We start from the raw sequence: 72,089 nt of genomic DNA on the forward strand, positions 1-72,089 counted from the left end.
CTTCATCTCTGTCTTTACCATCACAATCTTCATTTTTTCCAACATTGTACTATGAAAATTTTCAAACATAAAGTTGAAAGAATTTTAGTAAATACTCATATACTCACCACCCAGATTACACTATTACTATTTTATTCGACTTGCTTTATCATGTATCTATCCATCTATCCATTCCTCTATGCATTCTTCCTATTTTTAAATATATTTCAAAGTAAACTGCAGACATCAGTCCATAATCCTCAATTTTAACTCTTCTTTTTCTCTTTCCTGTCAAGTTTTTGTCAGTTTTCACTCAAGAGTTTCTTTCTTCTACGAATAATTTTGAAAATGAATTTACACAAAATTCTAGAAGTAGGAAAGTTCTGTCTAGACCAATCCGGGTCCCCAATTCTGAGTAGGTATTTCTCACCACATATTTTCTCCTCTTTTTCTCTCATCCAAATGAGCTATGTTTTCTCCCACTCTGACACTTGATTACTTACATTTTCCAAAAACTAGAAAGCTGAATAACCTTCAAAAGAAAAAAAAGAAGTCCCCCTTCTGTCCTTGGTATTAAAGATCTATTTATATATCTAAGAACATTACTTGTCAAACAATAGCATTCTGTTTCTCATCTTATTATTTTTTTCCCCACTTTTGGATACTCTCCATACCACTTCCTTGCCAGCATCAATTTTGACACAGAATTAGAGTATTAGAAAGACTTTAGAAGGTTAGTTAAGAATTCTATTTCAATGTGGTAGACTGAAAAAACGTGTCTCTGTCTCCTCCTGAAACACTATCAATATATAAACAAAGGAATAAAAAAGATATAAAGTCAGAAGGACAAAAAGAACAGGGGGCAGGGATGAAAGCAGACAATAGATGTCACCAAGTTTGGGAAGATTAAAAATAGAGGTGTGAAGCTCATTTCGCCAAACAAAGAAAGCATAAATCCGCCTGCCCTCATAGGAGGCAATGATGAGAAACAAGTCAGTTTGCTCTACAAAACTCAGGAAAGACTTGGGGCTTGGATGTACAGGGCATCTTGGAAGCCTGAGGAGTGGCTTGGTGCTAAAGACCAAGGGTTAGTGAAAAGACTACATCTGGGTACCCCCACCCATCTCCTCCCCTTGCCACAGGAGATTACAGATTTATTCTCTGAAGAAAATGAATCAGAAAGTCACCTCTGAAGTGGGGAGCACCAAGCACAACGGAGAGAAGGTATGAGGCATTGTTTTGAAAACAGGGACATTCAATGAAAGTCTACGTACTGAATAGTGAAATACTATTCCTCTCTTTCTCTACCTGCTCTCACAATGCCTGTGGCTAAGGATGTTTAGGATTTGCTCTCTGGAGAAATCAAGGCACCAGTTATGGATGCTGACATTCGGGGTTTCCCCAAGGAAAAGACCAAGTCTCTGCCAAACTGTTTTATATATAGCCTACGTGTCAAAAACAAAAATGACAAAACACACACACTCCCTCCGATCAGCTTTATATTATTACTCTTCAGTACAAACTGAGAACCAAAGATCAGCAGATATTTGAAGAAAACCTATAAAAGGAAAAGCAAAAACCAAAGTGAACAAAGAAGAACACAGGGGAAAGATAAAGTAGAGAAAACGGAATACTTCAAAAACTGCATCACTAATATTGTCAGAAAGATACAGTAGTACACCCATAATAAAAGACCAGGAAGCTACAAAAAAGGAATAATCAGAGACTTAGAGGGACTACTGGTCATTTAATAGATGGTAGCTGAAATAATAAATTTAATAGAAGCATTGGAAAATAAAGCCAAAGAAAAACCCCGGAAAATAGAACAAAAACAAGCCAATAGACAATAGCAAAAAAAGATTAAAAAATTAGAGGATCAATCCAGAAAGCCCAGTATCCAAATAATAAGAGTTACATAAAAAGAAACCATGGAAAATAGAAAGAAGAAGATTATCAAAACAATAACATAGAGAATGTTCTCTATATTCAAGTACAGAAGTCTTAAGATTAAAAGAGCCCACCAAGCGCACAAGGCAATAAGTAAAAAACAGAAGATCCAGTCCAATTATAAAATTTCTGTTCACTAGAGATAAAGAGAGGCTAGTAAGAACTTCCAGAGAGAAAAAGGTTGAACCAAACAATAGAAAGAGAAGTAGAATGGCATCCGACTTCTCAATAGTAACACTGGATACTAGAAAGAGTGGAGCAATGAAAGCAAAATTATGAAGGAAAATTATTTCAACCTGGGTTTATTATTTATCTAGCCAACAAGACCAGCTACATAATTTGTAGGGTCCAGTGAAAAATAAAAATGTCAGGATCCACGTTCAAAAATTAAGAATTTCAGGGGCCGGCCCGGTGGCTTAGCGGTTAAGTGCATGCGCTCTGCTACTGGTGGCCCAGGTTCGGATCCCGGGCGTGCACTGATGCACCGCTTCTCCGGCCATGCTGAGGCGGCGTCCCACATACAGCAACTAGAAGGATGTGCAACTATGACATACAACTATCTACTGGGGCTTTGGGGGGAAAAAGAGAAAAAAAAACACGGAGGAGGATTGGCAATAGATGTTAGCTCAGAGCCGGTCTTCCTCAGCAAAAAGAGGAGGATTAGCATGGATGTTAGCTCAGGGCCGATCTTCCTCACAAAAAAAAAAATTTAAAAATTAAGAATTTCAAGATGGCAACAACAGAGCATTAAACCAAGTGTGGGGCTCTTCTAAGTGGGAGGCCGTGTTGGACTGCACAGATAGTACCTATGAAGCTGGCCTTGTTAGTTAATTACCAAACATATGTAAGGATAAAATAAAGACGCTTATTCTTCACACACCCTTACTTGGAAGATGTGCTCTAGCAGGATAAGAGAACAAATCAAGAAACAAGAAGACAGAACCCAAGAAACAGGAGGGAATGGCAAAAAGCAGTGCCAGGAAAATAAACACGCACAGCCTAAAGAGCAATCAATCTAGATTGGAATAGAGAGACGAAGATGTCCAAAATAGAGATTTAGGGGAGATGGGGAGAGTGGGTAGACATGGATTTATATTTGTATTTGAAATTTTACTTGAACATTTGGAAAAATTTTCAATAGACATGCGATATCTGTTGGAGCATTTGGAAAAAAACGTAGCAATCCGCACATAAAAAACTCAGCAAATAAAAACAAAAAACAAAAGCTAACTCCCAGCAAAACAAAAAGTTATACGAGAAAGAAAATATACTCATAAGTATATAACTTCAGTAAAAAATGGCTATGTAGCTTGATAATAATGTAAGTTCTTCCTATTGAATTTATCTGTTTTTGATATAAAATTATATTGAAAAGAAAAAGAGGAGAACAAACATAAATGTAGGAGAAACAAAATCCTTAATTAATGAAATGTAGATAATATGTAAAGTTGATCCCAATAAATGAAGTATAAGCATGTTATTTATTAATAGCATGTTATTTATTCGTATGAATTAGAACTGGTTGCTTCAGAAGAAAGGATGAGTGTTCGGGGGATGGGGTGGCAAGAGGAAATTAATATGCTGATGCGTTTCCCTATAAGTCTTGTATTGTAGCACCATTTTTTTAACTACATGAATGTATTACTTTAAACATTTTAGAACCATTATCACCATAAAAAAAAATTAAATTAAAGGCATCAACCAGTTCCTCTTCCTCTCTTCCTCTTCTCATTCTCCTTTAGTCTAGGACTCTGTTATTAGTGACAGCACATTTGTTTAAATCGTTATGGACTTCACAACTGATCAGTGTCAGCGCCTAACTTTTGTTTCCTCAAATTAAATTGAAGGCACAGACTGATCATTGGAGGAAGAGTTTGCAAGAAGTAGAAACTGTTGAGAAAGCCTTGGGAACCTTGCCCCTCTCTTGGAAGGCACACACCAGGGCCTTTTGAAAGTTGGCTTTTCAATTAGGAATCTAGACTTTCCTCACCCTTCTTATCGTAAAGGGCTTCCTCTGTTATGAGCAAGTGGTAGCTTCAGTTTGTTTTCCTTGAACAGAAAAGCATAAACTAATAATAGGTTTTGAAGGAGGTAGAGATTTTTTCCTTAGAAGAAAAATAAAAATACTACCTAATCAATTTTGTTTAGTGTCTAGTAGAAGAGACAAACGCCCTATTACCAAAGACTGGAGTGTTTTAAAAAAACTCTATTGCTGCTAAGAAGTTAGTTAGAAGCACATGAATTAAGAGTTTTTACAAAGAAGAAAATAATCAATCTTTATGACTTCTGTCCTGTATGTCCTCTGGATTATATGTGTGTCTCCATATCTGTGAAGAAAAGAGATGCTTGAACCATTGGAGGTTTATTCCTGGCTTACACTACATGTCCACCACAAGTCAGCTAAGGACTCATGTCTCCTTACTCAGGACCCAGGCTGGGGGAAGCGCCACCATCTTGAACTTTAGCAGATAGAAGGAAAGAGAGCTTTGAAGTTTCTCAGATCAGCAATTAAATTCTCCAGCCTGGAAGTGATACATGTCAATTTTGCTTATCGCTCAATGGTCAGAACTGGTTGCACGGACCACACAGAGGCCAGGAAGTGTAATCCTAACATACACTTCCTCTGCAAAGGAAAAACATTCATTCCCTTACTGCCTAAAGGCCAGCACAATCTGAGGCCCCTCACTCCATTTTACAAAAGGGCACCAGCACTGTGAGAACCATGAAGTGCAAAATTAAACAGATAGAAGCTGAAAAAATTCATGACTAGCAGACCTACACTAAAAGAAATGTTAAAGGAATTCCTTCAAGCAGAAGGAAAATGATACCATATGAAGTTATGAATCCACACAAAGGAATGAAGAGCACTAGAAATGGTAACTATATGGATAAATATATAAGATATCTCTTTTATTATTTAAATCTCTTTGAAGGATATTTGTTGTAAAAATAATGAAAATGTAATGTGGGATGTATAAAATATGTAAAAGGAAATTGTGTGACAATGATAGCACAATGATTAGGAGGGGAGAAATTAAAGTTACTATTGTAAGTTTCTTATACTAAGTGGTATAATATCGCTTGAAGATAGACTGTGATAAGTAGACTTCAAGATGTGTACTATAAACCCTGAAGCAACCACTAAAATAACAAAACAATGAGTTAGAGCTAATAAGCCTACAAAGAAAATAAAATCAAATTGTAAAAAAAAAGTTCAATTAATCCAAAAAAGGCAGAAAAAGAAAAAAAGCAACAAAAAAGAGAAGGCACAAATAGAAAACAAATAGCAATAAGACAGAGTTAAACCTAACCATATCAAAACTCACATTAAATCTAAAAGGTCTAAATATCCCAATAAAAGGTGGAAATTGTCAAACCGAATTCAAAAAAGTAAGACTCGACTATATGCTGCCTGTAAGAAACATATGTCAAATATAAAGTATAAGGATAGAAAAAGACACACCATGCTAGCCCTATTCAAAAGAAAGCTGGATTTGGCTATATTTTTACCAAAGTAGATTTCAGAGCAAACCACATTACCAGGGATAAGGAAGGTTTTTTCACAATAATCAAGGGCTAAATTTATCAAGAGGACATAACAATCCTAAATATTTATGCACTTAATAACAGAGTTTCAAAACATATAAAGCAAAACTGTTAGAACTGCATGGAGAAATAGACAAATCCATAGTTGGGGATTTCAAGACAGAAATGACAACTAGTTCAGGGACTCTTGCCAACCTCTAAAGAAATTCTGGAATAATCAGTTCTTACACGTTAATACCCTACACAGATCAAGAAATTGATGAACCTCTCAGAAGTGAAGGAAATCTGAAAGAGAAAACCTCAGGAATGACTGGACCAAGCACATTTAGTTTTCCCTAAAGTCACTCATCAGACAACTCTTCCATGTGACAAGGAGAAAGGCTAAAGTCCCTCTCCACGGAACTGCATGGCCAGGGAAATGAAGGTTCTCCCTTAGCACGTATGTTGGAGATATTTCATAGTGATGTTTTAAAATTCTGCATGTAAGTAAAGCCAGTTGAAAATGTTTTTTGTGTGTAACTAGTACAATCAAACATTTATTGAACACCCACTGTGTGTAAAGGAACACGCCACTGATACCGAGCAAGGGCTCGATCTACTCGCTGAAAGATAAAAGGCCAAGCAGGCAGCGGTAGAGAAAGAACTTTAATAAGCAATAAGCTAGCATATCGGAAGATGGTGGACCATTGTCCTAAAAAAACCCATCTTAAAGGGAACTGAATTGGAAATGACTTATATAATCCAAACAGGGTTGGGGAGGGGGCTCAGGAGTGTCAGGTGATAGATGACTGCAGAACATTGGCTGCCTCTCCATAGCGGATCTGCTGAATGCAATATTCCTGAGGAATCTAAGAAAACCTCAGTTACTCCTTTATCTGGGACAGAAGGGACAGTTTAGGCAGAGGACATAAATTTTCTGCTAACAAGTTATTCTCTCTACCGGTTACAGACTAGCTTGTCTGCATGCAGTTCTAAGCATTTTTCCAAAGCACATTGTGAGAATAAGATGCAGAGGGGAGCATGTGGCCTTGGGGGCTGAAGTACTAAGAGTCCTTTGCACAGGAGTGACTGTCTTTCATATTTCTTATGATGTGTGAAGCTTACAAATCAGTCATTGCAGCTTCTCAATGCTCTTGCGTGATGCTTAGTCAGGTGGGGGGCTGTCAGCTGGTTCCTCTCTTATCAGTGGTCCTCCTGCTGTTCTACAAGGCAAGCTCAGAAACTTTGGTTACTTTATTTTGCACATTAACCTTGTGGGTACAAGACCCAGTTTCATCCTAGTCCAGGAAAACTTTAACTCCTTCTTCCTCTGTTTCAATCCCCCCTGTCTTATGATCATTCCTCAATCTTGAGGAATGAGAGCAAAGACCACTCTAGCTTCTTCCTGGTGTGAAAGGGCAAAGATCAGCGTCAGAGGAATGAAACTGTTCTACCTTTATTTTAAAATATTTTAGGGTACCAGGTGGGGAGAGCAAGATATGCTTTGCATGACTAATATTTCAGTACTCTGATCAATGACTTTGGAGCAATATTTAAGTCTCCATTTTACAATTACATAGATGACCATACATATTAGCAAAATAGACAGCCCAAATTTTAGTATCCCCTCCATAATGGACCTTAATCCTTGGGAAGTCCAGCAGAAAAGGCCTGTAAACCAATCAAGGTTAGGGCCTGGAACCTCAGGTGAAATCTGGTATAGCCAAGTAGCCTGCTGTCTAATAGTCCAACAAGTAAGATAAGAACCTGAGAGTCATTCACTACTTATCTTTAGAAGACCGTCTTCTGAACAGCAACTTGTGGTCTATCAGGGGTTCATTTGTCCATTCAGAAAAGTCAGTGTCTAGAGCATGAAGCTAGCCAAGGTTTGGGTGATCCAGGTTGTTTTGTACTTCTATGGTATGGTTCCCATTCCCTCTGGTGTTTCTCATATGGTTCCAACTTGTACTTCCAGGATTTTAATAGGACCTGGTCTACACAACAAAGATGGTGCAGAGGAACATCTGACAGTGCCTAGTTCCTTAGTTAAGTTCCCTCCAGGTCTCTTGGATCATCTCTAGAGCACAGGAAGGGTCTCCCAAAGTTAGGCCTATATTGTGTAAGCAAGTAACCAGGTATTTGATAAAAAGCTTTTCTAGAGAAATAAAAGGTAAAACAAGGTTAATAATTGGAACAAATTATAAACTTATTCCTCAGCCCAGGGGATGATCAGTCAAGACGATCTCTAGATGTCAGGGTTGAAACATTTTTTTGCAGTTCAAAATGTCTCTGGTGTTCAGGTAAACCTTTTAAGTAGATTACATAGCAACAGGCATGAAGATTGTCCAAACATTGGCAATCGTGGTGCATTCTCTTGAGTTTACATCAAGTTGTCCAGCTTCAATTTGCAGTGCTTCAGGAAAAACAATGGTCTCAATTCTCATTGATTCCGAATGAAAAGGATGGGAAAAATTGAAAACATTAATTTGGAGATCTGTACCAGATATGTGAGGAAAATAGAAGAATTCAGGATCCAATCCAATTTACAGATAGAAAATAAAAACCTCAAAGACAATTAACAGAACCAGAATCTTATATCTATGAATATGTATTATAGTTTCTGTTGAAACGTAATTTTTGTCTCTAAAATCACCCTCATTTTTACCAAAGATAGCCAAAGTAAGACTCATTGTTATTGAACACCCACTGTGTGTAAAGGAACATGCCACCACTGTAGGGTACAAGGATTAAATAGCTACTATTAAGAGGAGAATATAATACTCTACAAAAGCCTAACTGGGATCTGGCATGAAGTTTCAAAAGCTCACTCTAAGGTAATGAAGTGATTAAAATATCAGGTGGTAGTTTTATAAATTTTGACTAAAAAGCAGATTTTCCTGTTTCCACTCTAAAGTAGAGTTTTTGCAGATAACTCTCTGGAGACATATCCTACTTACATCTGTGCCCAAGACCACCAAGCTTAACAAAGGCAATAAGGTGGGAAAAAGATATATACACGATCCGCACCAAATTGATTCTACCTTTTATTAGTCATGACTCTGTATTAACTTCTTAAATGCAAAATGTAATAGCAGCCTAGCAAATGCCCATCTCAAGCTGCCCATTGATTTCTCTGCTCTCCTCTGTTCTGCATTCGGTTTTAGTTTGCCTGGTGAAGCTTACACTAAAGTGTGTGAAAATAGCAATGATGTTCTATTGGGAGAAACAAAGGAAAGAAATAAAAGTAGCTTTTAAGGGATATAGAAAGAAATGACTTTTCTTCTCTGCTTCAAATTGAAAAAAGAAAAGTATTGAGACTTGAAATAGTGTTTGCATTTCAAGGCCTGGTGGCTTATTTAACTTGGATGGATTAATTTACCGGGGGTGGTATCCTGGTTTATCAACCATGGAGAGGTAATTTTAAAAATCTTTGACCTTGTCACTTTGGAGGTCACTGCAGGTTGGAAGTGTTGGATCTGCTATGTCACCTCCAATTTTCAGAAATCTTTCTTTCCTCGAGATGTCGACCTTGCAGATTCTCAGTATTTATTGCTGGTAGTTTTCTTCCTACTACAATGCTTCCATCTCTTTCAATCTTTCATCCATTTTTCCGCTTGTGAAATACATCATATTTTCCAGTAAAGGGGCTTTACTTTTTAGATAATAGTACAGAGAGAAGAGGAAGGGAACTAACATTTATCACCCTTAGAGTGTGTTCAACAATACCCAGGCACTTCATATGTGATCTCATTTCACACTTTTAACAATCAAATATGCAGTAATATTTTCTCTTACAAATCAGCTAGGTTAAGGAACATACTCGAAGATACACAAAGGAGGGAATTAAGCCCAGGTCCAGTTTCAAAGACTTTTTATTGGAAAAGATTTTATTTTTAATATATGCCACACGACATACGAATGTTTCTAAATTTAAAATCTGCATGAAAATATATAGTTGTACTGGAAATAGTTTATACTCACAGCAAACTATTTTTTCTTTATAGATTATTTTTCCAACAATCTCCCAAGAAACTGCCTAGGGTGATGAGCACCAAACTACCTACCTCCTTAGAAATTTAAATCTTAATTCCCTTCTTGTTCCTTCAAATTGGAATATCCACCTCAGGGTCTACTATGGACTGAATTGCATCCTTCCCATACCCAACCCCCCACCCTCCCAGAAATTCATATGTTGAAGCCCTAACTGCCAATGTGATGGAGATGCCAATGGTGGAGATGGGGCCTTTGGGAGATATTTTAGATAAGGTCTTGAGGGTGGGGCCCTCATGATGGGATTAGTGCTCTTATAAGAAGAGACACTAGAGAGTTTGCTCTCTGTCTCACTTTGCCATGTGAGGACACAGTGAGAAGTGAGGAAAAGAGTCCTCACCAGAACCCAACCATGCTGGCAACCTGAGTTAGGACTTCCAGCCTCCAGAACAGTATGAAAATAAATTCTCGATCTCTACAATTTTGTCATTTCAAGAATGTTATATAAATGGAATCACACAGTATGTGACCTTTTGAGATTAACTTTTTTCACTCAGCATAATGCCCTTGAGATCCATTCCAGTTGTTGAGTATTAGTTTTCTATTGCACTCCAACAAATTCAACTTGTGACTTGAAACACCACAAATTTATTACAGAATGGGAATTTATTCCATTTCTTACAGTTCTGAAGGTCAGAAATCCAAAATCAGTTTCACTAGGCTAAAACCAAGTGTCAGCCGGGCTTCATGTCTTCTGGAGGCTCTAAGGAAGAATCTATTCCTTTGCCCTTTTCCAGCTTCTAGAGGCCACCTGCATTTCTTGGTTCTTGGACCTGCATCACTCTGACCTCTGCTTCTGTCATCACCTCTCCTTCTCTGACTCTGACACTCCTCTTTTATGGGACCTTGTGATTACATTGGCCCCACAGGATAGTCTCCCTATCTCAAGACCCTTAATTTAATCACATCTGCAAAATCTCTTTTGCCACGTGGGGTAACATATTCACAGTTTCGGGAATTAGGATAGGGACATCTTTGGAAGGGGCATTATTCTGCCTACCACATTCAGTCTATCACTAGTTTGTGTATTTTTGTTTCTGAGTAATATTCCATAGTCTAGTACCACAGCTTGTTTCATCATTCACCTATTGTAGGTTTCCAGTTTGGGCTATTACAAATAAAGCTGCTATGAACATCTATGCATATATTTTTGTATGGATATAAGCTTTCATTTCTCTAGGGTAAATGCCCAATTACAGCAAGTGTAGGTTCAGATTTTTTTTAACTGTCAAACTACTTTCCAGAGTAGCCATACTGTTTACATTCCCACCGACAATGTATAAGAGATTCAGTTTCTCTCCATCCTTGCCAACATTTGGTATTGTCACTCTTTTTTATTTTAACTCTTCTAATAGGTATGTAGTGATATCACATCATTTTCTTAATTTGCATTTCCCTAATGGCTAGTGATATTGAACATCTTTTCGTGTGTTTTATTTGCCATCCACATATCATCTTAGGTGAAATGCCTCTTCATGTCTTTTGCCTATTTTCTAGTTGGATTATTTGTTTGTTTGTTTTACTATTGAGTTTTGAGAGATCTCTACATATTTTAGACATCACCACAAACATCTTTGCGGTAGACATCTTTGCCGCAAGCATTTTCGCCATATATAACTAATTGGCCATATGGCAATTTTGCTGTAAAAGATAAAAAAATAATTGGTTGACAGTTTGTTTTCATTTTTGTTTTTAGTTTTATTTCTCCATTGATGAATCAACCACTGTAAAATATTAATTAAAAAATAACTAGTTGACCCTTTTTTGATCAGTTTGGTATTATTTCCCTACTGGCAAAGTTCTTACAGTTACTCCCATTTTTATACATATAAATCTTAGCTAGCCCTCATGACAGTCTATATAGTGACAAGTAGATGTGGTGATGGTGGTGGTCTTAAGATAGTAGCATTTCTTCCAGTTAGCGACAGTTATTGATGGCTTTGTCGAGCCAATGGATGACGCTGATTTGCCCCAAGAGTTGGTTTCTTATTTGTGTGTGTGTGTGTGTGTGAGGAGATCAGCCAGCCCTGTGCTAACATCTACCAATCTCCTTTTTTTTTTTTTTGCTGAGGGAGACTGGCCCTGGGCTAACATCCATGCCCATCTTCCTCCACTTTATGGGACGCTGCCACAGCATGGCTTGCCAAGCAGTGCGTCAGTCCGTGCCTGGGATCCAAACTGGGGAACCCCAGGCTGCCACAGCGGAGCATGCGCACTTAACCGCTTGTGACACTGGGCCAGCCCCCGGTTTCTTATTTTGAAACACATCACATTGGAGGAGAAAAAGAGAGCTGAGGGCCTCTTCTTTGAAGGCTCAGAGTTGAACCCACATATCTCATAGAACAAAGACGAGTGCTTAGTTAGGTACAATCCACAAAAAAAGTAAAATAAGATCACTTCTTTGTACAGCATTGCCATGAATCTACATACATGCATTTTAAATGTATGCAAATATTTTTTAATATTGTCATTCATTTTCTCGTGTTTCATTATGTCTCTTTTAATTAATGTCTCTCTTTTATTTTTCATGATTTTATCATTTACAGCAAAATTGCCTTAAGGCCAACGAGTTATGCTGCGAAAATGCTGTGGTAAAGACGTCTACAGCAAACACGCTTGCGGTGAAAGCACCTAGAACCATTGTAGACATGAGTCTTTTGTCAGATCGGTGGCTTGCAAATGTTTTCTCCCAGTCTGTAGCTTCTCTTTTCATCCTTTTAACAGGGTGTCTCCCAGAGCAAAAGTTTTTAATTTTGATGAAGTCCCATTTATTGATTTTTTTTTATTTTATGGATCATACATTTGGTGTTATATCTAGGAACTTGTTACAAAGTTCTAGGAACTAAAGGTTTTCTCCTATGTTTTCTTTTGAAAGTTTTATAATTTTATGTTTTGTATGTAAATATATAATCCGTTTTGAGTCAATTTTTGTATAAGATGTGAGGTTTAGTTGGAGGTTCTTTTTTTTTGGTCATTGCTATCCAATTTTCAGCACTATTCGTTAAAAGCTATCCTTCCCCCAGTGACTTGCTTTCGCACCTTTTGTCAAAAGTCAGTTGGTCATATTTGTGTGTGTCTGTTTCTGGGTTATCTATTCTGTTCCACTGATCTATGTGTTTATCTTCTCCCCAATGCCATACAGTCTTGATTACTGTAGCTATATAGTAACTCTTAAAATTGGGTAAATTGATTCCTTCTACTTTATTCTTCTTTTTCAAAATTGTTTTAGATATTCTAGTTCCTTTGCCTTTTTGTATAAATTTTAGAATAACCTTGTCTATATTTCTACCAAAATAATCTTGCTGGAATTTTGATAAGAATAGTGTTAAAACTGTATGTCAATTTGGGAGGAATTGACATCTTTATCATATTGAATCTTCCAATCCATGAACACACCTATGCACCCCTTCACTGGTGTTTTATAGTTTTCAGCATACAAGTCTTCTACATATTTTGTTAGATTTACACCTAAATATTTAATTTATTCTTGCTTTTTCATGAAATTATTATTAGTATAACTTCATCATCATTAATTTAGTTGTAGTTTACTCAGTTAACCCTTAACCAAAAATCATAAATTAGGCTCCCTCAGGGCAAATTCAGCCTGTAGAAAATTTTAATGGGGAGAAATTTCCATTTAAAAAATCCACATTTCTACCTTCTCTGGAAAAATTGGGAAATCTAGTAATACTGGGCCTCACATTCCTACTCAGCAACAATTAGCTGGGGCCAAGTAGCATCCACCCCTTAGAAGATGCATGCTCTGTAGTTAACCACAACCCCCACAACACATGATGAATGCATATGCACTTATGCCTGGCCTAATTTCCTCATTTGTTACTGTACTGGCCCTGGTAGGCTACTGAGTTTCCACTCCTGCCTTAAATTGAGTGAGGATACATATTGGCATCAACAACATTTTTGGCTTATTAGTTAGGCTTTCATATATCAACCATAGAGTATATAATACATGTAAATCATCCATATTCATATCTATTTACTAAGCTACTGTGTATGTGTATATATGTATTTATATATTTGCGTATATGTATATATTCCTCCCACTGCAAAATGTCCTTGTTCTATGACACTTCATCATCATCACCAACAGTTTCTCCCAAATGGAGAAAGTAGAGTAAGTGTGGTCTCAGAAAAGACAAAAGACTAGAGTGGAGATGGAGGAAGTAGCCCAGGGATCCTTCTCTATGGGAGCTCTTCTCCATGGGTTGATATTTTGTCACAGAGACTCATTGGGAAGAGGTAAACCTCTGGTAAGCAAAGGTCATTTTTCTCAGAGTGCTTTTCAGCTCTGAACTTGTACTTGTGAAGGTATTTTACCAAGAATTTATCTGGAGATAATGGAGATTACACTTTGAAGCTCCACCAACAGGACTCTCAATTTTTCTCCCAGGAAGGAGAAAAGTGGGCTTCCTTGGGTTGACTGAGTTCACTCTGCTTATCTCTACTATTCATTCAAGTGCATGATAGGGTTAACCTAGTCCCCATTTAACCTCTCAGCACCATCTATATATGGTCAAGGAGGAGAGTTCATTTTTAATATCCCACTTCTCCTAATCCATTATCCATGATAATCCATTGTGTCCCCTGGGTACTTAATCATCAAAGCAACCATAAACCTCTTTTTGAAGATCAAATGGTTCTTTAATCCATTTACTTACAGCATCCTAAGTTACAGAAAATTAATCAGAAGTGTAAGTGGGCCACTATTCCAAGATTTGCACAGAGTCTGTTAACAAGGTAACAAATTAGGAATGGCTTGTGTGCCAGGTGGGTCAAAATGTGGAACAAATCGCCTTGGTTGGTTGCTTTTCCCTGTGCTCTTCATTCTAACTTAGCTCTCACTGCCTGCTTGGCCTGCCTACCTTCCCAGAATCCCATCAACGAATTAACAGAACTCAGCCAGCCTAAGAGCTAATTGGACTTTAAACTTTCCAGTGAGGGTGTCATTAATTTTCATCTTCCCTCTGCATTGGGTTAGCTGAATCCATTTAGGGAAATCACCCTAGGTCTTTGAACTCTCAAAGAAGTAAGAAAGTAGTAATTTTCATTAAGCAAAAGCACCGTGTTCCACGCTAAGTTTCCCTTCGTCCTTATTCATGTCCTCGTCTCTCATTACTGAGGGACGGGATTAGATTACCCTAAAATGGCCACTGTGAAGCATCTTAGCCTCAAGAAAATCCCAAGGTCATTACTGTAGTTCCTTCTACATTTTTCAGTTATCCAATTGACAGAAAAGATAATCATTCCTGAACGACTCAATAAAAGAAATTGAGATTCCATACTACCTAGAAATGCTATATTGGTATTATCCTTTATAAGAATTTTCCTTTGCCAGAAGAGCTGGATTAACTTGAACATGGAACTCCTGACTCTGATCAGGAGAAGAGGCTTTTTAATTATTCATTATGCAGTAACTAAGTGTTCTTTGGTTAAGGAAAAAAATGCCTTCTTCTTCTTCTTTTTTTTTTTTTTGTGAGGAAGATCAGCCCTGAGCTAACATCCATGCTAATCCTCCTCTTTTTGCTGAGGAAGACAGGCTCTGAGCTAACGTCTATTGCCAATCCGCCTCCTTTTTTCCCCCAAAGCCCCAGTAGATAGTTGTATGTCATAGTTGCACATCCTTCTAGTTGCTGTATGTGGGACGCGGCCTCAGCATGGCTGGGCAAGCAGTGCGTCAGTGCGCACCCAGAATCTGAACCCGGGCCGCCAGCAGCGGAACGTGAGCTCTTAACCGTTAAGCCACAGGGCCAGCCCTGCCTTCTTCTAAATAAAAACTCACTCACAGAAAGGATGAAAATCCTTGCATTTTCTATGTCCTTCCTGAGTGTTCACTCAACGTAAGGTGTCTTCATGTGAATTGTGTATATATAAGTACATTGATGATGGTCGAAACATGAGTCAGGAGACTGAGAGAAAGACAAAGAATAATAAAATGACAGCAGGGACCCAAGGAGAAGGAATAGTAATGAGGGAAAAGCAGCCCAAAGGGAGGAATGCTGCAGACTGAGCAGTGGAGGCGGCTTATCAGGATGAACTGGCTGCTGTGGATTGCAACCAAGACAGTTATCATTCAGCACTTGTGCTGCCTGCCAGGCAGCCAGGGATGGGATCAGTCCAGCTCAGGATGCAAGCAGGACACAAAGAAAGGAATGTTGCTTCCTCAGCAAGAAAGACAGTGGTATGACCCTCCTCGGGGCTTAGGGGAGAACCAGGGGAAATCAGATGCCCAGAGAAAGAGCTAAGATAGGAAGAGGCTGTTAGGAACTGAATGTTTGTGTCCCCCCAAATTCATATGTTGAAACCTAATCCCCAATGTGACAATATTAGGAGGTGGGGCCTTTGAGAGGTGATTAGGTTATGAGGGTGAAATCCTCATGAATGGGATTAGTACCCTGTAAAAGAGATCCCAGAGAGCTCTCTCACTCTTTCCACCATGTGAGGACACAATGAGAAGATGGCCATCTATGAAACAGGGAACAAGTCCTTACCAGACATTGAATCTGCTGGCACCTTGATCTTAGACTTTCTAGCCTCCAAAACGGTGAGAAATGAATGTTTGTTGTTTAAGCCACCCAGTCTATGGACTTTTTGTTAAAGCAGCCAGAGCAGGCTAAGACAGCTGGACTTGAGGATCTAAATGAAGTATACAACCTTTGAGAATGTCTGTATAAGATTCCTCCTCCTGAAGCTGAATGTGTCTCAATCTGGGCTGGCCTCCTAATGGCGATGCTGTGCTCATTGGGGCTCCTTACTCTGGATAAGTGATTTTGTTGTGCCCTAAGTATCAGGCTTGAGGAAGACATTGTTGATGACTATTATGGACTGAATGTTTGTGTCCCCCCAAAATTCATAGGTTGAAGTCCCTACCCACAATGTGATGGTATTAGGAGATGGGCCTTTGGGAGGTCATTAGGATTAGATGAGGTCATGAGGGTGGGGCTCTCATGATGGGATTAGTGACCTTATAAGAAGAGACATTAGAGAGCTTGCTCCCTCTCTCTGCCATGTGGGAAGGCAGCCTTGTCCAAGCCAGGAAGAGAGCTCTCACCAGAACCTGAACCCTGCCAGAACCTTGATCTTGGACTGTCTAGCCTCCAGAACTGTGAGAAAATAGACTGCTGTCGTTTAAGCCACTCAGTCTATGTTATTTTGTTATGGCAGCCTGAGCTGACTAAGGCAATGACTCCTTACTGAGAAGGGGTCGTGATATAGGGGGTGTTTGTGGGCATTGCCAAAGAAGTAATCCGGAAAGTAGGAAATGAATCATTATATTTTCCCTGGTACACACATTCTAGCTAAAGAGCAAACCTTTGTATAGGGCTTATTCTTCACATGTTTAAATTCCACTCCAGGGTGCAAGACTCAGTGAAAACTTCCATAAGGATAAATATCAAAGAGATAATGATAAGCCTTCAGGAAGAGGAGTACAAGCCTTAGTTTACTTTATGACACTTGATCCCTGTTCTTCTCTGTTTCTACATCAGTGGTCACAGTGCCATCCCTCCCATGAGTCACTCTTCACTCTCAGCTGCCCTGAGGGGCATTCCAACAACCCTGGCTCTTTTTTTAGCCCCTACTACTACAACACTGTCCAAGACAGCATTTCTCTATCACTCTGTGACTTACAAGGCTCTGATTTTGGACCCTAGCTTCCACCACTTACTAGCACTATAACCTTGGGTGATATGCTTAATGACATCAACTTATAAAGTGGACTGTAGTACCTTCCTCTTAGGCTTGTAGTGAGAATTAAGGAAATAATGTGTAGAAGGCGTCTGGGCATAATGCTTGGCAAAATGCTCATTTGATATCCCAAAAAAGAAGAGGAGAGGGAGTGTTAGTGTGTTACTGGGAGTTGGTCTTCCTAGGAGTGGAACGGAAGCTCCGGAAGACAGTAGAGAAGAGTAACACGGTACCTTCCTCCTTGTGAGTGAGATTTTGGCCTAGTCATCACGGCTATTCCTTGTGGACCTCTGCAGTATCTCCAGCTGCCTAGAGTGTGTCTGCTTCTACTTGGGATTAAACAGTCAAGAAAGGATATTCACAACAAGCATTTTCTAGTTGTTGCCTAAAAGCAACAATTTTCTGTTATTGCTACTTTCCGTCCAATTGCTAGTGCTTTTAATGGAATTGCGATAGTACTGCTGTCCCAGGCTGATGGGCTACTATGACTGAATAATATCCCCAGATTCTATTTCTTTTATTAAAAAGCAAGTGGGACACAGGCTCATCTCGTGAATGTTAATGTGATCAAGATTGTTGCCCACTGGAAAAATATGTTCTAATTGAGCCGTGAGAAAGCGTGCCTTGTCACATCAAACAAAAGGAAATCAATAGCCTTCAAAGGATTAGAGTTCCCAGAGGCTAGGCAGGACAAGAAAAGTAATACTAGTTTATCAAAACAGTGTTTTCAAAAAGAAAATTTCAAAAATCTCTCCTTCCATATATAGGATGGGTTCAGTTAAGCATTTTATTTTCCTTGTCAATGAAGTGTCAAAGTGATTTGACCCAATGTTGAGTGAACACTTGGTTTCAGGCTCATTACACACACTCTACAACTTTGCCAAATGATCAGCTAAGTATTTTCCTCAAAGACTTGGCATTTTCCTAAATGGAATCAGGCCAGTGTATTTACTTAATCTTTACAGACTTAGCTCTCCCTCCTATCCAACCATCAGGTGACTCTGACATGCTTGGGTGCCCCACGCCCTTTGTCACATGCCACTCTCAAAGGGGATATCAGGTCCCTGCCTCTTTTCTCTGTTCTCCCTTCTTAGCATCAAGAAGATATTTCTGGGGCCGGCCCCGTGGCTTAGCGGTTAAGTGCGCACACTCCGCTACTGGTGGCCCGGGTTCGGATCCCAGGCACGCCCTGACGCACCGCTTCTCCGGCCATGCTGAGGCCATGTCCCACATGCAGCAACTAGAGGGATGTGCAACTATGGCATACAACTATCTACTGGGGTTTTGGGGGAAAAAAATAAAGGAGGAGGATTGGCAATAGATGTTAGCTCAGAGCCGGTCTTCCTCAGCAAAAAGAGGAGGATTAGCATAGATGTTAGCTCAGAGCTGATCTTCCTCACAAAAGAAAAATAAAATTAATAAAAAAAATAAAAAAAAAAGAAGATATTTCTGCAATTTACTTTGATTATTTGTGCAAAATGAGAACAGTCATGGTCAAAGCGAGTGAACAAATGCTCCCTGTATAAGACAGACAATATGGTGACACAGACAACTAAGCAGGCACTTAACCAAAGTATGAAGCAAAGTATTTATACCAGGTTTATTGACAAGCACATCTCACCTTCCAATGGAAACCAACCAGTAGCACTGCAGCTTACAGATTTTAATGTTATACTTAAACAGATTGCTTTGTTAGCCTTGGCCTTGTGACCCTGGGAGAGAAGCAAGTCAGAAAGGAGAGGACTGTGCACTTGCTCAATCACATATTGATTGAACATGGCCACGTGCCAGCTAGTTGCTGCTGGGTTGTCTAGAAGAATAAAACTAAATCATGGCCTCCACTCTATGAGGACAGGCTCTTGTGGGCAAGACGATATTTATGTTCATTCCTCCTGACCACTAGGCAGTAACGCACAAATTACTAAAAGTTGTATTGTTCAAATGACTACACTCAAGATTAGAGGTAAGAATTCTTTTGTGGCTCTTGAGATCGATGTGACCACACATGAAGTCTTTCTTTATTATACTTTTTACCTGATTATTAGCATCAAATTACTCAATTTTCTGATACTCCATAAAAACATTTCCAGCTGGCTCCCTGCTCATAGACAAAGGAAATAGTTCGAAAACCCAGCCAAGGATATGCAAACAAGAGTGACAGGGGGTGCGTGGAGTTCCAGATATTACTATGGCAGGCTCTGTGGATTGGAAATCCAAAAACCATTCGCAATCCTTTTCCCCTTGCCTTCCTCTACTGTAGAGACTGGAAAGATAAAATACTTTATTTCCTAGGCTCACTTGTGGCTGGAAGTGGCTAACACAGTTCTGGCCAATGAGATAAAAGAAAAAGCTACTGGGCAGAAATTTCAGGGAAGTTTTTTAGAGAGACAGACTTGGCTAGCACAGCTCCTCATCTCATTGTCCTTCAGCCCTTCTCCCTCCCTCCTTTCCTTTCCTAAAACAGGTGTGACACCTGGGAATGCATCAGTCTTCTGGAGACTGTGAAAATGAAAGCCACTTGTTAAGGATACAGAGGAGGAAGATAAGCAGAACTGGGTCCTTGAAGACATTTGGAATTGCTTTACTTGTCCAGAATCATCAACACCCAAACCTTTCATTGCATGCAATAAATGTGGCAAATGAACCCATTACTTGTTTAAGTCCTGTCAGTTAAGTGTTCTGTTACTTGCAGCTATATGCAATCCTAATGGATAGACTTACTCCAAGCATTCAGTGTATGCTAGCTCAGCTCTGTCACTCTGCCATTTATCCTAGTGACAGGTGTTTGTATCTGTCTTGGCTGACACCTCCTGGGCCTGCACTACTGCTGTGGTATTGACAAAATCTCCTTTTGCCAAACTTCCTGAAAATAGTGAATTACAATGATTATTCCAACTTAGTTTGCTCTTTAAATTCTGAAATCTTCACTTTTACCGTTTCTTAACTTGGTGAGATACAGTTTGTGATTTTTCTGGGTTTAATCTAAACCTCCTTTTCTTCCTAATACTCCACATCACTTTTGTAAACAAGTTCTTACAATTTCCACCTGCATACTGCCACTAGTGGCCAATTCCCTCTACTCTTTCAATCACAAAGCTAAAATATCTTTCAAGATCATCTTCTACACAGAAGCCTTTCCAAAGGAAGTGGTTTTGACTCAGACCTCTTATAATGGACTCCACAAGCTAGTTGAAGGACAACAGCTCTGGCCCATAAATATTTGATGGTCTGATCTTAACTGTTCCTAAAGATGAAACCACTTTGTACAGTATCAAATTGTCCCCAAAGACTCTTCCATCTGAATAGTTGGCTCTAGCCACTTTACTTTTCATTTGTGGCATCCCACCTTCCCCTTGAGGAACCCAGCATAAGTCAATAGGAAGCAATTTGTCAAATGTATAACATGAAGCTTATTTGTAATTATCTTAAAACCACAGTGTGCACGTGCTATGTATGTGGAAATGACTGAGAAACAGCACTGCTTAAGACTGTAAAGCCATCTCAGAGAGAAAGTAGACATCACCCAGTGCTGCCCCTACTGCTCTAGAAATAACACCAGCAAAAAGAAAAAGTAATAATTGCCAACAGTTATGTGGTACTACTATATGCCAGTCTATTCTGAGCACTTTAAATATAATAACTCATTTAATCCTCACAATGACCCTGTAAGGTAGGTACTATTATTATCTTTCTTATACAAATGAAGAAACCGAGGTACATAGAGGCATAGATACCAAGTGGTGGAGCTGAAATTTGAAAGCAGACAGACAACTCCAAAGTCCTTGTCTTCACTACTATATTTTAACTGCCTGTGATGGACAGATTCTAAGATGGACCCTTATGGTCCTCCTCACCTTCTGGTATTCAGGCTCTTGTGTATTCCTTTCCCCTTGAATATGGACAAGACCTGTGACTTTCTTTTAACAAATAGAATATGGCAAAGGTGATAGGATGTTGCTTCCATGATTGCAACACATAAGGAACTGAGTTCCTCCAGGAGCTGAATTCTGCCAACACCACATGAGCTTGGAAGTGGATCCTTCCCCAGTCAAGTTTTCAGATGAGATTGCAGCCCTTATCCACACAGTTTGTGAGAGTCCCTGAAGCAGATGACCCAGCTAATCTATGCCCACACTCCTGACCCACAGAAACTGTGAGATAATAAGTGTGTGTTGTTGTAAGTTGCTAAGTTTGTGGTAATTTTTTACTCAGCATTAGAAAACTCATATACTGTCTCTTGCTATATGTAACTCTTACTTTGGAATATGAATCTGTCCCATGAGAAGCTGTCACTAAGTGAGAAAACAAGATTACCATTGTTTCTGGTTAAAACTCTGAAAAAAAATGCAGCAAGGGGAGTAGAGGTGGAGGTGTGGAACCAAATCAGTACTGTGATGTTTGTGAGAAGAAGAGTGTTGACTGATCTCAATCACAGCACACTCCCTCTGACCTTGTGAATACTTGACCTTGAGCCTAGAGAGAAAACTGCTGGAAGAGAGCAGACCAGTAAAGAGATGTGCCTTATAAACTTTTGAAACATTGCCTCAAATAGTTCCTAAGGCCTTTACTTTTAAGAATTATATGATTTTTGTTGTCATGTTGTATTATGTACAATGAGTGAGCATTTGGAATCTAAGAGCTAGGAAAGGGCTGACAACCCAGGACGAGGGAGAAGCACGGGTGTAAGTAACCTAGGCTGGGGGAGGCGTGAGCTGGGGCAGAAGCAAGCATCTGAAAGTAGGACAGCAGTGTGGGATCCAGGCAGCCTCAATAGGTCAGAGAGGTACCAAATGTTGGATTAAGTCATTAGTTCAGAATCCAGGGAGAAATTCATTGAGCGGAGGTCAGGAAGACAAATAGAGTGCGCAACAAAGGAAAGAATTGGTCGGAAACACTGAATAATAAGCCCAGCACATTAGCAGAGGGAGAGGCCTTTATGACTACTCAAAGCACCCCTTGGCCTCAGCCCAGTCAATGGTATCTACTTCAGGCCATATCAGGGAACAGTCCTCAGGCAAGTCTGGCTGAGAGTCTGATGGGGGAGTGGAATGAAACCCCTTAACTGGAGAAGAGGTGAGGGGAAAGAAAAAAGGGGTGCTACTCATATTTTGTCCATTGGCTCTGCCATATCACTGATTCACATCATGATCTTTCTGGACAGTTCTTCTCCAGGAAACATAGGAAAGGAGTGGAAGAACCAATCATAGATTCAAGTGCTGGAATGGATCTTGGGAGTCATCTCACCATATCATCTCATTTGACAGACTAAGAGAAAACTGAAACCTAGAGAGGTCAGTAACGTGTCCAAGCTCACAAAGCTAGTTAGTGGCAGCATCAGAAGCAGGGCCTCCGCCAGGCGCTCTTTCCTCGATGCCGTCCCTGCCTATTAATCAACAGGAATTTGAGAGCTTGAGCACTCAGCACCTTGCAGACAAGCGACACTGTATAGTTAAGTGCTAAATTGCATGGAGAGGCTGTAAGTGCTAGAAGAGTTCAGAAGATAAATTAAAGAGCGCTGGGGTAATTAGAGAAGACTCATGGAGAAGGTTCTACCGAATCTAGGCCATGAAGAATGAGGAGGAGTTATGTATTTTTCTAAGCAAGTCTAAATTTAGTCAGAATTTCTAACTTCCTCCTCATCAAGACAAGGACCTTCAGCACTTTAATACCTCCCCAAACTTCCCCCACTTCCCATCTTCCAAATGTTTGTCTAACATAATATATAAAAGAGTTTTAAAAATTAGCTTGTTATTTTCAACAGTCAATTCAACACACCACTGCTTCTCCATTCCATACCTTCCGGGTTCATTTTCTTCTTTCTGAAGCATATATCGTTCAGTGGTCATGTCAGCAAAAGTCTCTGAGAGTCAATACTCCCAGCCCTTGTGTGTCTGCCACTGTCTATTTTACCCTGACTCCTGAGCAATACTTTACCTGGGCAAAGACTCCTAGCATTTACTCTTAGTGTTCAAAAGACGGCTTTCGATCTGATGGCCATTCTTTTGCAGGTAGTGTGTCTTTTCTCGATGTCTGCTTGTAAGATTTTTCTCTTTCCTCTCCGTGCTTCACTTGGCTTGTTCCTCATTTCATTCAGGTCTCTGCTTAAATGCCACTTTTCAGAAAGACTTTCCTCAACCCGTATCTAAAATAGCTGCTCTGAAAGTCCATTACTCTGATTTATTTTTCCTTCATAGCATTTATGTACACACACATTTATATTACATGTATATATCATGTGTATGTTTTTTATTATACATGCACATTACATGTGTGTTCCCCCACTGAATCCCCTAGAACAGGGCTGAGCAATAAGTCGTTCAATAAATGTCTGCTGATAAATGAATGGTTATACCTACATGTGGGCTTTTGTGGTTGTGGTTGAATTTATCCTGCTCAGAACTTGGTGTGGTGTTCTTTCTACCTTAACATCCTCGGTCTGGAAACATTGGCTATTTCCTATGTTAAGTGGTTTTAGTCAGAGTTCTCCGGAGAAATGGAAGAAATAGGATATATATATATGTATGTGTGTGTATATATATGGGGAGAGAGAGAGAGAGCGTGCTTGAGTTTAAGGAATTGCTCATGAAATTGTGGAGGCGTCATAAGTTCAAAATCTGCAGAGTAGGCCAGCAGGCTAGAGATCCAAAGACAAGTTGCCGTTCAAATCCAGAGGTAGACTGCAGACAGAATTCCCTCCTCTTGCAGGAAGCTCAGTCTTTTTCTATTAAGGCCTTCAACTGATTGGATGAGGCCCACCCACATTATAGAGGGCAATTTTCTTTACTCAAAGTCTACTAATTTAAACGTTAATCTCATCTAAAATACACCATGACAAAAACATATAGAAAACGTTAGTTTGACCAACATCTGGGTACCAAGGTCTAGCCAAGTTGACACATAACATTGACCATCACAGATTCCTGCTCTAGGTGGGAAACACTCCATTTATGCCACCCAGCCTTGCTCCTGTTTTATGTGACTGCCTCTGTTTCCTTCTAGAGCTGCTCACTTCCAACTTCCCCCTATCTCTTGGCTCACCAATGGAGATAGTTCATGCCCAACTCTCTGGATTCATGCAGGAATTCCAGGGTTCCACCAGAGGCAGGACAGGCCCTTCAGACTTACCCAAGCAGCCCCATCAGTCCTGTGCCCACTGCCCTTATCTGGTTATGAGTCCTTTGGGCCCTATGACTTTAATGCCCACTCTCACCACCATGAGTTTCCTCTGCATTCAGGTTCACAGAGGCTTTCCTCTTGTTTTAGAGTGGGGTTGTGTATTTTTTAAAAATTTTAAATCTCATTTTATGCAGTTGGAGAGGAAGATGGAAGAGCGTGTACATGCTCTGACATCTGATGAAAAGTTTGTGAGAGTCAAATAAGACAAAGAAAGATGGGAAGTCATTCTGGGTGAGTGAAGCTGGAGCACAGATGGGAGTGAGCATGTTGCATGCAACAGAAAGCTAGGAGCCCTTCTTGAACATTCTAATATTTGAGCACCTGCTGTGTGCTGGGGCCTGTGCGGGAGCTAGAGAAAATGACGTCCAAGACATATGTATTCCTGTTCTTGCAAGACTTGCAGCTAGACTGAAGTGGGTGCCTCAGGCAGAGTGGGAAGTGGGGCTTGATAACGCAGAGTCAGATTTACAAGCACCTTAGAAGTCTGATAAGAGGCTTGACTTGACTTCCTAAAACACAGAGCTGCAGGTGTTTTGGGCGTGGGATTACACACTGGAAACTATCTTTAAGGAAGTGACTTTATAGTGGAAACCTAGAGGCGGGGCATCAGCGAGGAGTAGGTGATATAATTCCTGCTTGGCCTTGAACAGTACAGCTTGATGTCTCTTGTTCCGGTGTGATTATTTATAATACCCTTTTTTACTTTCAAAGTATCCTATTTGGATGGTAAATTCCTAGGTCACCTAGCTAGAAGCTTGAGAGTGTGAGCTTTTTGAGGGTACGGCGTGTGATCTCTTTGCATTTGCGCCTCGAGCATACAGTGCCTGACATGTAACAAATATTTCACTGGCTGTTGAAAAAATTAATGACACTAACACAAGAATTAGAAAGAACAGTTATGTAGATAGCAAGAAATTGAAGGTAAGGCAGTATTTATGAAACCAGAGCTTCAAGAAGGAGGCTGTGGGTAACAGAATCTAGTGTTCCAGGGAAAGCAGGAAGATTGGAAGAAATAAAATAGAAATCAGTTTCTTGGAGACATGGCTAATTCCAAGTCTGGGGCCAGGAAAGTACAAGACCAGCATGGAAGATCTTGGGCCGGAAAGCAAGAAAGTGCTGAAAGACTGAGTGAGTCTATGTCAAAAGGACACAGGAGCTGGCTTAAAGCGGCTCCCACTGGCCAAATTTGTGTTGATTTGAGTAACAAACAGAATAATGATAGCTGTGGGTTATAAAACAGAAGAAAAAAAAATCTTGAGTCCATACTGGTATGGAACAAAAAGGAAGCAAGGGAAGCTCTTTTTTATATAAGAACACCAGCCTATAAATGCAGAAGAAAACTAGAAAATTGCCATTTTGCAGCCATCAATGCAACGATTGGTTGAGGCAAGGATAATCAATGCATGTTAAAATCACTGAGTGAAAGGTTATTAGGAACAGGATATTCACATGGTTTCAAAATATTACTTGTTAATTGCAAATGGGAAAAAGATACTTTTACAAGGGAGAAATTTGCCAGACAACAGCATAGTTACCAAATGAATGGGACAAAATTGACATGTACCTCCTGATATGATGCAACTGGAAGTACACAACATTATTTATGTAGTATTCTCACCAAAACACAAAATAAGAAAAGTTTAACCTGAATCTAAACATGAAAAAATAATCAGATAAGTCCAGAATGAGGGATATTCTATAATACAACTGGCCTGAACTCTTTAAAAATGTCAACTATCATGAAACTCCACAAAAGAGGATGGAACATTCTAGAATCTAGGTGAGGGAGCTTGGAGAAACAGAACAATCAATTATTTGGGTCTTGGATCTAAAAACAACAACAACATGAGCCAGACCTGATGGTCTAGTAGTTAAAGTTCCGTGCTCTCTGCCTCGGCAGCCCGGGTTTGCTTCCCGGTCACAGAACCACACCACCCGTCTGTCGGTTGCCATGCTGTGGCAGTGGCTCACATAGAAGAAGCAGAAGAACTTACAACTAGGAGATACACCCATGCAGTGGTGCTTTGGAGAGAAGAAAAAGAAAAAAAACAGAGGAAGATTGGCAAAAGATGTTAGCTTAGGGCAAACTCTTTCCTTCAAAAACAACAACAGCAATAAAACGTTGCAAGAAATTTTTGGGGACAATTTGGTACCCTGAGACACTCTTCCACTGGGACAATAATGTATTGTAGTGAATGACCTGTTTTTTTAGGAGATACACTCTTATGTATTTAGAATGAAGAAGTGAAATGCCATGATAAATACAACCGTCTTTCAAACTGCTTTGCCAAAACACACACACATGAGTGGGGAGGAGAAAGCTGTGTGTGGAGCAAATGTGGCAAAATGTTAGCGATTTGATGAAGTAAGGTGAAGAGTAGATGAGTATTCCTTGTATTATTCTTTCAACTTTTCTACAGGTTGGAAACTTTTCAAAATAAAAAGGAAGCAGGGAAAGTAAAAAAAAGAAAAAGGAAAGAAAAGCCACGTGGTGACGATGAAGAGGGCATCTGCCAAGCTTCAGGTGGGCAGTTGATCTAGAAGGCTAGAGAGAAATCAATTGCCACAGGTCACAGAGGTAATAGAGAGAAAAGAGGAAAAGTAAAAACTGTCAATAAGAATGTGTTTGGAAAAATAAGGCAGTAATCAAAGGAGAAAACAGAATCAAATGAAAGTTTTTTGGCTATTTTTTTTTAAATAGGAGTGTTGTGTAACGATTTGAAGGTAGAGGCACCAAATGGAAATGAAGTGGCTGATGACAGTGAGAGGGTAGGACGAGACAAGTTGGGAGAACTCCATCTTGGATACATGTGGGGAAGTCACTTTGGTCACCTGAGACACTCTTCCTCTGGGACCGATGGCTGGAAGCCTGCTTCCTCTCCCCAACTCCCCGCCCCTAAAAAAGATAGGAATCTTTACTCTTTCCTCAAGATAAATCTTTCCATATGACCTATTATGTCACCAGAAGCCTTTAAATACACCCTGGAAGATGACGACAGGCCTTTACTTCTCAGAGGCACATGTCTCGAGTCATAATGCCTCCACGGAAATGTGCTTGCCTTTATTTTCAACCTGCCTTCATGTCCTATGCTTCCAACTTTCCATCATGCCTCACAGTTGTAGAACAGAAAGAATGGCTTTAAGGATTTGGTGCTGGGGACATTTAGAGGAGGAGACAATAATGTATAGTCTTTAACTCTATGAGAGTTATTCTGGAAGTGATCAAATTCTGCAAGTGGAAGATTGTGGGAGTGAGCACAGGGTTTGACAAATTAGTTCATTTGGGAATGAATCCATGATAACTCAAAACCCAACTCGTGGAATCTTCTAGTACCTTCCTTCCAAGTACCGTGAGGCCCTGCTGAGGAGAGGGTTGAACACACAGCTGGTGCTTAACTCAGGCCTAAGCCTCAGGACAGCCTTGCAGAGGAAAACTCACATCCCTAAGGAGGGGTTTCCTCACAGAATATAGAAAATATCTTCCCTGCTCATTCTTCCATGGAATATAAGAGAATTTGGAGGCTTCCCTTAAACAAGTTTTTGGAAATTGCGGTCGTATTGTCTCAGGAATCTGTGCTAAGATGAGGGGTTCACTCTGTTTCCCTACTGAGCTCTAACTAAAAAGCTCTCCTCTGTCAGAACCTGACCTCATCCATGGTCTGTCTACTTTTTCTCTCCCTCATAATCTCCTTTTTCTGTACAAATCGGAGAAGCTAGCCAATTGTTCTTTATTCAAGGTCTGCAAGGTACTAAGGCAAAGATCGAAAGTGGCTTATTTGTATATTCAAAAGATGTTTCTTATAGAGGTGTTTGTAATGGCAAAACAACAACAATAAAAATAGAAAGAGCCTAAACATCCATCCGTGGGGCACGGATTAAACAAATTATGGTAGAGTGACAAACTGGACAGCCATATATAGTGAAATAAAGTGCAAAAATCAAAGCACAGAACAGAATTCGGAAGAATACACGTATATGCACATACACACACACCCTTGTATAGAAGAGTCCTGAAAGCACACAACCAGAAATTTAACAATTTTACCTCTGGGATGGTGGGATGGGAGGATGTGGGAAGTCCTACCTTTCACTTTATACAGTTTGAAATTTTTGTTTCCATAAACACACACTACTTTTTATCATTTAAAAATTTTTTATTTTTAAAAATTGTGGTAAAATATACATAACATAAAATTTACCATCTTAGCCATTTTTAAGTGTAGAGTTCAGTAGTGTTAAGTACTATTGTTGAGCAACCATCACCACCGTCCATCTCCAGAACTTTTTCATCTTTCTCAACTGAAACTCTGTACCCATTAAACAATAACTCCCCATTCTCCCTTTCCAAAGCCCCTGGCAACCACCATTCTATTTTTTTGTCTCTATGAATTTAACTACTCTAGGTATCTCCTGTAAGTGCAATCATATAGTGTTTTTCTTTTTGCATCTGGCTTATTTCATTTAGCACAATGTCTTCAAGGTTCATCCATGTTTATAGCATGTGTCAGAATTTCATTCGTTTTTAAGACTGAATAATACTTCCTTGCATGTATACCGCATTTTGTTTATCCATTCATCTGTCTTTGGAAAAAAATATTTTTCAAAAAAGATATCAGACAAGTTTTTGTTTTCAAATATATGAGCTAATGAAAGTCAAGTTCAATGAAAAGAATGCTAATTTGATTCTAGATGCTCAAATTTCTTCTAAAGTGTTATTTGAATGGAAATTTGATATCACTAAGCATCATTATTTTTGATAAAAAATAAAGTAAATGCATTGCCCACAAAGTGAACAGAGTATGTAAGAAACAGACAGGAACCCAGCACCGTGAGGCCGCGGGTCAGGGCAGGTGAGTGTGTAATTCAGTAAAGGCAAGGATCCCCGTGGAGGCAGCACCAACACAGAACACAGCACACCAAAGTACAGGCCAGTGGTTCCCCTCAGTTTGTAATATCCAGTTGTTCGGAGGATGTGAGAGTTTGATTCAAATTTCACTCTTGTAAGACTCTGAGCCAAGTCGCCTGGGTTTAAATTGCTTCTCCGTTACTGACTAGCTGTGTGCCCCAGAGCAGGCTACTCAACCTCTCAGGGCTTCAATTTCCTTACCTAAAATGGGGATAAAGGTAGTACAACTTGCATAGGTTGTTACAAGGATTGAAAGAATTAATATGTGTTACGGGCCTAGAGCAACTCCTGGCATATAGTAAGCTCTGTATTACTGTCAAGGGTTGTCATTGTTATCGTTATCACAGTGATCATTGGGAGTATTATTACATGCTTACTGGTTAAAAAAATCTTTAATACAGACAACATACACACTCAAATAGGTAACATATCAGATTTCAACAGGCTAATTTGCACTACCAGTTTTGTTCATTTTAGGACAAACACAAAAAGAGCTTCTTCTACAAAGAAATCTGATTAGTAGTGCATTAAGTTAAATTTAAGGGAATAAATTAATTTCCTTTTACATTAGTGGGTAGATAGGTCTTTAAAAGATTATACTAATATAATTATTTAAGATACTGTGATTGACCACAGTGAGTGAAGATTTGATAAGGAAAGAAAATGACGGTTTCTATAAATCCAGAACTCTATGGTAGAGCTGCATGGTGTAAAATGTGGAACTGTCCCTGTACTGTAAACAGTTTCTGAAGGTATTGATTTATTAATGGACTGTTATCTGAGTCCATTTATCATAGAGTAGTGCCATAGTTTACTCAGTTTTATTACACCAAAGTCCACGCTACCTGTGTATCTCCCACGTGCGTCATGTTCTCTGAAAATGTCTTCCTTTCTCCTCTGCCCACCTTCTCCAAAGACCTTTACTATGTCTACTGTCTTATAATTTTAAAAAATAATTGTTGTATAATGGAATGAATTTTACACAGACAGTAGACATAGTAAAATTCATTCCATTATATAACAATTATTTTTTAAAATTATAAAAAGCTTCCACTGGCTTTTTAACTGCATGGAAGTATTTAAATATTTTAGTAACTTGTACAGCTGTTCAATGCATGCCAGCAGTGTACTAGCTTCCAAATCTTTCTTCTCACCCACGTATCAAGACATTTTTTTTTAACAGAAAGTCCCCTCCCTAGAAAGAAATCTGTTGTCTGTCCTTTAGATAACTTTTTAACCTTGTTACATGAATATACTAAAAATTAGCTATCCAACAAGCCCAGGGCTTGTAATCATCTTTCATGGGTCCCATAGCAGAGGTCCACCGCTCTGGGGCAGGTGAAGAGATATTATTTGTGTGTGTTATGTGCCAGTGACTTTCTCAACTTCAGTACATGAAGTGGATGAATTGCAATGTCTAGCTGTTCCAGAGGAATTCAGTGGAAAGTATGCACAGATGATCAACCCACCACCTGACTCTTACTTGCTTCTCCCTCAAGTAATTTGGAGTGGGAATGCAACTAGTTCACTGCCATCTATTCCTCAATATTTAGGGAGACATACAAATCATTTTCCCAACACTTGGAGAACATCAAATCCTCCTGTTAGTGCTGCAATATACTCAGAAGCTACAAACTGACTATACTGGGTTGAATAGCATGTATCCCCCCACCCCCAAATTCATTTCTCCTAGAACCTGTGAATGTGACTTTATTTGGAAATAGAGTCTACAGATACAATCAAGTTAAGATGAGGTCATAGTGGATTAGGGTGGACCTTAAGTCCAACATGACTAGTGTTCTTACAAGAAGAGGCAAATTTGGACAGAGAGATACATACACACAGGGGACAAGGCCATGTGAAGGTGAAGGCAGAGACTGTAGTGATGCATCTATAAGTCAAGGAACATCAAGGATTGCCAGCAAATACCGGCAAGGAAGGATTCTTCCCAAATGCCTTCAGAGGGAGCCCAGCCCTGTTGACACCCTGCTTTTGGACTTCTGGACTCCAGAACTGTGAAAAAATAAATTCCTGATTTATGCCACCCAGTTTGGGGCACTTTGTTCCAGCAACATCAGCAAACCAACACACTGATTAAGTCACAATCCATTGCCAACATAATTTCACACCAACTAACTGTCAGCTCCCTGAGAGCAGGGACCACATCCATCCTGATCGTGATTATGTCCCCACCACGTTCAACAGTGCCTGGTACCTACAAGGCACTCAATAGAGTTTGGTTGAATACAAGAAGAATGAGTTAATTTGATCCTCATAAGAGCCCCCATTTTACATTTGAGTAGGCATCAGCCCAAAGGCTCATAGCAAGAAGAGGGCAGGTCCAGGCTCAAATCCAGTTCTGCACTCCCAGTGAAGTGCTGCTTTCTGCACTCACAAGTGTACACCCGATGCCCTGGGCCTAGAGTTCACAGCACCAGGCCTGAAAGTTTCCTGGATTCCCGGAGCATGAGGTCAGCCTGCTTGGGGAGTTTCTCTGGCCTGTGGGGACTTGACCTGATGTAGCAGGATCTCCTTAGGTTAGATCATTGGCCTTTCACACCAGTCTTGGTTTGGTGGCCACAATGAGAGCTCCAAGTTATCAAATGAGCAAAATTCCTTGGAAAACCAAGTAAATATGATTTCCTACCCCTTTCTGAACCAAGAGTACAGCTTATAAATGACTTCATACAGCTCCAGGTGATAGGAGAAAAACAGGAACAACTTGACAAACTGAGCAGACCTGCTCAAGAACGTGTGGTGAAGGTCACGTTATAATCCACAGCACTGGTCAAGACACCTTAAATGTCACCAGAAACGCAGGTAAATTGCAATTTTATGCAGGAAATGTCAACAATCTGGAATTATTGTCTAGATTCTTGGCAACAATTGACAATTTAAAATATTCAGATTGCTATGGAAACAGAACACAAATACCAGAAATTATCAATAATTTCTCACCTTGAGATTCAAATCCAGCTCTGATTTCCATAATTATCCAAAAATGATTCTAAAAAGTCTCATAAAACCCAAGGATCTTGTTACACCAAAGGTGAAGTCAAATTTGAATAATCCCTCTGGATACCTGCCTGCCACTGGTGCCTCAGTTTGTTCTTGGGACTCCCATCTAGGAGCGGAAAATGTGCTCATTGTGCTGCAGATGATGCTGGGAACAGAGAGGAAGGATTGCAACATGTGTCAGAGCCAGGGGAGCCTTACCCTCCCAGACAAACCTTGCATTGTGTAAGAGCTCGTTCTTAAAGGGCGTAAGTAGACAAGCTGGCAAGCCTGTGCCTTTCAGACCAGGGGTTCTACATCACCCAACCGTGTGCTCCATCATTTAACACTGGCCTGAGTGACAGAAAGAAAACATGCCCTTTCTTTCCTTTCCTCCAGATCCATCAGTTGTGCCTCCAGGGTTCCCCATCTCCCTTGATTCCTGCAATAAGAATTCTGTATTGTTCTACGTCAGACACTACACGCGAGTCCAGGCCTGAAACTTTGCTTTGGTCAGAGCATTCATCATCTTCCTCAACGTCCTTCCTATGAAGGCTCTTGGGTGTGGCTCTTTCTCCTCTGCTGACACACATCCTGGGATCTTTGCCCACAACAGTAACAACCCTCCTTAGACCCCAAGTCCTCAACTAGTTCTCGTCCTCTCCTTTTCCTGTCTTCACAAGCAAGCGTCTGGAAGGGGCGGTCAGTACTTGCTCTCCACCTCCTTGCCTCCTAGACCACAGGATCATTATTCCCCACCACTGCACTTAAAATACTCGTAATAACATGACCACGACTTAGTAATCACCAAGATGTACAATGGATTCTTCCCAAGCCTTACTGTTTTTTCACCTTTATGTAATAATTCAGATTATTAATGACTCCCTGCTTTGAGAATCTCTTTCCATTTCCTTTTCACACTACTGTTTCTCCTTCTACCTCTGGCCACTCATTCTGTTTCATCTGCTGATTCTTTTTTTTTCATTTGTCTCCCACATTTTAATGTTCCCTTAGGTTCCATCCTTGGTCTTCCTCTCCATGTCCTCTATATTTATCCTGGGTAATATCATCCGTACTCAGGGTTTTCTCTACCATATAACAGCTTTGCCCATGACAGACAAATCTCTATCTATGATCTTCCTTTCCAGGCTCTACACTCATTTAGTCATCTGCCTACAGAAAGTGTCCATAGATATTGCACATACTCAACAAAAGCAATGTGTTCAAGGCTAAATGTTTTCTTTCTCCCTATACTCTTCTTCTAATATCCTTTTCCTTATTTATGGTAATACTAGTCAAGCCACAACCCTGGAAGTCCTTTTTGAATTTTCCTGCAACATTATGTATCTCTCACCTACCCCAAACTGATCACCAAATTCTGCTTCATATTTTGTTCATCTATGTGTCTGCTACTGCCTAGCCCAGTGCTTGCCACAGAGGGGTGCTGAAGAAATCTTTATTGAATACATGAGAAGAATAAAAAAAGTAAATATGGAGAAGTGTTAATAGCCAAGAATACAAAGGACTACAGTCCTAGAGAGTATAAGCAAAACAAATAGAAGATTCTACAGAAGGGCGTGCTTCGAGAGGGGTTTAAAGGTCAAGCTACTAAGACGTGGTGATGGAGTTCATTACGTAAATAGACTACGCGTAAGATTGCACTGATAACTACACACGTTGGCTTTCTTTCTATACGTATTTAAACCTTAATATAAAATTCAGGCAGGCACTGTGGTAGCACAGTGAACAAAACAGGTGATTCTGCCCTCCCACCCCTGCCCTGATCATGCAATGTACAGTTGATTATTTCAACACCTCCTCACTATATTCCAGGTGTTACCTTTAGTGCTTTATAAGCATTTGCATTTAATCCTCATATCAACCCTGTAAGGTTGATGTTATTCCCATTGTAGAGAAAACCAAGACGCGTGGAGGTCAGGTAATTTTCTAAAGGTCATCCAGTATGTGACAGAGCAAGGACTTGATCCAAAGTATGTCCAATTACTTTTCCCGCTCTTAATCATTATACTCTAACAACAACACAAAATTAGCTTGAAAATCTCTCTGTCCTCTATTCGGATATTTGGTTGTCGGGGCCTCCATATAACTCTAAAAGTTATGTAGGAAGTTTATTTCAACTCTCCTTTTATAGATAGAGCTATCAGTATGGGGAGGAGGATTTGTGATAAAAATTGATCCAAGAAAATACATAAGTTTTGCAAGTGAGCATTTATGTCCCAAAGCTGTGAAAGTATGGCTGTTAGTGAGATTTATCACCCTCTTCTGGTCTTTGGAGCCTGGAGAATGGGCGGATGGAATGGTTTTGAGAGGTACAAACCTTACCTTGAGCAAGTGCTGTGCTTTGGGTTAGCTCTGCCTCCTCATTCTCACAAGGGTGATGACATTCGGAAGCAGCAGCGTGAATATGATGGGTGTACAAGAGACCACTTGCTACTTGGGGCAGCGAAGGTATTCAAGGTGTCCAGAAAAATAAATCTGTATCCCACTGAAGTGTTCTTTAACCAATGAGTTCTGCAGGGGGAAAAGGAGTTTTACTGCAGTGTTCACGATGAGAGTGGAGATGGAGCCTGAGAGAGAGAGAAAAGGCAGCAGCAAAATCTCTTAACAAAAAGGCAACTGCTTTTCACTGTGGTTCCAGGAAGTCTTCCCAGAATCCCCAGGTAGGGAAAAATTTGTGTTTCAATGGAAAACTAGACATTGCCAATAGTATACCCTTCCCCGTGACCTGAATCTGATTCTAGGGGAACTATTTTATAACTGTGTAATGGTAGGTAACTGATAGCAATGCGAGATAACTCTTGTCTATAGACATACAAATAAATTCTGTCTGGTGGAAAGCGACACTTCCCCTTGTGGAAAAACCAATTTTGTCTCCATTTGCATATTCATTTCAACATTCCTTTACTCTTTTTTATTTTATTCTTCATCTTATTCTTTACTAGTTTTAATATCTGCCTGATTTTCCCATTATGAGTAAAATAAAACTTTAACATGAGTTCGTGTTTATATCCTCTTTATTTGAATTTACCTTGATGGCCGAGAATTCACCAAGGAGGCCCTGCCTCTGGTTCTGCCCCTTCCTCCTTGCCCCAGCTCTGAAATGAGCTCTGACGTGTGAAAATTCCCAAGTGTCAAGGCTCAAGTTTCTGGGTCTTGTGCTCGGGAACAGATACTGTTCATCCTCTGCAAGCCTGAGGATCCCCATGCCACACCCACAGGTTGGCAAATGCCTCCCCTTTGACGTCCTTTCCAACAGCTGAGGTGTCAAGCAATGCTCAGAATGGTGTAATATTTTAATCAGCTTCATTAAAGTATAATTTATACACTAAAATTCATCATTTTAAATGTGCTGTTTGATGAGTTTTGACAAATGTGTGCAGTTGCCTACTATCACCACCGTTAAGATATAGAGCATTTCTATCCCCCCCAAAAGTTCCCTTGTGCCCCTTTGCAGTCCATTCGCTCTCCCCATCTGCAGCCCCTGGCAGCCATTGATCTGCTTTCTTTCACCATTAGGTTTGCCTTTTCTAGAACTTCATATAAATAGGATTATACAACATTTAGTCTTTTGTATCTGACTCCTTTCACTTAACATCACACTTTTGAGATTCATCCATGGTGTTGGATGTATTAGCGTTTCCTTCCTTTTTATTGCTGAGTGATGTTCCATTGCATGGATTGACCACGATGCATTTATCCATTCGCCAGTTGATGGATGTTTGTCTTGTTTCCAGTTTGTTACGAATAATAGTAAGTGGGATTACTAGGTCGTAGAGTAAGTGTTTGTTTAACTTTAAAAGAAACTTCTAAACTTTTCCAAAGTGGCTACACCATATTACATTCCCACATACAATACATGAGAGTTCCAGTGGCTCCACACCCTCACTGACACCTGGCACTGTCGATCGTTTTAATTTTAGCTTTTCTAGGGAGTGTGTGATGTTATCTCATTGCGATTTTTATTTGCGTTTTCTTAATGATTAATGCTGTTGAGCATTATTTCATGTATTTATTGGCCATATGTACATCTTCTAGGGTGAAGTCTCCTATTTAGATTTTCTGCCCATTTTTTAATCAAGTTGTTTATCTTCTTACTGAGTTTTAAAAGTGCCTTATATATTCTGAATACAAGTCCTTTATGAGATATGTGTTTTGCAAATATTTTCTCCCAGCCTGTGGCATGAGAAAGCCATTACATTTTGACAAATAAGAATTTTCTAATTCAAAATCCCTGGAAACACAAACCAGTTCCCCATGTCTATTGACGTCTGCAGAACAGCAGCCAGCCTACGGGGGAGGGAAATAAACAACATGAAGTTCCAGAATTTGGCCTCAAAAGAAGCTGCTCTCTGCTTTCACCCTCATCTCTTGATTTTCTTGCATTTTATTTATTCCAGTTATTTTCTTTCGTGTGTTACTTGCTTTCTGTAGCTATTACAATTTTAGGCAGAAACACGTATATGGAATGTCTGTCTGTTTCTTCCCTGATGCAAATGAACATCTCAGCTTCTGCATTTCACAGTGAGCCTAAAATATAGTCTCAAAGCAACAAACCTGCTCACATGAAAATTGTCCCTAATTGTTTCCAATTCAGTCTCTCGATATTATACCACTATCTCTAACTTCTTCTAGGGACCAGCTTCTCTGACGTTTTTGGTCTTCTAGGGAGATAAAAAGGAGGAAGTTGCCACCTGAAAGGGAGTCCTGTGATATTCATTATTTTATTAAAACACTGACCCCATAGGAAAGAATTTCTGCTGGAAACACAAGGCAAGGTCCAGTGTTTAGTAGGACTGGTCAGTGGTATTCAGAGCCTAGCGTCATGGAGAGACCGCAGGTTGGCACATCTATTACAGCTTTTCATCACATCTCTTCTCAAATATCTGGTGCGGGGGAAACACGAGTGGTTTCTGGTGGCCCACTCTAGATGAGGATGCTGGATGCCTATGTAGGGAAGGAAAACTTTTTCCTACTACTTTCCTTGGTTTTCTGGCTGGGGCTGTAAATTGGACTTACAAAAGACAGATTAACAAGAGAAAAGCATACAAAGTCATTTAATATAAGTTTTAGGTGACATAGGAGCCTTCAAAAGGAAATAGAGACCTGAAAAAATGGTTAAACCTGAGTGTTTTTATATCACGTCTGATGAAGAGCCGAAAGTTGTGGAAAAACGTGATAGGACAAAAGGGTATGAGCTAAGGGTAGTAAACGGGGATGGGGTTTGGGGGGTGGTTAGCAAAGCCTGTTCTTTCCTAGTCCTCCCAGCGTCTCTTGGTCTTCAGAGATGAGGATGCTCTCCTCCAGGTATGGGGAGGGCACCTCTCACATGGGTAGATGGGAGAGGTTAGAGAGTCCTTCTTGTACTTAATTCCTTCAGCTTAAAATATTCAGTGTGCCAAGGTGCCATATTTTGGGGTAGTGTGTTTTGAACCCTGTCAGGTACTCAATATCCATTCTCCCATTCTTCCTTGCTAGAGAGGCCTGATTTAACTTAGAGTGGTAATGCACTCAGCTAAAGAAATTATATTTCCCAACCTCCCTCACAGAAAAGGGTGGCCATGTGACACAGTTCCAACAAATACAATATAAGCAGAAGTTGCTGAAGGGGCACTGAGGGTTTGCCTTTCCCTGCACAAGGCTGCTTTCCTGCAGTGGCCATCTTGGGACTGCCTTAAGGTAAAAGCCAGAGTCACAGATCCCTAACCACTGAACCTGTACCAGCAACTGTCTGCCTCTGGGCCTCTGTCACATGAGGAAAAACAAACCCAATTTATTCAAGATGTTGTTCTCTTTCTTTTCATGGGACACAATTCCTGACTAACTGCCTGGGTTCCAGTTGCCACCTCTTTTACTGAAGAGCAGTGGGAGCTTGCACAGATCACTTTCTCTCTCAGGTTCCCGGGTTTCCTTGTCCCTAAGAAAGGGAGCTGAGGCCCACCATGTTGTCAAACATTCTGCAATATGCAAGAACATGGATGCGCCTTGAGGATATTATACTAAGTGAAATAAATACAGAAAGACAAGTACAGCGTGATTCCACTGATATGAGGTATCTAAAATAGTCAAATTCATAAAATCAAAGTGTAGAATGGTGGCTACCAGGAGCTGGGGGGAAGGAGAAATGGGGAGTTATTAATCAATAGGCATGAAGTTTTACTTAAGTAAGATGAATAAGCTCTAGAGATCTGCATTGTACCTATCACCAACAATAGTGTATTGTACACCTAAAATTTGTTAAGAAGATAGATCTCATGTTAAGTGTCCTTACCACAATAGAAGTTATTTTTAGTTAAAAAAAAAAAAAGAAAAGTAAGGCATAAAATACCTCAGAACCATTCCAGCAGGAAGATTCCACAGTGCTAGGGCATCATTTTATATTCAGTATTTTAGACAAAGTTTTTCTGGGCCAGATGTCTTGAGTGACAGGAAACTCAGGCCACTGTTCAGGCTTGACTGAGTTCTGCTGATGTCCATGACTTTCTGACAGCTGCTCCAGAACTTGTCCCCTTACTCAGCCCCAGCACTCACTCAGTTGATTAAATTAACAACTGAAGGAGTATTACTTTTTGTTCTGAGGACAATTCTCAAATTTTCAAGAGGCTCCCAATTTTCAATGTATTTTCCCTAGAGCTCAGATGCCAGTAACCAAGTAAATCTTCTCCTCTTTAAATGTATTTCTACTTGTCAAACCATGAGCTAGGTTTGGGGTTTGGATATGGCCTCCAATTCATGATAACCCCACTCCATTCTACTCTAAAGCCTAGACCATTCTATTGTTCTTCTCCCACACTCCCTATTAAAAGGGGTGTATTCAGGCACATCTGTGTGGCATCACTTCAGATTCCTCTTGGCGTCACCCCGTGCTCCAGCCTTTGCTATGGCACCTGGGTCCACTCACGCTCTGCCCAGCTTCCCTCAGATACAGCCAGAGAATGCCTCATCCCAGACCTTCTCCCGTTAGCTCCTGCTTCCGGCCCGGGAGCTTCCCAGACAAGGGGCCGCTCTACTCTCACCCGAGCCACCCAGAGTGCGCTGGGGAGGAGTGGGGCCTCTTTGACCAATGGCAGCAGGACTTTTGGATAAATACATCCCCTTTGGGTCCCTTGGACAGCCAGTTCTGAGAGTGTCTCATGAGACTTCTCAGAAAGTTCCAGCAGGACCAAGCAGCAGATGCTTGCAGCCATGGCCAGCTGGGTAATGCATCTTTGTTTTGGTTTTCCCTGCTCTGTTCCCTTGCTCTGTCTCTCACTCCTACTCCCTGGGATTGGGTCCACTCCCAAGTAAATTACTGGCAGGCAAGCCTTTCTTGGGCTCTTCTCTTACGGAATTCAAGCTAAGACAGAGGATGTTAAATAAATAAGCAAACAAGCAAATAAATGTGTGTTTGTGTGTGTATAGATATGTATGTTTGTATGTATATAGGATTTTTTTCCTACCCTTCTAATTTTGGGTTTAGTCACTGATAGACTGATGCCTTCAATCTCAGTCAACCAGCTGGTAACTGAACACTGTTCCCTCCCAGTTCATGCATTTGCGTCCTTCCAGACAGTTTTGCACAACTCAGATTTTGCATAAGTCAAAATTACTGCTAAGTTATCATCCTGGATTTTAAAGGTGCATAACCTGTAACACAAATATGTATGTGTATAATATCATTTAAAATAGTTTTTACTGTTGAAGTCAAGAAAATGTTTTCGTATGCAATGGAAGAAGGACTCTGGCCTCTTCCTAGGGGTTTAGCATTTTATTTTTTACTCTAAATCAATTGTCTTAGGTTTGCAAATGGCCCTCCTCTCTTGTTCTCTCCTGGTGGCTTTTTGGACAAGAGTGGAGGGACATGAGGGTAAAGACATAGACACCCCAGAAATAACGTGAATTGGTGCTGAGAGAAACACCAAGAGCCCTGTAAACCTGGAAGCAAAAAGACTTTCCTCTTGGGAGCTGCCGCCTCCCTGAGCCCTTGCTTCATGGTGTTAGTCTATGCTCCAGCTTAACGTGTTTTCATGCAAGATGCAACCTTTTCCACGTCTCTAATATGCTATCAGCACCTTCTGGAACAATTTGCATGGGTCAGATTTGCATTAGTCATGGCTTGTGGGACGTGGGGAGCAGCTGTACCTGATCAGGAAGGGAGATTGGAAGCCTTGTTTTCAGTCTCTGCTTGGCCTTCTTTGTGATACTAGAAAGGACTGGAGTTTTCTGATGTTTATGAATGGTTTTATGAAAAAGCATCCATTAGTCTGTTTATTTTTAACTATCATATTAAACATTCCAGCAGAAAAATACAAGATCAAAGACCCCAAGGGTCAGCTGGAGTTTCAGAACTGCTTAGAAGCTTCAAGCTGCCAAATCCCATGGCATTAACATCCTGGGAAAGCACGGAGGACGCCCGTCCCTCCGGGATCCTTTCCTGGATTTGAAGGCATTTTGCACTCTATCGGGCAAAAGGAAACACACATTAGCCAAATACAGGCAGACTGCTCAGCTGCTATAAAAGAGTCCCAATAGAGCTTCTTAAAGCTTTTCTGACTGATCTTCAACTTCAAGGTTATGCCCAAGCAGACAGCCCTGGAAGCAGAGGTGTTCGAACATGGCTGACATCTCGCCAGAATCAAACCAGTCCAGACCTTCGAGAGGTCTCTTCCATAGGCTGAGAGATCAGCTCATGGTGCTTGGGTTCAATGTGTCTAAACCCCCAGCCCATGGACTCCTGGACTCCCAGCTAGGTCAGAGGCTCAGGGAAGGGAGGTGAGGAATAGAGGAGACTCCTTTCCCCTCTGCCAACTGTCATACTGCCATTCCTGGTGTTATCTAAACAATTCAAGCCAAAATTTAAGTAAAAATCAGCATCAAACGAAAAGGGTAAAGGTTTTCTTTATACGCCTAGAAAGATCTTTACCAAAGAAAGTGTAATGCCCTGTTTAGCTCGTCTCTGTGTCTATAGGCTCCTGATACATTATACACATTCTTGCTTCATAAATCTCTTAAAATTCACTGGGATCTGGGCTCAGAGATTTGCTGGATCTGACGAGAAAGATCAGGCCATTGCAATGGCACATGGAAAGAATCCCTCTTTCTCCCTTCTACGCCAGGTTAAGATGAAGAGGTGTCAGCAGTTCCTGAAAACCTCTGCCCAAAGGACTTCAGACAGGCACAGAAAAATTAAGGGACTTTGGACGATTGCTACTAGCAGAGTCTGGAAAATGACCAAGTCAGGTATTTGCTAAGCTATTTAAGGGGGCTGCATAAGCAATAAGGAGAGGTTGATAGGGTTTTAGTGTCACTGAGGTTTTCAGGGTGAATTAAAGGAAGCAATGAAGTAAGAGGAGAGCGGATTTAAAAATTAACCTGCGTGTGAATGTACTATGTTCTAAACAGGAATTAAAAAGCAAACAAGGATTAATCGATCCCCTCCTCCCCCAGAAGCAGGATGCTGGCATTTCATGAGTGAAATTGATTGGTTGGGAATACGCTCTGCTGGGTAATTAAACAAGGGGGTCGATAATACTCTGCAGCCGGGATTTAGATACCCATTGACAAACTAACAGAGGAATCCAGAGGGGAACAGGGGAATTGCTGTTTGGTTCAGGCAAGACTAGATCTTAAGGTTTCTGAGCTAAAAAAAAAAAAAAAATTGCACTGCTCTCACCTCCCCTCTCTTGCTTTAAAAACTCCTTTGATTCAGTATTAACCCAAGCAAAAACAAGGATCTTCGCTCAGATCATTTCTCTTGGTGGCAGGTGACAGATGTTGTAAAGGGCCCAATTTGTGATTACATGGTTCACTTATGCAAGTGCAATTAAGCTGCCTGTTAAGTTCACGTAGCTAAATAAAAATTACAATCAAGTTACTTATTAGCTACCTTAAACCTGCCTCCCTAAGAGCTAGAGGGTTGGTGAGAGAGCCAATTTAGCATCCAGCAAGTGATCCACCTTGCTGTCTGTTGTGGTTTTTAAATCAGACGGGTCATGAGCATCCTGTGTATGGCTGACAACCAGAGCTGCCCAGAGATGTCTCGAGACTAATCAGATTAGTAGGCCCACCAACTGCCTGCCAAGACGCTCAGCTCCTAATCGGAGGAACCTGACCTAACTCTCCTGCAAATACGTGATGGACCCTGGGCCTTTCTCTTCAGCACTCACCAAATGAAGGAGGGAGATGTCAAGTGAAGGACAAAGGCAGAAGCAGAAAGGGCATGTCTTCAAAGCAGTAGGAGGAGAACGTCCTGTGTTAGGGGAGGGTTTAGGGCATAGACATCACCAAGGCTGTTTCCTCTGTTACTGTTGTCTGTTGGTCCTGGGATTCTCTGGGGAAGAGGTGGAGTAGGAGGAAAATCTTGGGGTAACAGCTCACAGTTGGCCTGGTGACAAAGGGCCACCTCTCAGACCCTCATGCGGGATTTCCCGGATTCTTGGGCCTTCTGGGAGAAACCAGTTTCTTCCACTCCTTATTGTAAATCCATGGATTTCTCTAGATACATAAGCAAGTTTTGCTTTCTGTCTGGGAAAAGTGAAGATGACCCTTTAGCAAAGGGCTCTTGGAGACACAAGTGGCGAAAACAGGGGAAAACATACCAGAGAAGGCAATTGTTTTATCCAAGGAGAGAGACATTATTTATAGGGTATGAGCAAGTGGTTTGTAGCTTGGAGGAGCCATATTATAAAATTCTCGAGTCAGTCATAGAGACAGAAAGTAGAACAGTGGTTACCAGGGACTGGAGGGAGGGGGGATGGGGAGTTAGTGTTTAATGGCTACAAAGTTTTAGTATGGGATGATAAAAAGTTCTGGAGATGGATAGTGGTGATGGTTGCACAATAATGGGAATGTACCCAATGCCATTTGACTGTACACTTAAAAATAATTAAAATGGTAAATTTTATGTTATGTATATTTTACCATAATAAAAAAATTCTAGGGCTGGACTGGTGGCATAGCCAGTACACGCACTCCACTTTGGTGTCCCGGGGTTCGCAGGTTCGGTTCCTGGGCGCAGACCTACAGACCACTTGTCAAGCCACACTGTGGTGGCGTCCCATATAAAGTAGAGGAAGATGGGCATGGATGCTAGCCCAGGGCCAATCTTCCTCAGGAAAAAGAGGAGGATTGGCATCAGATGTTAGTTCAGCACTAATCTTCCTCACACACACACACAAAAAATTCTAGAATCAGTAATGACAATTTAAATTTCCTGCATAATTTATATAAACATGCAGCCTGCTACTAAGGTTTCTCCATGTTTTAAAAAAACATTGCTGAGGGACACCAAAAAGGTAAACTTTCAAGGTATGGGAGATGCGCCTATATCCATTCAAGCTCAAGGCATTCGTGTGAAACATTTCCCAAAGAACAGGTCAGCCCAGGTCCCTGTGCCCTCAGCCTGCTGTGTGTGCATCTGCGTCTGTGCCCCGAGCACTCCCCACACCCAGGCAGAGTTGCTGAAGAGCCAGAGTTTGTCTTCTTAGCCCCCAACCACCTCTGGCCCCTTCTACTTTTCTTATCCAATCATCATTCTCTTTTTTTTTCCTGATTTCAGGAAAGGATCCAATACACTGAGGTATAAGGATCTAAGAAGATTTATACAGCCCACCCAGAAATATTTACATTTCACCTGGAAGCTAAGGTTCAAGCAAGAAGAATGAAAATACAGAAATGGGAATAGAGTTGGCAACCTCTCCAACTCTCTCCCCCAAGCTGTGTTTTTTATACCTCAAAATCAGATTCTGCCTGCACCTCTCGGATAACCTTAGAAATTTCTCTCCCAAAGTCTCTATCTCTGGTCAGTTTCTTCTTCATGCACAACCTTCAGAAGCCCAGACCATACTCTCGTCTATCAGCCCTCTTGGCCAGAGCCCCACACCAAGTTAAATTGTTTGTTGGGCACAGAAATGTCTCCAAGGCATCTTCTAAGTCTGTCAAGGCCAATTTAGAAACAGAAGGCTAAGGCCGAATGGAAAAGTTGGGGAGCACTGGTGGAGAACAGAGCTAGCCTGGGCCTGTAGGCAATTTATTATTAATCTGATGAGTAGCTCCAACCAGATGAGACCACGTGGATGTTGGCAAAGAGCACAAGGAAAGTTCTATCTTCACTCAAGCCTGTAGCCTGTCCTAGAGCAAAGGAGCAAAGGTTCCTTAAACATAAACACAGCTGACTCGCCAGAGGGGAAGACAGTCTCTCTTTTATATCTACAAAATCAGAACCAGCGGGGACTGGTCCAGGAATTTAAAAGGGTCCCCAGGAGAGTTGATGGTCTAAATTAAAGTGATGACCAAAAAAAGCCAGCGTACGGTGCTTTGTGTTGGCTTTTGCTCTCTTGTGTTGTGAACGTCAACAATAAAGAATGTGATATTTATTTTATTTATTTACTTGTTTTTCAAAACAGCAGGAAGATGCTGAGATAGGAGACTATGCTCAACAAGGCAGCTCTAAATGACCACAAAGGACCTGTTGTTGCACACTCAGAGGGTCACCAAGTGTCAACAGTGACACCTCCAACGAAAACAGGTTCTAGGCTTTGGTTTCCCTTCCTTTCCCTTAATGCATAGAAAACCCTTCTACCCAAGCTAAGTTATCAGGCAGAAGGCCCTTTTTGTTTCTGAAGGGGAAATTTTGGAGGTGAAACAGAAGGGAGGATCCAAGAAAGTCTGCAACCTGGAGAGTGAGCTACAGGGACACCTTGGAATCCTACACAGAATTGTCCTCAGATTTAGGAAGAGGCTGACTCTGGGTAGACAGACACGTGCAGAGTCGACATCAGCACCTATCTTAGTCCATTGATGCTGCTATAACAGAATACCATAGACTGGGTGGCTTATAAATGACAGAAATTATTTCTTAGAGGCTGGAAGCCTAAGATCGGGATGCCGGCATTGTCGGGTGAGGGCCCTCTTCCAGGTCGCAGACTTCTCCTATCCTCACATAATGGAAGAGGCAAGATAGTTCTCCAGAGTCTCTTTCGTAAGGGCACTAATCTCATTCATGAGGGCTCTACCCTCATGACCTAATCACCTGCTAAATGCCTCACCTCCTAATACCATTACCTTTGGGGGCTAGGATTTCAACATATGAATTTTGGGGGGGACACAAACATTCAGACGATAGCAGCACCCATCATGTGCATGCCAGGTCCTATTTGTGAGGGGCCAATCCATCCTCCATCTGAGAGCAGCTACTCCCCCATCTTTCACAGTTGGCTTCCTCCTCCTGCTCCTCTTTGCCTTCACTTCAACCTGCTTGCTTTCTTTCCCAACCTCCCAGTCATCCAGCCTCAAAACTTTTGAGTCAATGAAGTATAATGAAAAGAGAAATTGACTTGAGATCTGAAAACCTGAGTCTGGATCCCAACACCATGACTTCTTGGCCATGTGACTTTGGGCAAGTCACTGACACTTTTTTAAGCTCTGTGCCTCTGTTTCTAATAACTGCCCAATCCACTCCTCCAGGCTATTGTGAGGATCAAATGAGCTAATGAGATGCACTTTGTACATCTCTATGTACATATGGTCTTGTTTTTGACATACTTTCTCGCTTGCTTCCATGTCCATCAGTCATCAGATCTTGCTAATTCTGATCTCCTGTGGGTCCCTTTGTACGTTTTTGCTTTTCTATTTTCATTGCTACCACTGCTCTCCTAACCTACTTGTTCAAGCTGACCTGAACTAATGGTCATTCACTGTTAAAGTAATAGGTTCTTAGCCTTCTGGCAGCCTTCAGTGGTTAAAGTGAGTGAGGGCCATAAGTCTCCTCTCCTACCACCTCCTGACCACGTGGCCTGTTACAAGGAAAGCAAGTCTCAGACAGCATTCTGACACACAGAGATGCTAATCAGCCAGCAGGAACAAACATCAGACCACCTGGTCTGTAAGCTCGGCAAAGGCCCAGAACTCCATCCTTTCACTCGAAGCAGCTGTGACAAGAGGCTAGCAGCAAGATTCAGGTAATTGGTCAGATGACAGAATTCTCCTTAAGCAGATGGACACAGGATCTAGTGGAATTCTAAGAGCTGGGGGCCATTTCAAAGGATACAAGCTGCTTGTATCCTGCTCATGCAAAGACAAGGATGCCTGAACAGCTTGTCTAACCAATCCAACAATACCACTCATTCCACCAATGAAAAAATAAAATCTAACACCTAGTATGCTAATTAATACACCCTCTCATGTTCACTGGAAATAAATATAACTGAAGTGTTAGTGTCAGCCTCTGGAATGTAAGAGAACTACCCTTAAATACTCCTGGCATCTTAGGAAACTTCAAATGTTAAATAACTATGCCTAGGGTAGCAATTAAGCAAATTTAAATACACATCATCATCACATTGCTTAAACAGAGTTTCTTTAAAAAATTATAGATAATATAACAATGCCATACATAGACTTTCACTTCTTCTTGTCAAATTGTCCTTCCTTCCCCTCTGAAAATATCCCACAAGCATCAGTGCATTTCTCCTCTTCCTCTGACCTCAAATAAGGCCCAAATATCTGTAATAATCCTTTATCCCTTAAATGATGCAGTATTACCTTTCCATTCATTTATTCAGCAAACACTTGAACCGCTAACAATCAAAAGTCATGCAAGCCAGGAGGGGAAGGGCTAAGTAAAACAATGCCCTGACTTCAGGAAGGTCTCAGTCTGGCAAAGAGGTGGACATTGGAACTGACAATAATAATACAAGTCAGCGAACCCAAGGAGAGAGATGTGCCCAGGCTACAATGGAAGCACAAAGGAGGCACTTATGAGAAGGAAAATGTCCAAGAAACTTTCCTTCCAACAGAGTATTGTAATAGCTGGAATGAGCTTTAGGGAATGAGCAAAGAGTTAGGCTGTGCATTCCAGGCAGAGAAGACGAAAAAGAAAAAAATAATCCAATAATAATGGCTAAACCTGACTAAAACTCCTGCTCTGTTCCAGGCACTCTTCTAGGTACATCACCTACGTCATTTCGTTTACTCCTCATAACAACACTCAGAGGTAGATACTATTATTATCTCCGTGGTACAGATGAAAAACTGAGGCTTAGAGCATTTAAATCACTTGCCTAAGGTCATGCAGCCAGGAAGTGGTAGAGCTGGAATTTGAACCCGGGGCTTTCTGACTCCTACGACATTGCATGATTCTCCATTCAGGAACTACAGACAAGCAATTGAGCAGGGCTTGAAACTGAAGTTCCAGATAGAATGGTGCAATCAAGTTGGAGAGGTAAGTCAACCAGAACATGGGTTAGTGATTCATTTTCTCATCTTCAGTGTAACTACCTGAGTCAATTACATTTCTCTATTTCTATCACAGAGTTAAACATACAGTAGGGGCTCAGCAGAAGTGAGTGACTGAGTTTAGAGGGAAAGATTTCTAGAATAGATGGCTGCACCAAACACCACCTGGGTAGTGATTTGTCCCTTTTTTACAAAATGAGCTGATTTCTCTTTAAAAATAGGGCTTCTAACATGCCCAACATCAACAAATATTTGAGTGTCTTCCATGAGGCGTGCACTGTGATGGGCAGTAGGGATCAGCAGGGAATGAAACAGACAAGATCCCTTCTGTTAGAGAGCTTAAAACAACCTCCCCCTAATTTGACCTTTCCGGTTCCTGAAAAAAGCCAGGGAAATACCAACCATAGCTGCAGCGACTCTGACAGTGGGCATCCCCAGAGGTAGGCCCTGCCCTTGGATGGTTCCAGCATCTTGACCCCATGCTCAGGCCCACCTGACCACCGCCAGTCCCTCAGCCCCCGTCATCACTGCTAGATCCCTACCCCCAAAGGGCCCAGGGCAGTCAATTATCTGGCCACCAAAAGCTCTTCCAGGGGACATGCTCTGACTTTCTAAGGTGGCTTCGGCCAGACAGCACCTGGAGATTCAGCCCTGCCACCCAGAGCGCTGTATGCTTTGGCCTGAGAACTCAGCCTTGGGCAAGGCAGTGGGATTTTTCCCCTAGGAAGAATGGCCCTCAATTCAAACTCCACGCCATAGGAATGGCTGCAGCATAAAAAGGAAAGAGAATAGAAAAAAAAAAAAAAAAGATTCAAAACGAAGCATTTTGACATGAAGTCTAGTTGTCAGATCTCATTGTCTTTTTTACACTGAACCCCAAACATGCTGAATGTGGAGACTGGAAACATCGCCCCGGCTGTGCGTAAACGAACGTGGGCTGGGGAAGGCAGGATCCTGGGGGCTGGTGTCCTCTCCTTCTTCCCAGCAGCAAGGCAGGGCAAAGTGAGGCGAGAATTGTGAACAACTGCTCCGACGGAAGGCGGGGCAGAGGCCACTTGTCTGAGGCTTGCATGGCGTGTTGTAGGATCAGACTGACCCAAAGCTCACGCTTCTGTAGGAAGTGGCCTGTCTCCTTGGTCCACCCTGTGGGATCAGCTTGGTGAGCCGGCCAAGGCCTCGGCTGCCACATCAGGCTCTCCTTGGAGTTCTCTCCCATCCCCAGGCCTGTGTCTCACCTCCCACCTCCCTTACGGACTGTGACCTTGTCCCCAAGTGCTCCACTCCTGCCCCTCCCACAGGCTGAGCCAACTGTCCCTGCCAGAGGCTCCCTCTGGGGCTTCTAGGGGCAGAGCAGCTTGTATATCTGCGGCACTAGCGTCTCCCAGCCTCAGCCCTGAGACTGGGGCTCCTTTATCCTCTCTGGGCCCTGCTCTGTGGGGCTATGGTGAGGATGACTTGATCCAGAGGCGTTTGCTTGGACTAGTCACACTGCCAGGTTTGGAGCACAGGGTACATCCTTGGACTCGGAGCTGCTAGGGCGCTTGTGACGTCCTCCCTCAGGGTCTCCTCCCTCCTTCCCGACCCAGGGGTCTGATGGCCACCATGGCCTCAGCCAGGGAGCAGCCATAAAGTGTCAGATACTCAACACTTTGGACTTTGTTGGCCTCATACAATCTTTGTCACACATCCCTTGTTTTTTTTGAGTTTTGTTTTTTTAATCCTTTAAAAGTATATAAACCATTCTTAGCAGGGCCATGGGCCAGATTTGGCCCGTCGTTTGCTGACACCTTTGTGATATCACATCAGCCTTTCTCAAGCACGAGTCACTTCGTTTTCCAAGTCTTATGGTCACCTCATCAAATATCTAGGGTTCCCACCAGCCACATTTTTATGGAGCCTGCCTCCCTCGCAGGACACTCCACGCTATGATTTCCCTAGTAAGATAAATCTAATCTCTAGGTTTTCATATACTCATATGACTCTGTATGCTTCTACTTAACTTTCACCGTTTAGAGCAACTGCTCTAACCTAGCCTTGCTAGGACATCGTTACTGACGCTGGAATGTCTCTAGGAAGTGTTAGCGTACGCTTACCTACCTTTTCCTCAGTCAGAAATTGCCCTACCTGTATACGACCTTGGGAAGCAGACTTTTCAGTTTCCTTAGGAAGTTCTTGTACAAACTGAATTTGAATATGACTATTCCTTTGGCAGTCAGAAACAGCTTCCTCAAAGCTCCTGTATCTCTTCCTGTATAAAAAATTTTAACCCATAAGTGTGAACATACACACACAAATAATCCATGTCTCCTAATAGACATTTAGAGTACTTTTCAGACAGTCCATACCTCTTCATCTACAGCAGAGCTTAAAAGCACTTCCAGGGCCGGCCCCGTGGCTTAGTGGTTAAGTGCGCGCGCTCCGCTGTTGGCGGCCCGGGTTCGAATCCCGGGCGCGCACCGATGCACCGCTTCTCCGGCCATGTGAGGCCGCATCCCACATACAGCAACTAGAAGATGCGCAACTACGACATACAACTATCTACTGGGGCTTTGGGGGAAAAATAAATAAATAAATAAAAGAAATAGTAACTACTGATTAGAATTTAAAAAAAAAAAAAAAAAAAATGAACTTCCAAACAGAATAGCAAAACTTTCTAGGAAGCTTAGAAGAGCTGCAGGAAATATTCACAGCTCATGCTCTTCTGACTCCTCCTCAAGAAAGTGTGTCCACCAATATGACTCCTCACTCAAGAATATGCTGGGTCCACCTAGGAGTCAGAAAGCTTCTTTGATTTTCTGTGCAGTTTATCTCAGGGTCTTTATCTCGGGCCACTTAACAACCAGTGCAAAAGCACGGGCTTTTTGCAAAACTCCCACAATAACCAGTCATTTTTTTCTGACTAGAAGACAAATTTCTTTGCCCGAGTAATAATTTTCTAGCTTCTGGGTGAAAGTCTTATGTTCAGAGAATCACCACAGTTTTGGCACCAGAGAAAGGGAGGGCCACCTGGTCCCTCTCTCGCTCCTTGGCTTGAACTCCTGGGGCCATTGTGATTCTCCTTTGGGAGGCCTAACGCAAAGGTGTTGCCTAGGAATGAGGACAATAGGAGGCAGGTAATAAGGGAGCTTGTAATGAGAGGAAACGTTAAGTGTTCAAAATCTTGCCTTTGAATAACCTACCCTAACTCCAATGCCAGGATATGTGGATGCTTGGGGTGTGGGAAATGTGGTCATTGTCTTGTGGTGGGGAACTGCAGTATTTATATAAATATTTCTCTGATTGTGTACTCTCTTAATGGATGGTTCTTGGCCCGTGTGGAAGTTTTAGGAGCTATATTGAAAGGGGCAACTGTTTTCCCAGTAGTGGAAAAAGAGAATAAATTTCTGTGAGAAAGCAAGGGGCAGAAAGGACAGCTTTGGAATAAATGCTTTGGAGAAGATAGATCCTCAGGGGCAAGTGTCTACAAATAAGTGTTTTAGTACTTTGGTAATTAGCCTCTACAGAAAACACTGCTACAGAGGGTGGCATAGCATGGCACACATGAGAGGTATAGTTTTTAGGTACAGTTCTATTTTCCTTGAACTCTGTTAACCCACCATATTTCTTGACAGCCAGGGTCCCAGCAGTGTAGAGATGAAGCATCTTCTTCCAGTAGCCCTTGGTGTTCTCAGAAACCAGAGTGGACTTGTTTTTCACCTTCTTTGATGAGGTTTGTCTGCGTGCTTCCAGACACAGCCAGAGTTGGTTCTGGAGTGGACTCGTGGCTATAGGCAAAAGTAAGAGCAAGTCAATGCCACCTGCAACCCTGGGGTACAAAAAGACTCTCCTGATGCCAACACCAGCCTGGGTATCGGGCACCATTATGAGGTGTCATCCCTGCCACCCAATGCGGCATCTTCCTCAATCAAAGAGATAATTCATTGCCCAAGGACACAGTTCTTGAAAACAGACTACCAATTCAACGCTTCTTTGCTTTGATGATCTAGGGGCTAATTTTACTTTACATATCATGTGCATTTCCTTCCTCCTTGCTCACTGAGTGTACGCGTAAAACAATTGTCTTTACGTAGTTATCATCACCGTGGGGGCAGGGTCTGGGAGACTTGCCACAGCTGTAGTAACAGTTTGGGCTGGTAAACAGGTCAGAAGAGCTAAGAATGGGATCATATCTCTATGGAGCATCCAGAATGTGCCAGGCTGGCACTTGATGAGCATGATGTCATTGAGTCCTCTGCACACCCCCTCCCAAACCCAGGCACACAAGTTCAAAGTCACCCAGGAATAAGGATTGAGGAGGCAGAATCCCAGTCCCCTTTTTGGACCATTAAAAAAGATGCACCTTTACCAAATTTACTGTGAAAGCAATTATCAGCCTCTCCATTCTCAGAAAGGTTATAATGGAGCAGGAGGTACTTAGGAAGAAGAACAAATATTTTGCAGACATTCATGAAAAGAATTTCCTTAAGCAGTGTTTTGCACGTGTAGAAGGTTGGGGCTGCTGATCAAACCACAGTTTGTTACTCTGACAATGATGCCTTCTCCTGCAACTTGCTGATAGAGGCTTTGAAAGTAGGAAAAGACAGCAAATACTCGAAAATTATGAACTGAAATAAATCTAATTCACCTTAAGTGCTTACGATGTGCTCTGCATGACACTAAGCACTTCATATTATTAACTCATTTAACCCTAACAAAAACCCTGTAAGTACCATTAGTAGCCCTGTTTTATAGTTGAGGAAATGGAGGCACAGAGCAAGTTAGCCAGCTGCCAAAGGTCATCAGGCCAGTGAGCAGCACAGCCCTGGTCTGGCTGCAGGGTCCATGCTCTTAATAACTGTGCTCTTTTGTCCCTTTACATAACTGAATAAGCAATTACACCATAAAGAAATACAAAGCTCACTCAACAGGCCAAACTGAACAAGAAAAGGCAGCTTCTGCCTTATTCGCCCTCCCATGTCACGGCCAAGAAAACCTAGAGTGACTGCTGTCAGCACCAGGCAACATGGGAGACATATGCCTAATTAAAACAAAGTATATCTCACAATTCTCTTTGCAGGGTTCTGTTAAATTAACTAAACAAAGAGGCCATTAGACTGAAGCGGCCCCAGTGCTTTGGCGGCCAACGTGTAAGCAAACCAAAACCTCAGCCTGCAGATGCCTCAAGGTTACAGAATCGAAACCTAAGGACAGCTGCTCACAGACAGCCAACTAGGCTCTAAGCGATAGCCAATCAATCATTTCCTTGCTTCGCTTCCAGGCCTTCTCTGTAGGTCTTTCCCAGGCTCCTGTAGGTGGACTGCTCCTAGCCACTTCCAGTTTGGCACTGCCTGATCTGAATGAATTTTGCTCAAACCCTTAAAATTTTTAACATGCCTCAGTTTACCTTTTATCAGTTCTAAATATAGCAGAGCAATGGTTCAGATTTTAGTTGGAAATGGTCAGATGCAGAGCAACAGTTACAAGTTATTTGAATGGAGCCAGCGTTCTGCTTTACATTTCATTGGATTTCCTTTTTTAAAGGAATACAGGAGACACTCCTGAAGTCAAATATTTGAATAAACTTTGATGATGTTTGCTCACCCTCCCTTGTCAGTGGGAAGATGGCTGTGTGAAGCGTGGAGCGTCCCCCCTCGGCAGGATGCCAAGCACCCAGCAACATCCACTGGCATCCCATCAAGACTGTTCCGGAGATGGATTCTCGCTCTCCACCCACCACACTAACTGGGAGTCTGGGCGTGTGTGTGAAGAAGTGATAGGCAGCCAGACACTCAGAGGGACTGGCAAAAGTGTGCCCAGGGCAATTGTAATGCCTCTCCACTGCCCCACCCTCGTAATACGGAATGATCTCCCCCTTTTTCCTTCTTGCACAGGGAAGTGGGTTTGAGTGACCAATGACAGCTCCTGGGCAGGATGTACTCAGAGAAGGCAGGTGGAATGGTTGGAGTTTTCCATGCCTTCCTTGTTGCTCTAGACTGAATGTTTGTGTCCCCCCCAAAATTCGTATGTTGAAACCTAATCCCCAGGGTGATGATCTTAGGAGGTGGGGCCTTAGGGAGATGATTAGGTCATAAGGGTGAAGCCCTCATGAATGGGATTAGGCCCTTATAAAAGAAGCCCCACAGAGCTCCCTTGACCCTTCCACCATGTGAGGACACAGTGAGAAGACAGCCGTCTATGAACCAGGAAGTGGGCCCTCATCAGACACCAAATCTGCCAGCACTTTAACTTGAACTTCTCACACTTCAGACTTGTGAGAAATAAATGTCTGTTGTTTAAGCCACCATCTATGGCATTTTTGTTACAGCAGCCTGAACGGACTAAGACACTTGTCTTTTTCCCCCCCTCTAAGGTGCAAGCTTTCTGCATAGAAAATGGATGCATCCTTCCCACAGATGGGAAGGCAGCTGCTCAGAGCAGAGGCCAGTGAGCTGTGGATGGCCTCGTCGACTGGCTGGCCGGCAAGGGTGCAGCCCCCCACAGAGCCCCCTGACACTTTTGCCCCTCTCTACCAGCCCCCTCTTCCTCCCTCTTTCCCGCTGTCTCCTGCAGAGAACTTTCTGCCAGGCTGCACCCTGTTGTGGTTACAGCACCTCTGCCCCTGTTGCAGAGTTTTACAACCACGGCCAGCAGCATCTCTGCCCAGATACTCTGGGAAGCCTTCGAGGGGCTACAGGCTCTGGGGCAATGCCCAGCTTGTCAGATGAGGGCCCCACTGAAAGGAAGCACAGACCACTGAGGTGTCAAAAGAGTCCCTTCCACTGTCTGCCACTGTCCCCAATAACCCCCACACTGGAAGGCTCTGGATCATCTATACGACAATGATGTCTAAGGTCTAAGGACCACCCAAGCAAAAACACCTGAAATGCTGGTTAAAACATGCAGAGCCCAGGGCCACGCCCCAGACCTCCTGAAGCTGAAGCCCTGGGAGTAAGTCTCAGAAATCTGAGTAGAAAGGCCCACTAGATGTGGAGAGCCACTGCCATTCAAATGGGAGTAATAGAGTAACCCCTTAACCATGGTGGGAGCTGAGGGGTGGGACCTGAGATTGGGGAGGCCTGAGAGAGAGAAGGAGTCACCTAGGTCTGGAGCTTGGGTGATCCCACCCCTTCCCCAGGGGGAGCTGCTGGTCCCTCAGGGGCTTAGGGGTTTCCTCCTAAAGCCCCGGCCTGATCCTCCTGGCACCAGATATTTGGTTACATATTTTCCTATTATGGCATCAAGGAGCGTCACTTCCTACCCTTCCATTCTGACCTCCTCAACAAAGGGCCCTTGTTGGTGTCAAGGACAGAAATGGAGGCCTCAAGGGAATGTGCACAGCAGGTTCCATTAGTGGAGGGATGGGATCATACATTTATGAGACTCCCCACTGAACTCCTTTCAGATGGGCCCATGGGCTAGACTGAGGGGGTGTGGGTGGTAGTGAGGAACTAGGCAGGGACTGAGTGGGACCTGAGGGTGACAGGGCTGCCTCAGAGATGGAGGAAGGACATGGAAGGAGATCCTTGAGACATGGACGCAATCTTCTGCAGTCTGCCAGGGTAGGAGATTGGATAAGGTCATGGGGCAGAAGCCCCTATAAGTTTAAGAGTGTTTCACCCCATGCACACATCCTCCAAGAACCGAGACTTAGATCAGGAGCAGCATTGGTCAAGAACACAGGTACGGAACCTACAAAGAGAGGCAATTCCAGCACCTAGCCTGCATGGCTCTCTCTGCCCTGTTCCCCATGTCCCCCGTCACCTCCCATGTTTGCTCAGGCTTCACAATGAACCTAGAACTTGTAGACGGTGGATCCAGACTCTGTGGAAAGGCATCAAATGTTGCCATGTGCTCTGCTACATTTCTCAGGCAGTTCTGCACCTCACACATTCATGGTTGCCTTAGCCAGGTGGAGTGTTTCCTAGGGCTGCTACAACAAAGTGCCACAGACTAGGTGGCTTCAAACAGCAGAAATTTATTGTCTCACAGTTCTGAAGGCCAGAGGTCTGAAATCAAGGTGAGAGCAGGGTTGGTTCCTTCTGGGGGGCCCTGAGGGAGGGTCTGTCCCAGGCATCTCTTCTAGCTTCTGCTGGCAATCCGTGCATCACTTCGCTTTATCACTTCAGTCTCTGCCTCCATCCTCACATGCCCTTCCCTGTGTGTCTGTGCCTGTATCTCTTGTCCTTTTCTTAGAAGGACACCAGGTGTATTGGATTAAGAGCCCACCTTACTCATCTTAACTTGATTACATCTACAAAGACCCTATTTCCAAACAAGGTCACATTTGGAGATATCAAATGTTAAGACTTGGACCTATCTCTTCGGGGGATGCTAGTCAACCCACAAGACCTTCTTGGGCCACAGCTTTCTCACCTGTAAAGGAAGGAATTAAATTAGACAATCGCTTCCAGGCCTAAAGGTCTTTGAATCTGTTTTCTCCTCTGCTATTTCCTCTGCTTCCTCCTCCGATTTGAGATAAGAGGCTGGTGCCCACACAGCTGCCCTCCCTCCCTCCCTCAGTGTTCTCGTGTGCCTTACAGCTGGCAAGGATTTCTGTCCGACAGTCCAGGTCCTACCCTCAATTTCCTCTGTAACAACAGAATAAGCGGTCTCTGTGAGTGCACAAATGCCCTCAGCCACCTCCTGGCCTGGTGGCCACTTACCCACTAACTCATGGCCCACCTTCTAGCAGGCTCCCGCCCTGGCCAGCCTGGCTCCTGGCTCCTTTGGTTTCTTTCTCCCCTGTTCTCTTGTCTCACCTGCACACCAGCTTTCCAGTCTGTCTTTCCACCCATCGTTCAGCTGCCAGTCAGCCTAAGCGCTCCATCTTCTGCCTTTCTCTCCACAAACACCTTTGTTTATATAGAACACACAGAATTTGGCATCTTGTCTACAGACAAACGGTCCGCAGGCCACAGGGGTGGTGGAGTGGGCTCCAGGTTGAGACAGGAGGCCCACATTTTTACCCAGTTGTGCTGCTGCTGGCCTGGTATGATGGGCCCTGCCCCTGTGCCTCAGTTTCTCCTTTGGATAATGAAGGAATGGGACTCAATGACAGTAACAGGCTCCAACCAAGCAACAAGAGTGAGCACGGACATGAGCTATACCCTCTGCTGACCTCATGTTTACCCATTCACTCCGAAACGACAGGCACAACTTCACCACGTCTGTGGCTCCTGGGACAGCTCGGGCTGGAGTCAGCTTCACATCTTCGCTTTCTCTCTAGCTGTGTGTATCTGGAGCGTGATCTGCCTTCTCCACCCTCAACTAAAACAGCCACAAAAAACAGCGATAATAATGCCTGCTAGAGTTATGAGGCTGAAATGAGGTCATTCATTTCCCGTGCCCAGAAAAAACCTGGGACACAGAGGTAACCAAGGTTTCCTCCTTCCATGGCCAGATTTGTTGGAAACGTGATTGGAACCTGCCTCCTCTCCTCCCTTACTCTCACCTTGCTGCCCAGGCTCTGGAGGGACTTCCATTTCGTTGACCTTCTGCCCGTGTTACAAGGATAAACACTGCCTCTGCCTAGATATCTCGCCTGCACTGGTTTCTGTGACGCAGCATTATCTCGTGCAGTTTACACAGCAGCTCACAGAATTCCTCCTACAATTTAGAGGCAAAATAGACGGCTAGTGCTCTGCATTCAGTGCAGGAATCCGCTCTTCCTCAGAGCCCCTGCAGCCATGGGGTTTGATACCTAGAACTCTGAAAAACCTTATTTTGAAGTGGGAGGCTGTACTGAGTAGCTTTTATTTCAATGTCGAGGAATGTGCTGCAGAAATCTGGATGGGGAGCAGAGGGGAGGATGGGAGGGAGGCAAAGGGACACAGAGCTTTCTCCATTTACAACGGTTTGCAAATAGCCTCACCCTTGGACCTCTCCATTGCCTCAGACTGGCCTCTTCTCTAAGAGGTATAAACCTCTAAAAGGTTTCTCTATGGCTTCCTTGCTGAGTCATGGCCAAGTCTGCCTAGAAAAGCTCAGATATTACCAATTCAACATTCACGCCTTTCCCCCTCCTACTCTGCCTTTGCTACCCCAGGTGAAGTGTCAGTAAGAAAAGAGGGAGATCAACGACATGGAAACACAGAGAAAACATAACCTAAACTAACTTTGGTATGAAAACCTTGGAAAAATGTTACATTTTGGTTTTGGTTCTGATGGTTCTCTGCCGTCAGAGTGAGTCTTGGTCATCCTTAGAGGACTTTAGAGCCCCAAGATGACATCTTTTATTAGTAAGTCTCCTCCACACAATGCTGGAACCTGGCAGATATTGCTAGCTCCTCTTCAGAGGAGGCAACTGAGTCAGGGAGCAAGAGCACCAGACCTGTCTGAGCTCAGGAGACAAAGAGGCAGATTCGGTTGAATAACAGCCTCAGAGAAAGGCTGAAGTTCCGTCTTCCAGCAATGGCCTGAGGTGTCCTTATTTGGTTTAGAGTAATAAAAATCAGGATTTTAAAGTGTATTCCCTTACTTACCCTGGAGGGACCAAGACCTCTTTCTTCTTGCTTTTTATGACTCAGGTTTAGCCCATAGAAGTAAGTGGCACTATAAATCCCAAATAGCTTCCTACCTGCTGCTTTTCCCTAGTGAGATTTGAAGTGATTACTAGATACGGTTTCAGGCTCTGCAAAATGATAGGAAACTTAGACAGTTTGCTTTCTGCTCAGATTTACCTGGGAGAGAGGGTAATTTAAATGGCATTTCATTATCTCAAAAGAGGTGGCCGTAAATATATTCTATTGCCGAAAAGAGACAACTAATTTCTATTAGTGCAGATCTTTCTGTTGGAATTAGAGTAAAACACCCAAGTTCAAACACTTTGCCTTTCCTGATTAGACAATTGTGTACTAAACTGTCACTCTTTAAGACCAGTTGCAGTTGGAAATCATCATTCCTTTGAGCAATGCGTGGAGGTAGAAGAGGAAGGAATTCTGTACCTTATCTGCCCCAATTCCTCTGCAGCCCCACTCATGCTGGACTAAGGAGGGCTGCCCTCTCCCTTCCGGATGGGAAGAAATTGGCTGACGGTCTGCAAGTTGTCTTTTAAAGAGGACAACACCTGCTCCAGGCCCCAAGTTATTGAGAAGTACACGTTAAGCCAGAATCTCATTACAGTTGTCAGAATTACAATGATTGACAGCTGGGAAATCTCATTATGCATTTCCGCAGGATTGAAGCAAAGCTGTGATGAGTATTTAGGCGTTCACATTTGCAGAAGCAACATTTTCCTTTGCTCTTAAAGAATGTTTGATACTGCTCAGACCCCACATTGAAACTATAATGTGCTGGGGATGAGGCCAGCGCCATACAAAATTAAGACGTGTTTTGTTTTGTTTCTCTTTAATTTCATCTTGGCCGGGTCAACTCTGGTTTTCCTTCTCTTTGACAACGAGGGAGCTGAACAAAAGTTATTCAGCCTGCAATTTGTTCCAGGACATGACACAGATTTGCTCTTGACCTCTGAAAAACATTTCCAAATTCTTACATGTAATAGGAGTGAATGACAAAGCAGGCAGTTTTAAGATAAATAAATCAAAGTGCCATCTTCTTTTGCAACCAAAAAGGGTCACATCTATACATTTGGTTAAATAAATCTCCATAGTTACAAGCAAGTTAACATGTGGTAGTTAAGGATATTTTCACAGAATCTTGACTCGATGTTTAAAGTCATTGGTGACTAATGGTGAAAATGAGATTTTCTCCTTGTAGCAGAGCATATGGTATTATTGTATCATAAGGGACACGAGTTCCACTCATTGCAATAGTTTTTGGAAAGAGTGATTGTGTTGGTAATTAAGCTATTGCTTCTCTGCTCCAACTCCACTATTCTCTACCCTGCCTTGTGATTCTGGGGCTGGGATGCTGCAAATCCCATATCCCCTTTTTTCTACTCTTTCAAAATAGCCTTTAACTCAAGCGAGTTTCATTTTACTAATACTTATTTCAAATAAAAAAAGAGTTTTGAAATCCATTATTTGGAGTGTTTCATTCCCATCAAAATTCTTCCAAATGGGGCATTTTATGGAAATGGAACGTTTAACGAAGCCACTGGGGTCAGGGACTGTACTCTAGGTTAGACTCCTGTCAGCGATAAGGAGCACAGACTAGATGCGAATGCAGCAGTTCTATCTGAGAAAGACCAGCTCATTCTGCTAATCTCAGGTAGATAGATCATTACAAAAAATTATTGCAAACCTCCAACATTGCATAAAACAGTCTATTCCCTGAAATACCCACCTGCTATGGTCTGAATATTTGTGTCCCCCTCAAAATTCATGTGTTGAAATCTTAACCCCCAAAGATGATGGTGTTAGGTGGCAGGGCCTGTGAGAGGTGCTTAGGTCACGCAGTGCGAGTGGAGCCTGCGTGAATGGGGTTAGTGTCCTCATAAAAGAGGCTCCAGAGAGATTCCTAACCTCTTCCACCATGCGAGGACACGGGGAAAAGTCACAGGCTATGAACCAGGAAGACAGCCTTCACCAGATCAGGATCACTAGATCGCGACCATGCTGGCACCTTGATCTTAGACTTCCAGCCTCCAGAACTATGCGAGAGAAATTTCTGTTGTTTACAAGCTTCCCAGTCTGTGGTATTTTGTTACAGCAGCCTGAAGCGACTACCCCAACTAACCATTCTGACTTGGGAAGAAGTAACCACTGGGAGCTGTGGAAGCCTACAGGGCCCTGAGGAATCTCTCTGAAGGTCTTGCACAACAGGGCATGACTGCTCAAGTTCCCATCAAAAGTGACCCATACCAGAGCGTCACACCCCATTCCCAAACAGAGGAGAGAAGGGGCAGTACAAGACGCTCTGGTGAGTCAAATGGCCGAGGAGATATGAACCACTAGGAGTATCACATTCCATCTCCAAATCCCCAACCTGAAATTGTTAATTCCCATGTTAGCAATTTTTAATATATTGACATTCATCACGGGCAATTCCTGAGACTTTCTCTTGAAGTTCCAATATTCGTAAATACTATTGATAGTTGGCAGGCCACTGTAGCATCTTCTCTATAAAATACATAAAGGGAAACATAAAGATACAGAGCCACATTGAGATGCAGATGCTTGGTAAACCACTCAGAACTTGAGGGACCAGTCCCTACACCGCAGCCTCCTAGGACAAGAGATTCAGATCATGTCTCAGCAATTTAAATCCCTAAATCATGGCTCTTCTGGGTCATTTACTAATGATGCCCAAAACCGTCTAGCAAATAGTCAAAGTCAGGAAAGTTAAATCTGAAAATGGCAAGGATCTAGTCTGTATGTTGACTTTGGTTGGTCTATTTGGATTAAAATCTAGTAATTGAAGTTCATGAAAAGTGAGCCTAGGACTGGCCCAGTGGCATAGTGGTTAAGTTTGCGTGCTCCGCTTCAGTGGCCAGGGATTCATGGGCTCAGATCCCGGGCATGGACCTACACTGCTCATCAAGCCATGCTGTGATGATGTCCCACATACAAAATGGAGGAAGATTGGCATAAATGTTAGCTCAGTGCCAATCTCCTCACCAAAAAAAAAAAAAAGTGAGACTACAGCATGATGTATTGGAAACAGAATGAAATTTGGAGGGTAGGTTTTACATATAAGTCCTTGGGCACAGCATTTGACCAGCCTGAGCCTCGGTTTCCTCATCAGAAAAATAGAGCTAATAATGATATATATCTACTTCTCCACGTTGTTGTGAGGATAAATGTGACATTTTATGCTAAAACACTCTACCACAAGGAGAACTTCTGATCCCAAGAACCACTTAGGACTCTTGATAACCCCCATGGGTAACATAGTGTCTGGCATGTAACTGATGTTTAAGAAATGTTTGTTGACTGAATGAAGGAATGAATCAGTCCATGATTTATTGAAATGTCCTGACAGCACCTTTGTGCAATGAAAGAGTTTATACAGTTCTTACAGGAACCCATGTTAGGAAAGAAGCAACCCAGATATGGGAAGGATCTGGACCATTTAAAGTCTAAGATTGTGTTGTAATTCATTTAAATGTAATCCTTCTCCTGAGAACCTTAAGAACTTTCCAGGAATTATACAATTATTTATGAATCCTTCTGATATGAAAGAGTGCAAGAAAAATCATGCCAGCTACAGCAGCTGTATGACAGCCGAAGAAACTGAGGCACAGCCTGCTTACTCTGATCAGCTACCCTGGGACCTGGACCTTCTGGTGCTCAGAGATTGGCTGCTTCCAGAAATCAGAGATAAAGAATGGCCAAAACCTATCTTTTGGCTATAAGTAACCTAACTGCATTTCTGCTGGCAGGCCATATTCTTATTTCTTCTTTCCTCTTCTGGAAAGGAGAAAAGAAATTGCTGTTCTCCACTGACCCCTGGTATGTATAGCCCGGTAGTAGAATTTTCTCAGTAAATACAGTTGCATGTTCTGGCTTTTCTGTAAAAAAAGCCTCAATATTTAGATAAAATAGAATGTGGAGATCATTTGACCAATAACAACTTAATTCTCTTATTGACATCCATGTCCTCAGCTCTGCGCTTCTAATGAAAACAAGACCCCACAGCTTACAACACTGCAGGGGGGAGTGACAAGTGTGCGTGCTGCTGCTTCCCCCCCCCCAACATCCTCCAGCTCCGTCTCACTACCACTCACAGACCCATTACAGGCCAGATGAATTTCCCAAGGGCTAGCAGTAAAAAGTCCAATAATCCAAAGATGCTTTTTATGTTGCTTAAAGCATTGGGCATTACACTTAAGTGTTAGGCAAAGCTATAAAAAAAACCTCAAGCCTATTTTTATGTGGCATCATTCCCTTTGAATCTTCTTACTAAAACACCAAGGATGACAGCACCACCAAGCCCCTCACAGCACCAGGAAAGGACAGTCCAGTCCCATTGCCACTAGAGGCTACTCAGGAGTGTGAAATGTCCTATCGAGATGATTCATTGTCGGAAATAGGAAGTAGTAAGTATCCTGCAATAAAGGAATTGCAGAAAAAGGTTAATTTTTTCTGACCAGCCAGGATGCAATCAAGGCTGCTAAAAATACTAGTTTTGGGGTTCTGTCCTATAATCATGAGCGATTCCACCAACGTTCAATGGTTCTTAATTATATGCTAAATCTGTGACTGAACATACCTTTGTAAGGCGCGTTACAATGAATTGGCTAGATACCTGTCACTTCCACTGGACCATAAGCTCTTTGGGGGCCTAACATACAGTATATGCAGGAAGAATGAATGGAAGGAAAGGAAAATTTAAGTAATTGCTGCAAAGGTCACAGGGAGGAAGACCCTGGAAATCTCCATACGAATGACTCTTTTGAGGATACAAAGGGCCATCTGACAAATGGAGGAGGGGACTTTGGGAGAGGCAGAGGGAAGCAACAGTGGGGGTACATTATCAAAGGTGAGCAGCCCCTTTGGAAAAGGAGCTCAAAGTTCTGCTCGGGATGGGGCAATAAATGACAGAAAGACATATTTATGTTGAACTAACAATTATCACTACTCCATCATTGTCTTAGTCCATTCTGATTGCTATAACAAATCTACAACAGACTAGGTGGCTTACATAACAAACATTTATTTCTCACAGTTCTGGAGGCTGGAAAATCCAAGATCAAGGTGCCAGCACACTCCGTATTTGGTGAAAGCCTACTTCCTGGTTCACAGACAGCCATCTTCTCTCTGTGTCCTCACATGGCAGAAAGAGCAAGAGAGCCCTCTGGGTCCCTTTTATAAGGGTGCTAATCCCATTCATGAGAGCTCCACCCTCATGACCTAATCACTCCCAAAGGCTCCACCTCCTAATATTGTCACATTGTGGGTCAGGATTTCAACATATAAATTTGGGGGAGGACACAAACAGTCCATAAAACCATCTTTTCAGGATTCACCCATTGATGAACAGTTCCCTGTTCCAATTTCTAGACCTCCATTCTTTCTTTGCCCTCTCTTAGGCAGAGCAGTGAGTAGAATCCGCAGAGAGTGCCAGGGAATCCCAGATCTGTCATTTGCTAACCGTGGGAATGTGGAGAAGTTTCTTCATCTCTTTGGATTTCATTTCCTCACCTGAAAACAAGGATAATAATAACTTCCTATCAAGGAAGTCACTATCATAAGTTGTGGCACTCAGGTACTCAATTAAAAAAAAAACTGTTGGATATATGGGATATTCTAGCAACCTCCTACTGCTATGGGGCTGACAGCTGTCAGAATCTGTAACACACTTGGGATGAGTGGGAAGAAGGGTGGCCCAGAAGTGCTAAAAAATTGGGATCATTTCGGTAGAGTACATATCATCTAAATACCCATACAGCACCATAGTTATTACTCAGAATGTATTCATTTTTTTTCTTTCTCAATTACAATAAATGATTATTGTCAACTATGACTTTTTAGGGTCACAGAGTGGTGATTCAACGGAGCAAAAGACTCATGGACACACAATAGCCCTGTCTTTCCTGTGATAATTCAAACCAAAATTTGGCCAGTTGCATCTAGGATAGCTAAACAAAAGAAGAAGGCAGAGGAAGCCTCTCTAGTCTCTATGCTCATCACTTACTTAAAGGATCTCAGTGGTCTGTTTGGAAGCACTGAGGAAGCACGGCAAGGATCTGATGAGATGGTGGGAGAACTCTGTCGGGAGCGGTAAGAAGCAGCGTGGTACAGGGAGAAACGCATGGGCACTGGAGACCAGAGGCACCGATTCCTAATCCAATCCTGCTCTTACTGATCGTGTGGCTACAGGCAAATTCCCTAACCTCGTCTCCGTTTCTCAGTTTCCACCTCTGCTAAATGGGGTCATTAACGTATACTTTGCAAGGTGGCTGGGAGAATTAAATGAAATGAGGCCCTTCATGCCCCTCTCCCATAAACATTTGTTTTTCCTCCTCTTGAATCCTCTTATAGTGGTATATCACGTTTATGCCGTATCATCAATGATCGGCTTCTTCCATTTATTACCGTATAGGCTGACAATATGGATTCTTACTCAGGGACAATGCTTACCATTATACAGTAAGTAATTTGTCCAAGAGAAATGGTCTGGCAATGGTCTCAATTGCCCTTCTATGAGATAAGCTCTGGAGGACCAGGAAAACGTCTGCTCATCTTTACATCCTCTAGAGTGTTATTCAGTGCTGGTCATCCAGCAGTGCTCAATAGTATTTGTGGAAACTGGTCAGTTTGTCTCAAAATTTTCTGATGTTCTATTTTATTAGTTCTACATGGCATCCCCAAAATAAATCACAAGAGTGTTAATATTTATGACACACCTTGTTCAGCATTTACCTCCATACTCTTCCATCTCCCTATCAAACTGCATACATTAAATAAAAATATTTTGTTTTTTGTATTAATCAATGATGTAAATAAATGTATACCAACCTCTAATTAGGGCAATGGATTAGCAGGCTACCTGGTGGCTCAGATACTGGAGATGCAAGTCTAGAAACCTAGTTCTACAGAGGGGCGAGTCAGAGTTTAGATCACTATTTTCTATCTTATTGGGGTGCTGCCTCTGGAAACTATGGTGTCCAGGTATTTTCAGTCTTTTTCTCACTCTGCTCAAAATTTAAATTCCAGAATTGCTTGGGCCACAATCCCCGCCTTTCACAGGACACCTTGAGTAACAGTCTCACCAAACTATCTTAAATGGAGGAGAAATAATTTCCCACAAGGAAGCTGAAGTACTGTTACTAAAATAGATACTGGATGCTAGATAGCCAAAAGTAGTCTACTTTAATAAGATATGCAGTGTTACCACATCCAGTCAATTCAATCATACTCAGAAGCAAATAAATTTAACATTTTTGTTAGCCTGAGTAAATTTATGATGGATAATTTTCTCAAAACAAAAACTTATTTTAATGCTTTTTAAATTTAGCCTTGGAAAGGAGAAACTCAATAGCATGTAAGCAGAAAACAACTCTCTTCTTTCCCCTCGCTGTGTGTTTGAGCTATTCTGCCCCACACACTCTTGGATGAACTCTTGGCTAGCTCCCATATCTGTGTCAGGCACCCTTTGAGAAGAAAAAGTTCTCCAGCTGCTTTTAGAACCAAGGACAGCCTTCATTCAGTAATTAAAATTTCCTCTCCAGTGTAATAAATAAAAGTATGAACTTCATCGAAAGTTCCTGCCTCCACAGATTAGCTTTGCTTCTGGCTGGGAGCCTGCACAGACAGAGGTGGTGGGGTTGACCTCTTACTGGTTTCTCTGCCTTTCCCTTCCTCTCCCCTAGGTGGGCAGGCTGCATTTCTGAATTGTTCGGGTTGAAGCTTGAAGGTGGGACTGGGGAGAAAGAGAAACACCAGAAAAAGCTTCCTTGGCTTCTACTGTCAAGATCTGCTCCAGTGTTCTGTGAATATGGGCGATTCCCTTGCTGACTCTCTCTCAAGGTGCACCTACTAGAAACATCCACCTGCAGCTCAGTTGACTGAGAAGGTGAGGTCTCTGCTCCAGCTGTCTTCTTATGACATTCCTATCAGCTTCCGCATCCAGGAGCGCACCTCTAGCTTCTTCCTGGTGGGATGCCATCTTGGGTGAGCTCCCCTCTGCTGGCCTACGTGTAGTCTACAGTGTACTGCTGCCTCGCCACCAGCAGAAGCCCAGCCTTCTCCCAATAGTATCACCTCAGTGGAGGGAGAACGCCATAGGATGTGAACAACCTTATCCAAAGAAATTCTCCCGATGTCTTCAACCTCAAATTTTTCATACCCTTAAGGTCACAAGATAGGCTTATGGGAACCTCATCTGCAAGTGCTGCATAGGTGGTCTAGCACCCCACTTTGGAACATGAGGGTACTTTATTATTTTGCTCTGAGTCTTTGAAAGAGTTCCATTTTAAAAGGTTGATGTATAAACATCTATTATATTTTTTGAATGTTGACCATGCACTGGGAATCCAAAGATGAATTAACCTTTCTGCCCTCTAGAAGATCTTAAAATACACTTTAAGGTAAGAGGAAGTATGTTTTTAAAAAATTATAACAATCAAACATTCTTAGTAAGTATGATCTTGAGAAGACAATTGTGCTTTCTGATCCTTAGTTTCTTTACCTTTAAAAATGAGAGGCTGGTTCCTCAAAAGATTAAACATAGAATCACCTTATGATCCTGCAATTCCACTCCTAAGTATATACCGCAAAGAATTGGAAGCAGGGTTAACTCAAACAGATACCTGTATACTCACCTTCATAGCAGCATTATTCCTAAGAGCCAAAAAGTGGAAACAACCCAAGTGTCCACCAACAGATGAACGGGTAAACAAATATGGTTTATACATACAATGGAATATTATTCATCCATGAAAAGGAATGAAATTCTGATACATGCTACAACATGGATGAACCTTGAAAACATTGTTAAGTGAAATAAGCCAGACACAGAAGGACAAATATTATATGATTCCACTTATAGGAGGTACCTAGAATAGTCAAGTTCACAGAAACAGAGGGTAGAATGCTGGTTACCAAGAACTGAGGGGGAGGGAGGAATGGGGAGTTGTTGCTTAATGGGTACAAAGTTTCTGTTTCGGATGATGAAAAATTTCTGGAAATAGATACTGGTGATGGTTGCAAAACATTGTAAATGTACTTAATGCCACAGAATTATACACTTAAAAATGATTAAAATGGTAAATTTTATGTTATGTATATTTTACCAAAGTAAAAAAAAAAATGAGAGTCTGGGCCCCTACAGTTCTGTGGATTCAAACTCTAAATTCTGTAAGTATGGAAATTGCTACTATGATGAAATTATTTTCTGTAAGTATGGAAATTGCTACTATGATGAAATTATTTTCGGTTGATTAAGTATAAAGATTAATTTTCAAATTCTAATAGGAAAAAAAGAAACTGGACTCACCCACCACGTTCCCCTCAACCTCAAAAGAGGAGGGTGGGAAATGGAGTTAGATGACTGAGGCAAAATGATTTTTAGCCTCAGAAACCACAGCTGTCGGCAAGAGCTAGTTAATTTATTCATTTATTGACTGTGAAAACCGCGGCTAAATGTCTGAGGTGCAACTTCTCATCCAGAAAGTTCAATTATATGGTGTGAAGAAAAGTGAAGCAATGTTTTCTGTTGGGGGGATGATGGCGAGGGAACCAAGTTTTAAATGGATTTTTGGAAGTAAGCAGAACTTGGAGAGTGAGACTTATAGTCTGAAAAACTGAGAATGCCACCGAACTGCCACCTCGGATCTGGGGAATGAAGTGGCCGTTTTACTTTAGAGGAAATTTCAGGAGACGGTAGAAATGAGATCCCAGGAATTGGGTTAACCATAGAACCTGAGGTTTCACCACCCGGATGATGTAGGCGACCAGCTGCTCGGAAGACTTCATTGACACTGAATATTTCACAAGTCTCATTTCAAGAAAGAAGTGTGTGAAGGCCATGATTTTGTGAAATGTCACACCTCCACTCCTCAGTGCAAAGCGACTTTAGAAGAGGTGGTTATTGGGAGAAAAATGGGCTACAGAGGGAAAGGAAAAGTGGAAAAGGCAGGCTTCTGACAACATTCCATACAGAGTAAGGCCTGCCCAAAGAAAAAAGCGTTTGCAATGTTTCTAGTAAACACGCCACATCAGAAATCTCTGCTTCTTGCTGAATTCGTATCCTCTAAATCACCTCTGCTCAATTGTTTTTATCCCAACTCACTATTGAAAGATTCGATTCTGAGGAGAGGTTTTCTCCTAAATGAGTGATGTTAATTGGCCTCGTCTGAAAGGGAGGGGACGCCTCCATTGACGAACAGCCTTATCTGTGGAGAGCAGCCTCTATCTGTGGAGAACAGCCTCGCAGACAGCCGCAGGATTTGTCGTCTGTCGCTTTGCAGAGTCAGCTGGGTTCTGCAGGGGACCGGCTTTGCCACCTCACCCAGTGTTAACAGCATCACTCACCTTGGAAGTTTCACACGACCCTTTTTTGTATTTCCACTTCCTCACTCACAGACCACGCTCTACTCTATTCCTTTGGGCCACAGCTTCTCCCCTTTCGGGGGCTGCACATATCTTTGTGGACTGATAATGGCTTCCATTTTCCTTAACGTTGCTTTCTGTCTCCCTTGGGCATTTACCCTTTGCAGTGGCTGCAGTGACAGTGTCTATGCCTGGTCTCTCTGCTGATTAAAAAGAGGCCCTGGTTCTAGACTGCTCAAAGGAGAGCTGTATCTCAATTTTCTCCACCTGATTTAGACTTTAACAAGATTTTGGAACAAGAGAGAGTTGGATCTGCATTCCCATTCTATCATTTACTGCTTATCTCGATCAAGCTACTTAACCTCTAAGCTTCAATGTTCCTTTTCCATAAAGTAGGGTAATAAGACACATCTCAAAGGATCACTGAAAGAATTTAACAAAATGATGTATGTGAAATGCCAACAACAGCTTAATATATAAATGGTCATCCAATCTCCTTATCACTCAAGTCCTGTCAATATATTACCTGCCTTGGAAATTATTTGAAAGATTTTATTTTTGTTCTTTGTTGTTTGGTTTTTTATTTTATTTTGTTTTTAGTTGTTTAATTAAATGCCTTATATAGACACCAAAAAATACGTATATATGTAAAGTATAAAGAATAACAACACAATAACGCATGAACCAGTTTAAGAAAGAGTACTACCATTACCTGTGAGGCACCCTGAGTCCCCCCATCTTATCCCCTCCCCCCAGATAAAGGGTTATTTTTAATTTGAGGATCACTCTCTTGTTTTTTTGTTTACAATTTTAACTTCATATTTGTATCTCTGTGCAATATGCCTAAATTAGCATTTTAAAATTTTATATAAATGCAATCGTACTGTGAGTATTCTTCTGAGATTTGCTTTTTTCATTCAATAGTAGGTATCATCCATATTGTTGTATGTAACTATAATTCATTCCCTCTCACTGCTTTATGGCGTTCTATTATATGAATATACCACAATTAATACAACCATTCTACTGTCAACGGAAATACCTGTTGCTTCCAGTTTTTTACTATTACGGGGCTGCTATGAACGATGTTACATGAGTTCCTGTCACACACATGCAAAAGCTTTTCTAGGGGATATCCCTAGAAGTGGAATGACTGGGTTATTAGATATGCACATTTTTAAATTTACTAAATAATGCAGTTACTTTCCAGTGCAGTTATAAGAATTTACATACCCACAAGCAGTACATAAATGTTCAAGTTGTTCCATATCCTCATCAAAATTATCTTTTTCTTGTTGAAGAAATCCTTCCTTATAACAAGGTCTTAAAAATATTCTCCTACTTTGTCTTCTACAAGTTCTGTGGTTTTGCCTTTCACATATAAGTGTTTAATCCACCTGGAATAGATTGTTATGTAGTATGAGACAGGGGGTCAGTTTCATTATTTTTCAAGTGAATCACCAAATGCCCTAGACCATTTTAAATGGTCTATCCTTTACCCACTAACCATCAGTGACTTAGATTTTTGTATATATCTGAGTCTGTCTCTGATCACTTGATTCAGTCCCAGTGGTCAATTTGTCTTTCCACAGTATGCCAATTGTTGCAATAATTCTTGATATGTTTCTGGTAAAGCAAGGCACCCAGCTTGGTCTTCAGGAGTGTCTTGGCTCTTCTTGGTCCTTTACTCTTTGATATCAATTTTCCAATCAGCTCATCATATTCAAACCAAAAAAAAAAAACTCAAAACTTGTTGGTATTTTATGTAGAATTGCATTGTCTATAGATAAAGTTGGGAAGAATTGGCTTCTTTGCTAAATTGTTTTTGTTTTCCCATCTGTTAACACAGTATATTCTTCATTTACTGGCATCTTAAATGTGTTTCAATAAAGTTTAATAATTTTGTCCATAAAGATCTTGCTCTTACTTTAAGAGTTTTCTTCCTGGGTACTTAATATATTTTCAATGCTATCATAAATGGTATTTTTTATTAAATTACATTTTCTAAATGTTTATGGTTGATGTATAGAAATAGATTAATTTTTGTATATTGATTTTGTCTTAGGCAATCTTTCTAAACTCTGATTAACGATAATAATTTATCAAATTCTTTTGGGGCTTTCTATGTCCATAATCATACTATTTGCATAAAAAGAAAATTGTGTCTTCTTTTCCAGGTCTCCACTGGTCTGACTAGGACCCCCCACTATTGTCTTCCTTGCTCTTAAAGGGAATACAATCAAACCTCATTATTCATGGATTCCATATTTGCAAATTCACCTACTTACTAAAATTTATCTGTAAAGCCAAAATCAATACTGCGCTTTTAGGGTCATTTGCAGACATACGCATGTGCAGAGTCCCCCCAGCTGCAGGCTCCCAGGTGAGGATGAACAAGGCAACGCTCCTCCTTCTTGTTTCAGCTCTTATCCTGCAAACGCATGCCCTTTTCGAGGTCTATTTAGTGCCGCGTTTTTCGCATTACTGTGCTCTTTGTTAGTGATTCTGCTTTTTTTTTTTTTTTCTTTTTTTTTTCTGTGAGAAAGACCAGCCCTGAGCTAACATCCAATGCCAATCCTCCTCTTTTTTGCTGAGGAAGACTGACCCTGGGCTAGCATCCGTGCCCATCTTCCTCCACTTTATATGGGATGCCTCCACAGCATGGCCTGACAAGCGGTGCATCTGTGCGCGCCCCGGATTCGAACCGGCGAACCCGGGGCCGCCACAGCGGAGTGCACGCACTTAACCGCTTGCGCTACCAGGCCGGCCCGTGATTTCAAAACGACCCCCAAGCATAGTACAGAAGTGCTTTCTAGTGTCCCTAAGCGCAAGGAGGCTGGAATGTGCCTTACAAAGTACAAGTGTTAGACAAGCTTTTTTCAGGCTTATTTCCTATATCTATGTCTAAGTTATATTTTCCTAGAAACATGTCCATTTTATTTAAGTTTTCAAATATAGTAGATAAAGTTTTTCACTCTATTTTCTTGTATTTTCAGTCTTTGAAGCACCTATAGTTGTGTCCTCTTTCACTGTTTTGGTAAGGCGCTTGTGCCTTTTCTCTCTTTTATCCTTTCTCGTTTGGTGAGAGACATTTGGATCGTCTAATGAAGGACCCAGGCTCAGGCTGCCTGACAATGGATATTCCAGAGAAAGAGCAGATATTGCTGTACCAGCCTCAGCGTCCCAGAGAACCCAGAGTCCCCTTCCCCAGTGGCTCAAATCCAGCTTCTCACAAGGTCACCCTTGCTAACGTCTGTAGTTCTCGGGCGCCTCCCCCCATGCAGACTGCCTGTCCCCAAACCCTCTGTTGACTGCTCATCTAATGCTTTCTCACCTTACAGTTACAAGAGCGAAGAAGAGCAGACATACAGTGTTCCCACGTTGTGGCGATTGCCTTCCTGCGCCCTGCCATATACCGCAAATTTACTGAAGGTGGAAGAACGGGGCTATGAGCTGAGCAACGTGGGCAGCCCCTAGCAGCTGCCCAACACAAGGGAACAGACTCTCCCCTAGAGCCTCCAGAAGGGACAGAGCCCTGCCGATGTCTTGATTTTAGCCCATTCTGGACTTCTGAGCTCCAGAACTATAAGAAAATAAATTTGTGTTGTTTTAAACCACTAAGTTTGTGGTAATGTGTTACAGCAGCCATAGAAAACTAATATACCATCTTATGTGTTGCTATTTTGTCATCTTTTTTATGCTTC

Source organism: Diceros bicornis, chromosome 16 (assembly GCF_020826845.1).
Source record: "Diceros bicornis minor isolate mBicDic1 chromosome 16, mDicBic1.mat.cur, whole genome shotgun sequence".
NCBI classification, from domain to species: Eukaryota; Metazoa; Chordata; class Mammalia; order Perissodactyla; family Rhinocerotidae; genus Diceros; species Diceros bicornis.